At 37.2% G+C, this 56,922-nt stretch overlaps 1 protein-coding gene across 2 annotated transcripts; it reads left to right on the forward strand.

Moving 5' to 3' along the window:
* The first annotated feature begins 38,225 nt into the window (after window positions 1-38,225).
* TCEANC (transcription elongation factor A N-terminal and central domain containing) lies at window positions 38,226-45,348 on the forward strand. Of its 2 annotated transcripts, none has more exons than XM_007500925.2 (2): window positions 38,226-38,380; window positions 44,222-45,348. In XM_007500925.2, the coding sequence occupies exon 2, from the start codon at window positions 44,224-44,226 to the stop codon at window positions 45,295-45,297; it is 1,074 nt and encodes a 357-aa protein (XP_007500987.2). In that variant the 5' UTR covers window positions 38,226-38,380; window positions 44,222-44,223; the 3' UTR covers window positions 45,298-45,348. The 2 variants fall into 2 exon arrangements, with proteins under 2 accessions (XP_007500987.2, XP_007500986.3); XM_007500924.3 differs by lacking the exon at window positions 38,226-38,380 and adding an exon at window positions 38,474-38,779.
* Window positions 45,349-56,922: the final 11,574 nt, after the last annotated feature.

The following is a 56,922-nucleotide window of genomic DNA, read 5'->3' on the forward strand; positions in this document are numbered from 1 at the left end:
AATGATCCTGTGTCCTCTTTCCCGGGATAACTCTTCATCTATTTGAAGGCAGCCCCCTCTAAGAAGTCTATTATTCAAATAAAACAATCCTCGTTCCTTCAACTGAACCTCATATGACATGTCTGCAAGTCCCTTCAGCAATCAGTTGTTCTTTTTTCTGAATGTGACCCAGTGTGTCAATTCCCCTCCTAGGTGACACAATATGGTGACGCAATATGGTGATGCAATATGGTGTTAAGGGGAAGAAAACTAAATTGGAGCCAGGAAAGCCAGACTCACATATCACCTCTGCTGATAACTGGGTGACTGTGGGCGATCCCATCTCTCTAGGACTTGGTTTGCTCATCTCTCTAATGAGGTGGGGCGGGTGGATGGCATAAAGCCCCTTCTAGCTCTAAATCCTAGCACCCAGTCAGAGTATAGTAGATTTCCAACTTTGTCCTGAGCATCTACATAGCCATTATTACAGCCAAAGATGGAATTTGAATTTGACTTTTTAGCATTCATATGACACTTCTGATTTCCACTGAGTTTGTAGTCTAGAACTCCAAAGGCTGCTTCACATGTCTATTGATGACTTTCCAATTACATTAAGTATCTATCATGTTTAACTATGTGATACAGGGCAAATCACTTGCCCCTGTTTGCCTAGTCTTTGCCCTTCTGTCTTATTAGAATTGTTACAAAGACGGTAATGATTTTTAAAAAGAGAATTTTACATGTTTCTGTTATTTTTTAAAAAGAGAAGTATGTGTGTTGGGGAGATGAGAAATGTGGTGTGAACTTTCAGAGAGGTCATTGTAGTATTAGTTTTACTCAACATTTACTTTATTGTAGGAGACCTCTTAGAATAGAAATAATCTGTAAATGTTTGTAATATAAGAACAAAGCACATAATAAAACAGACTGTTTGCAAAGTTAAAAAAAACTATTATGTGGGAAATACGTTGATTCACCACCAAGGGAGTTGTGAAGATAGAGAATGTGTGCTCACTTCCTTGCCCTCAGGGAGCTTAGAATCTAACTTCTATTTGGTTCTCCTTACATAAAGTCTGCACATTATGGTCCACTGGGTGGCAGGAAATTGGCAAGGTACATATTTCCTGATCTCATTACCTCTTCTGAACCAACAATGACATAGTAGAAGCCTACATTTTCACTTTATAACTTTGTTTACAATAAATTCCATTTAGGAAAAGTAGCGTTCTTAAAGCCAAGGGACATGTTTTCAATTGTATGTTATGGCTTTTCCTTTAAAACAAGATCAGAATAAATAAAGGCAGTGGACCTCAGATTGTTGTTCTACTTGATTATACGATATAAAAATGAAAGAGTTTGAGTCTTTATATGCTACAACATCCCTCTACTATATTTTCAGAAGCACCATTTAAATTTCTACAGTAGTTGTTTTTTAAATGATTGGAATAACTGATATACTATAGTTAAAATTTGCAAAATGATTTGCAACATGTGTAGCAACCAGCCAAAGTCAGATAAGAGATTAAAAGCTCTTAAAAGTGACTTTACTTCAGAGAATATTTGTTTAGTTCTCTTCCTCAAACCATTAACTAACTCAGCTGAATAGCAAAATACATTCCTCTAGTTTTTTTGGTTTTGTTTGTTTGGTTTGATTTTGGTTTGGTTGGAGAATCTATGTAAACAGAGCAATGCATATCAAGAAAGTAAACTGAATAGGGTTGAGAGCCTTGCATCATAGCTTGTTATTTTGTATTCAGCTTTAAGTAAATCATGTTCTTACCTGCATATTTAATTTTGTTTGTTTCTTTCTTCTGAATAATAGAGCAGTAGGGATTAAAACTGCAATATCTATGGATCCTTGTTAGTCTTCTTTGAAATAATTCTGCAATCCCCTACTATTCTGATTGAACTAATTTTCTTGTCTTAATTCCTATTGTTTAAAACCTTAACTTTTGTCCCCTGAAAGCCCTAATTTACAAGGAAAACTATTTGGCCCTTTCATCCCATTGACTTCTCAGAGAGATCTAAAGCAAGTCTCACATCCAGGCTCCTTGCTCGTTCTCCAGTGTTCCAGAGGCCTTTCTCCAATCAGAGCCACTCTCAACTGTCAGCAGAAGCTCTTGTCTAGAATTTGGAAAACTACCTTCTTCTGCTCCTCCCTCCCGTGAGAGGGGTTGCCTGAGCCTCAAAGAACTAAATTTCCAAATACTTCAAGGAGGGAGAGCCTCAAACATTCTAAACACCAGCCTTTCTCCAACCACTGATATTCTTCCGGGACTCATGTCTAGAATTTCTAGCACCTCATCGTACTACTTTTCTCCATCCCAGTGATTTTGAACCTCTGGTAGACACTGTGCAAACTCCATTCCTTCTCCTTCAACCCTGCTTCCCCAAATGTTTCACTCCAGACCTACCTGACCCTTTCACTGTGTTCTCTACAACGCCAGCTCCATAGTCAATACATTTACTTTCATCTTAAACTTTTTCTTTTATTATTCCTACTGTGGGAGATTTTTTAAAAAAGAGCATGAGTGTCCCACTCATTTAAATTAAAAAAAAAAAAAACTGGAATCAGAAAATAAGAGTAGAAGAGACAATAGCTTGTTCTTTCCCTCATGAGGAAAGGTAGATACTCTAGTGGCAAAATGCAATGCTTGGGTGCAAATACAGACATTATATACGTTTCTAATGGGAGACTTCCCCTCTCCCTCCTCTGTTCCATCCCCCTTGTCTGGGGGCCAGGACTCACAATTTAGGCATGAATTCTAACCCCCCACATGGGATGGGGTAAGAGTATCACCCTAAATTTTCAAGTATAAGAGAGATGAAAAGCCAGCTGAGTGACTTTGTTCTCTTTGTTTCTTGAGCCCTGATGATGTCCTTGAAGTGAAATAAAAGGTCTGGTCCTAAAATAATTAGACATCCTTGAAGTTGAAACCAGACTTATTTACACATTTCATTTCTGGTGGTGGGGTGTATGCTGGGTGCTTTATTCTATCCCATTTACTCATCACACTAGCTTCTGTTCTGTCTCTCTAATGTATAAATAGAGATTTTGAACCTTAGACTTCATTCCCCAGAAGTCCTTGGTATTTCCCAGAATTCCCTATAATCTCTCCTGCGTCTCTAGTCTCCACATTGGTAAGATCACGTTATTGGTATTTGGCTGTGAGTAATGCCTCCCAGGTGCTCTCTTCTTGCATGATGTAGAATCAGCTGTGATGGTGGTGAGTGGGGATTTTGAAATGGCTAACCAGCCATGGGCACATGGTTTTTGTTTTGTATCCTCTATTTCTTGATTTCTAATGATCATTTAATAAATCCCTTAAAATATATATTTTTATTATTAAGATTTTAATTATTATACTATGAGGCATGGCACCCTCTTTGGCCACCCTTTCCTTTACTAGCTATAATTTCATTCATACCCTCAAATTCATTGGTCATGGTGGAGGAATCAAAATACTTGTTGCTGACCATTGCTATTGCTACTTACAAATTCTCCATTTACCATCATCACTCAGTAATCTCAACTCCCTACTCTTTGAGGTTCATTCAGCCCAATTTACCACCCAATCAAGATTCTGGTAAGCTATTATCTCCTGACCCCCATCCCCAAAGATACTTTCCTTCCTTCCTCAAAGAGTTCAGTGTTTGCCTCACAGTTTTGCTATCCACCCCAACTCCTGCCCTCATATTAGGAGATTTCAACACGCATATTAATATTTCTTTAAACAGCTTCACTTCCAGATTTCTCAGTCCATTCAATTCTCATTACCTCTTCTATTCTTCAGCTATATACAGAGATGGCTATAACCATGTTCTTGACATTAATAAGGTAATCTACTTCCATGTAAATGAACTTTGAAATTCCTTTACTTTAATAAAATCTTTTATCATCCTATATTTCTTTCTGCCTTTTGACCTCCTAACTTTGTTATTATGCAATTATAACAAATTAATTACATCAAAATAACATTATTAAATAATGTGATATATTTTATTTATAATAAAGCACAATAATTACATAATAATACAGAATCTCCCTAATGTTAAAATTAATTGTGGTTGAACTCTGAATAATATATTTAATTAGGTGGTCACCAGGGATTTCATTTCTAAATCCCAAAATAAATTATTAAAGTAAATGGAATTTACGGTAGTTTATTTACAATATTTACAATAGAAAGGAGATATTAAGGAATGAGAGAGAGAGAAAAAACTCTGGCTTCTTCTGATATCAGTTAAAATTTCTAAGCCCCAGTCAGGGGAAGAGAGTCTCAAGAAGTTGGGCCTTTCCTGGAGGCTTCACACCTCCAGAAAGGCGGGGTCACTAAGTCAGTTAGAATTTCTAAGTTCCAGACAGGGTAAGTGAATCTCAGGTCCACTAAGACAACCTTTCCCTCACCAATGGTTACAGTCTAAAAGAAGTTTGAGTGTTGGTCTTCCAGTTGCTCCTCTGTCCTTCACTCCAGCTCCGAGTGACTGATCTTTTACTCCAAGCCCAGGTGACTCCCTCTCTTCAGTCTTTTTTTCCTCTATTTAAAGACCTTTTTCTCTCCTGTCACCTCCTCTAAATTTTCACATCTACCAATCCCAGCAGATACTTTTCTCCAGGACTGCCCATTCTTTAGTTCTCACCTTCTTTGGTTAGATTATATCTTTTGGGGTTACTTAACACCTCTTTTGTTAAGTTCACCTTTTGTAGTTACTTAACACCTTTTTGTGATTAATTCACCTTTTGTAGTTACTTAACACCTTTTTGTAGTTAAAATCTAAAAATAGATTGTAACTTAAAATTCTAGCTTCACTATAAAGTAAGTGCTAAGTACCTTCATTGCTACAATCATAAGATTTCAATTTTATCTTTACAATAAAGAAAGAGCTAAATATCTTCATTGTTACAATCAGGAGATAGCTAAATATAATCTTCACACTAACTATAGCAAGGCATTCTTTTTACTCCACCCTAATCAATGCACTATTTCCCACTCATCATGATATCTATTCTAAAATTTTCATCCTTTCTCAAGCCTCTCATGGCAGCCTCCTTTCCCTACTCTCTCAACTGAGCACCTCTCCTTATACTTTACCAAGAAAAATTGAGGCCATTGGTTAAAAGCATCTTCTGACTTTATTTTCCAGCTCACATTACTCGGATATCTTCCCCTACTAACTTCTCCTTCATCCTTACTTGACATAATAAAATGGTCCTTCTCTTGGTTAAGGCCAACTCTTCTATATGCAACCTTGATTCCATTCCATCTCATCTTCTCCAATGGATTATCCCCTCTATCTTCCCCACTCTCTCACTAAATTTCATTTTCTATCTACTTTTTGCTTCCCTACTGTCTAAAACAACAGTCATGTTTTCTTCATCCTTGAAAAAAAAATTATCTAACCATCCCCACTAGCAATAGCTTATCTCTTTTCTTCCTTTCATGGCTAAACTTCTTGAGAAAACTGTTTACAATTGGGGGCTCTGTTGCTTTTCTTACTCTCTTCTAAACCCTTTGCAGACTGGCTTCCAACCTCACCATTCAATGAAACCACTTCCCAAAATTATTAATAATCTTTAAATTGCCACTTCTAGTGGTACTTTTCTCAGGCTTCATCTTTCTTGATCTGAGATCTTTAAGACTATTGGTCACCCTCTCCTAGAAACACTCTTCCCTCTAGATTTTTTAATACTGTTCTTTCTTGGTTCTTCTACTCATCTGATTACTCCTCATTCCCCTTTGTTGAAGCACCCCATGCTTCTTTATATAATATATTTTATTCCATTTTACCTCTTTTCCCGTTTCTTGTAATATTATCCTCTTTTTTTACCCCTTGTTTTTTGACATATCATCCTAAACAGCTTACCTGGGATTTGGGGGGATTTAATGCTGGAGGTGATCTGTGGATTCTTTCAGGCTCTATTTTACCCTCATGTTCAAGGATTTCAGGTCATTTTCTTGGATAATTTCTTAAAGTATGATGTCTAGGGTTTTTGTTTTGTTTTGTTTTGTTTTGTTTTGTTTTGTTTTGTTTTGTTTTTGGTCATGATTTTCAGATAGTCCAATGAGTCTTAAATTGTCTCTCCTGGATCCATTTTCCAAGTTTGTTGTTTTCTCAATAAGGTGTCTCATATCATCTTCAATTTTTTCATTCTTTTGATTATGTTTTATTATGTCTTGGTGTCTCATGAGGTCATTAGATTCTAATTGCCCAATTCCAATTTTTAAAGATGGAATATCTTCTATGGCCTTTTGATTCTCCTTTTCCTATTGGCCCATTCTTCCTTTCAAGTCATTCTTCTCTTCTGATTTTTTGTGTCATTTTCCAGCAGGTCAATTCTGGCTTTGCCTGTACCTCTATTTCCAGATGACCTATTTTGCTTTTCAGGCTACTATTTTCCTTTTGCCATTTTTCTTCAACCCATCTTATTTGATTTTTAAATTCCTCTTTGTGTTCCTACATAGCCTGTATCCAATTTTCTGGTTTTTTTGAGTCTTTGTTTGATGTTTCCTGGATCTCATCCTCATCCATTGGTTCTGTTCTTTCATCCTTACCCCCAAAGAAGCTTTCCATTGTGGCTTTTTCTTTTTTGTTCTTGTTCATTTATTGTATTTACTTTTTTTCTTCCATCCTATGGACTTGTATATACTTGCCTCTCTGTTGATTTACTTAACTAGCGTATTTGAACTTTTCTGCCCTAAGACCAAATTTTCTCTTTCAACTGGTTGAGCTAACCTGCTCAGCTGGCCTGCCCTTGGGCAAATTTTTCACTGTAGCCAGCAGACTGAGGGTATCTAAGCCAGGTGGTTCCAACCCCATCCACCCACCTGTTTTTCTCTGCCAGTCCTTTTTATAGCCCTGGACCATGTGTAGTGGGTCAGAGATGAATTCTCACAGCTACATTCTCATCCTGGGTCTTATACACCCAAGTCTCAGTGAGGTGGGTGGGGAAGAATATCCTGCCTGGTAGCCCCCACAAATTCCTCCTTGCCAGTCATTATCAGAGTCCTGGGCTACATATGGTGAGTCAGGTTCAAACCCTTGAGGCTGCCATCTCTGTGATGGGGCTTACACAGTCAGCCAAGTAAGTGAGGTCTCATTGTACTGGGTGGGGGAGATTGCCTCTCCCTTTTCCCATGAAAATAGATGGACTATGCTTATCTTTCAAGTTGTTTTCAGTAGGTGAGTCTTGTGATTTCTTCTTGTTGTTGGGTTTGGATTTTTGTTGCTTTTCGGCAAGTAGTTTAACTTCCATATTACTCAGACTCACTGAACAATAGGATCAGAACTCAACTTTAGATTATGTGTAGACCAATGATGTGTCAAAATCAACTAGAAATGAAGCCACTACACATACTATTTAGAAAATCACATGTTAACATTATCCATCTTCTATTGAATTTTCATTTTTCCAAATAGTAACAAATTATTTTAAATTGATTCTACCCTGCAAGGGTAGGTAGGTAGGCTTTAGGTCTGACACAACTGGTGTAGATAATTAGCAACAAGGTCAGGGAGGTATCAATCCAGATATAACAAAACCTGCCCATCCAGTAAAAAGAAAATCAATTTAGCAGCTCTTTGTGAGTTGTCTTAAAGAGTCCTAGAATAATGTACCAGGTCCCTTTGTATTATAATTTCCATACTGTATTATAATTTCCTACTCTAATGACTTCTACTAGCATCAGTTGATGGTTGTGAGTTGGTTATATCACATTTCGACTCCATTAATGTTTTGTCTTTTATTGTCTGAATCATTTGAAGGAGATGATATAATTTTAAATACATCTACAAAAACAAGATCATTCCTGTCTGTTGTTTAATTGTCTTACTGTAATTCTAATAACTGTCTTCCAGTAAACAAGCTTTTGTTTCTCCAGAATTACTTAACTTGGATTTTAGGCACTCAATTAAAGTTTTCTATTATCCCTATCACTTGGAATTATATGCTAAATGATAGCTCTATAGAATTCCCTGGGCGTAAATACCATTCTTAACCTTGTGAGCAGCTAGATGTGAACTTTGTTTACTTTCAATTATTACAGACCACCCATAATATTCTATTAATAAACTTAGACCTTCCATAATAAAGTTGGAATCAGCTTGCATAAAGAGTTGTACAAGGGCTGTGTATATATATAGCTAAATAGTAATTCTTATTAAGTTTATCATTAAGAGGTTCCATGTAGTCTATTTTTCAGACTGTTCCCAGAACCCAACATTTAATGAATCTAGGTAACAGTTTCAATATTAACCTAGCCTTTTGGCAAACGGGGCACCGTAGTATAGTAGACCACATTACTACTTCCTCTATCAGTCCTGTTCTATCTTCTATTCAAGGTTTGGTTAGCTGAATGCTCAGTTATCTAATTTCCTCATGTGCCCATTTTGCTCTAATTCTATCACTTAACTATCCTCCTTCGCCTCTTGTGTCCTCAATTTGCTAAAATGAGTCACCCTCAAATTCCACTTCACCTCATCTTATTTTCCCTTTAGTGTAAGCTAAAATACACACAACCTTAATCTTCATATATGTCCTTCTAAGTCCTTCATATTTGTTCAACTATCCTTCTCCATGTAGCTGACCACTTAGTAAATCCATTGGCTACTACCCAAGAGTCTGTAAAAATCACATTATCCACATTTTCCATTGCCCAGTTATCCTAGAGGAATTCAGGAGATGGAAAGAAAAGTATAAAAGTAGCAAGAGTTCATAGTATCCTAGATCATATAATTAGATTTGGAAGAGGTCTCAGAGGCTATCTAGTATTATCTCTTCATTTTACAGATGATGAAACTGAGGCCCAGAAAGGTTATATGACTTCCTCAAAGTCAAAAAAGTAGTAAGGTATCAATGCTTCTCTAGATTTTTATAAGACTTAATCAAAGGGGCTGGTGTGAGTGGGATATCACCCAAAATGGAGGTGAGGGAAAAGGTAAATGGGACAAAGTTCAACATGATCTAGAAAAGAATAAACACCAGAGACACTAAGTTCTAGTTAAGATGGCAGTGGGAAAGGATGTAGAGAAGCCTATAAAACCCAGTGGAATTGTGCATTGGCTTTGGGAGGGATGTGGGAGGAGGAGAGGGAAAGAACATAAATCATGTAACCATGGGGAAATTCTCTTAATTAATCAATTAAATAAAATTTTTTTAAAGATATGGAACTAGGGGGGAAAAGCAAGTTAATGTGAAATGTTTATTTTCATGTGACATGCTAGACAAGGGGATGAATGTGGGATGGGTGAGTTCTGCTGTTGGCTGTTTATTTTGCTTTAAAAAAATCAACTTGAACATTGACAGTGAGAAGACAGAGACAGGATTAATAGGATCAATAATTAAGAAGTAAAAGATGTATTCCAAAGAAATAATTTTTAAAAGGGGGAAAGGACCTACTTATACAAAAATGGCAGCTCTAATAGTGGCAAAGAATGCCCTTCAATTGGAGAATGGCTGAACAAATCGTAGCAGGTGTTGGTGATGGAATACCATTGTTCTAGAAGATGGTAAGCAAGTTGATTTTAGAAAAAGCTAGAAAGATCTGTAGGAACTAATGCAGAGCAAAATACGCAGAACTGAGAGAACACTGTACAACAATTTTGTCTGATTATCTGTGAACATTTGGCTACTCTCAACTCTCAACCAATGATCTGGAATAGTCCCGAAAGACTTATGACGAGAAATGTTATGTATCTCCTGAGAATTGTCTTTCACATCAGTATACCCATGGTTTTATTTTGGGGTTTTGGTTATGTATGAGTTTGCTCCTACAACTTGTGACCAATGTGGAAGTGTGTTTTTCATGACAATAAAAATAAAATGTAAAAATATAAATAAAGAAATACAAAGAAATAAAAGGTATATTATAGGTAGTCTACAAGAACATGGATATTTTAGAAGATGCTAAGCATATCTGGGGAAAGGGATTTACCTGATCCATTGCTTAAAGAGAGAAGAATTGAGTAGCTTAGTATGCAACAGTAGGTTTTATTCCTTTCAGACAACCAACACACTGACACAAAAAAGGTAGGAAGTGGTTTGGAATCTAAGGACTAGAATTCAAATCTCAACTGTATGTGTGACAGTGACAATTTCATTGTTTTGGGCTTAGTTTCTTCATTGTTTAGTGAAGTGGTTTATCTGAATCTAGAGTTCTTAACCTTTGTGTCTGTGTTATGGAATCCTTCATGGATCCCTATTCAGAGTGATGGTTTTATACAATGCTAAATTTCAGTTAGAAGTTCATTAAAGTAAAAATGGAATTTTTCCCCTATCCAAGTTCACAGAACCCCTAAAGTCTATCCACTGAATCCCTGAGGGACCTGTGGACCCCAGGACAAAGTGATCTCTCAATTTTTTTACCTCTAAATTTATCCTCATTTAGATTGAGATGAGATTTCAGTAGTCCTTTTACAAACAGGATCAGTGCCATTCATTCATAGCTAAAACCAGAAGTTAACCCTGAAAGAAGAGAGGAGTGGGTTACTCCTAGGGGTGATATGTCCTTGAAACTATTATGTATTAAGGAACCAAAAGACTTGCATTCTAGTCCTGGCTCAGTCATTAACTAGCTACTTTAGAAAAATGCATTTAACCTCTTTTAAAAAAAAATCTGATACTAAGAAATAGAGTAGTGGATCAGTAGAATACATTAGGCAATGAACACATGACAGTTATTGCTCATAGCAACTTAGTATCTGATAAACCCAAAGATCCAAGATTTGGGGGAAGGGATTCACTATTTGATAAAACCTGCTGGAAAAACTAAAAAGCAGTATGGCAGAGACTAAGCATGAACCAGCATCTCACACCATACACCAGGATAAATTCAAAATGGATACTTTAAAGGGTGACACCATAAACAAATTGAGGGAACATGGAAAAGTTTGATGACCGGACAAGATCTGGAGAACATGAAATGTATAATTTTGATTACATTAAATTGCTTGGGAAGCCTTGATTCCCATTTTTGGTTTCTTCTATGAGGAATGTTTGAGGCCTTAAGTAAATTTTCATGTCCCTGGGACAGGTTTCAGCTAGCTCAATAACCTTCAAACTTGAAAAAATGGCCCTGACTTTCCCCAAAATAACAAAAATTAATAAAAGGAAATCAAGTATCAAAATTTCTCATAATAAATGTAATTCCTGTCTCTACATCAATAAATGCCTTTGCTTTAAACCCAATGTTAAATAGAAATGGATCCCTGTGGACCGTATGTTGATTTAGAAAATCACAAATTAACATTAACATTGTATTGTAATCTTTAATTATTTTGTTAAATATTTATCAATTATATTTTAATCTAGTTCAGTGGCACTCTGGAGTTTTGCAGAAGGCTTGGGAGAGTTTGACACCTCTATTTGAAGCTAATTGTGTCCTCTCCTTGACTATTGAAAATTGTTGAGTGCTCCTGAGCTATGGTTTTAGGATTATGGATCTGCTGAGTACCTTGAATCCTCCAAAGAACCCAAACTACAGGTTAAGGGTAAGGAGATGATACCCCCTAAAGATATTTCATTCAAAGTAAGTCTCTCTAACTTGGATTATAGTTGGGTCACAGAGTCTTCTAATAGCCCCCCAAATTAAATAGATTTGATTTCCAGTGTTGTGGGTCCTGGATTTTGTTTCTTTATTTTATTAGCTATATGCCAAAGGCTGAAAAGTCATAGGCACTGAAACTGTTTTTTACTGGGTGACTGGAGATTCTTCCAAGTGCATCTAGTAAAACAAAGTTCAAGAAAAATAGTTGTTGTTTTTTTTTTTAAAGTGGTTCAAACACTAATTCTACTTAGAGACTTGTGTTTCAGAACTCAATGGCTTTCCCAGTTGCTATTAAAACTTTTCTGAAACATATGCCAATAAGGGCTTTGACTTTCTTGGAATAAATTTTAATTCAAATTGCTATAATGCTTATTGGTATAATTGTAATCTGTTGATTCTGATATTGTCACTGTTCTTGAAAAATCTTTTTCTGGTTAACATATTTTTAAAAGTGACATTTAACTATAAGACACTGTTCTCTGCTGATTCATTTTTCCCCTAGCTCTGCTTACTGTAAAGCTAAAAAAATTTTTCTTTTAGAACATAACCAAGGAAGGTCCTCTTTTCATAATATGACTTGGGCATGTTGCCATGGATAAGTTATTTTATTGATGGGAAAAACTTAAATGAAAACTGTTTTCTATATAGGCAATTTCTGAGTCATCTGCTGGCTCAATAGGAGAACTAAGTCTCCAAAAGTATACTGATCTGAATTATAATAATCTAGTGAAATACTTTCTCCATTTCAGCCTTATTTCCCAATTTTTTTAACTGTACCATCCCTTAGCATATCATGACTAACTATTGCCATATGGCTAATGTAAGAGTTTGAGTATTTTCTGTGTTTCATTTCCAGCATGTTCCAGAACACAAACCAAGAGAATTGTAGTTTCAGTCATGTCCCATTTTTTGTGACCCCATCTTGGAGGCTTTCTTGGCAAAGACACTGGATTGGTTTGCCCTTTCCTTCTCCAGCTCATTTGACAGATGAGGAAACTCAGGCAAATAGGGTTAAGTGACTCACTCAGGATCTCACAGCAAGGAAGTGCCAGAGCTGTATTTAAACTCAGGTCTTCCTGCCTTCCTTCCAGTGCTCCATTCCCTGTGCCATGTAGGCTCTTATTCTTATTCTGACCTGAAAAATGACTTTAACCCAATTTTTCTCTTTATAATCATTATGTATAATTAAATCTCATATTTAATTAAAATGGTCAGAGCCTATGTTAAGAGCAAAAAGAGCGGGTAGCCACCTACAAGGTGTAATTTGAGGGATACTGAGTAGACCCACATCTGTCTAATTGCAACTAAATGAAGAGGGACCATCTGGTCACCACCATAAAAAGATTCCCTCTCAGCTCTCTTGTTTTCATGAGAAAAATCTATCATTCACTACTGCTTATTAGTCCCTCCTGATAGTGTTTTCCTTGATGTTCCTAAAGATTTCCTGTCTTATTCAGATTCTTTACTATACTACTTACAAAATCATAGAAATTCAAGTCATGAGATAATAGAATCATAGATGGAGATATGGAAGTGACATGAGAGATCATTGAATCCAAACCTTCGTTTTGTTGTCATACATTCATTCAGTTAAGTCAAATTCTTTATGAGCCTACAGACCAGGCTCTTCTCTCCTCCATTATCTCTCAAAGCACAAAGTCTGTATAAGTTAATATTCATTGTTTCCATGATATAATCTTTAATCTTTCCTGGCATTACGGTTTTTTCCAATGAGTCCTGTCTGCTCATTATATGGCCAAAGTATTTAAGCTTCAGAGTCAGAATTTGTCCTTCCAATGAGTACTTTGAATTAATTTCTTTGAGTATTAAATCATTTGATATCCTTGTTGTCCAAGAAAATCTCAAAAGTCTTTTCCAGCATCACAATTTAAAAATGTCAATTCTGCAGTGCTCAGCTTTCCTTATAGTCCCATTCTCACAACCATACATTGCCACTGGAAAAATCACAGCTTTGACTATATGGACCTTTGTTGGCAAGGTGATGTCTCTACTTTTCAGCATGCTGCCCAAATTTGTCATAGCTTTCTTTTGAAGGAGCAAACATCTTTTAATTTCCATCTGCAGTGATCTTTGCCTCCAAGAACTTAAAATCTGACACTGCTTCCATGACTTCTCTATTTGCCAGGAAGTGATAGAACCAGTTGCTATGATGTTAATTTTTTTTAAGTTAAGCTTCAAGCCATCTTTTATACTCTCCTCTTTCATCCTTACTGAGTGGTTTCTTAATTCTTCTTTACTTTCTGCCATTTCAGTGGTAGTTTTTTTTGTAATTAATGAATTAAAGAACAAGAGAAAGCTTCTATGTATGTAAATGTATAATGTATATGTATATGTAAATGTATAACTATTCTAGTTCCATGTCTTATTTTTCAGTTTCTAATATTTTATTCTATAAGTGTGCCTATTATTGCTATTTCTCCTGGCAGCATTAAATACAACTTTTGATTCATTCAATTTTTACTTATTCATTTTTTTCAATTTACAATTTGCAATTCAATATTTACTTAACTTATATGCAGAGTACATCTTGCAAAATGTACTTAAAATTTTCCAAGCTTTTATTGTTGTTCATTTGTTCAGTTGTGTCCTACTCTTCATGACCTTATAGACCATAGCACACCAGGCCTTTCTATCCTTCACTGTTTCCAAATGTCTGTCCAAGCTCATATTCATCAGGAATATTGTATATGTTAAGTAAATAAGGTGGCAACATGTAGCCTTTCCTGAAAGTTGTCATTTGAGGATTTCTTTCTGGAGGTGATCTGTGAATTCTTTCAATTTCAATTTTATTTTCTTATTCAAGGATATTCAGGCAGTTTTCTTTGATAACTTCTTGTATGTATTATGATGTCCAAGCTTTTTTCTTGATTCTGGCTTTCAACTACTCCAATAGTTCTCAAATTGTCCCTCCTGGATCTATTTTCCAGGTCAGTTGCTTAATAAGATATTTCATGTTTTCCTCTGGTTTGTTTGGTTTTTTTTTTCATTCTTTTGATTCTGCTTTACTGTTTCCTGATTTCTCATGAAATCATTAGTTTCTAGTTGCTCAATTCTGATTTTAAGACCTGATTTTCCTCTGTCAATTTTTGGTTCTCCTTTTTTTTATTGACCCATTTCTTCTTTCATTGCTTTCATTTCTCTTCCCCACTTTTCCTCTGCCTCTCTTAATTGGTTTTTTGAACTCTTCTACAATCTGTGTCCAATCCATATTTTTCTTTTGGAATTTGAGTGTGTTTTCTTTATTTTCACTATCCTCTTCTGTGTCTGTACCTTGCTGTTTGTCTCCATAAAAATTCTTTAGAGTTAGGTACTTTTTTGTTGTTTGCTCATTTTCCTACCAATTTATAGGTAGACTCTGTTTTATGAGAGGTTAAGGTACCCTCTTAAACTTCAGTCCTTCCTTGATGTTATTCTTAGTTTATTTTCTGGGTTTCTACCAGTTTTAGTTCTTTGAAGATGGTGTGATGGCTTGAGGGCTGAGAGCTCTGAAAGCTTCTTCCTCCTGCTGATTCAATTAACCTTTGAGGTCCTGATAGCTCAAAGACTTGCCTTAAGCATGGTTGTAAGCTTTTGATTTTACTTTGATCTTGATCAGGTCAGGAATTACTTAAATTGTAGCCTCAGGCTTAGATATAAGTTTTTGGTCTTACTGTGTGCTTGTTCTAATTGGGCACACCATCGATTGCCCTGTCCTGGAGCTCCACCCTGAGCTTTAGGCAAAAATATCCAGGCTTCCCTTAGTATTATCAGCTACCCCAAACTGGGATCCCTATTCTCTCCATAGGCCCAGACTGGGATTCCTGGCTTCATTCTGAGTCCACGCAGATCAGCCCATCTCAGCAGATTGCTCTGAGCAAACCTCTTCACAAGTTTGAAATTTCAATGGATGTAGGTTGATTTGGACCATTTTTTGTCCAGGCAAGGTCTCAGGGTCTGAATGTTGGCTTAGGCTCAGTTTCTGAACCTGGTACAGAAGATTTGGGGTTGGGATGTGTGACTTACTCTTCACTCCTTGCTATAACCTCTTCCTGACTTTGCTCCCCTCTCACCCCAGTACCCCAGTTGTTCTCTGCCTATATTTTGGGTTTTTCTTTTCTTGAAAGTTGTTTCACTCTGTCTCCTTATTGGTTCTTTCACTCCTGTGTTCATTTTATGGTATTACTTTAATACTGATTGGAGATGATTCACATGATGACTCAGAGCTTCTCTGCTCTACTCCGCTCTCTTGGCTCCCTATAGTTGTCTTTTGACAATATATAGCCTTGTCATACTCCTTTCCATGTTCAGCTCTAACTATTACTTCTTGATCCACTTAGAGACTCCCAGGAGACAAGTAAGATGATTTGGTATTCCCATCTCTGAAGACTTGACACATTTTGTTGTGATCCACACAGTCAAAGGCTTTAGTATAGTAAATGAAGCAGAAGATGTGTTTTTGGAACTCCCTTGCTTTCTCCATATTTCAGGGAATATTGGCAATTTGTTCTCTAGTTCCTCTGCTTCTTCAAAAAGCATGCACTTCTGGTCCATCTTGGTCGATAATTTGCTGAAGCATAGGAAAGATAAGAGCCACAAAATCAATGGTTTCAAATTATGATTTTAGGGAAAATTTTTGAGAGTCCCTTGGACAAAAAGGAGATCAAATCAATCAATACTCAAAGAAATTAATTCAGATTACTCATTGGAAGGACAAATACAGAAGCTAATGCAACGTTTAAATTCTTTTTGAGAGGAATTTTAGGATAAGAAACATGCTACCTCTCTGAATCCAAAAAGTAAACTGTTTGGAGAAGGTGCCATGAAGATGCCTGCACAGACCACACACTGCACCAGAAGATCCAAAGTGAACTTTGGGATGGGGTGATTTGAACTGTAAGGGGTTGAATGCATTATGCCGAAGGGGACTGTCTCTTAATTGGTTTTGTTCTCTTTTCCTTTTATCCCCAAGTTGTTGTAATTTAAAAGTTGGTTATGTTTACAAGATCCATTGGAGAAACCAGTCTTCCACCCGATCTCAGGAGGGAATGTGTAATTAGAAATCTGTTACCCTAAAAACTACATTTCCCAGAAACCCACTGACTTCCTGTCATTACATACCACCCATAGACTGGAGGATATATTGGGTGGGATTCCTGGTCTTGCGCTCTTCGTTTCCTGGGTCATGATTGTGGTGGTAAGTGGGGGTTTTAAACAGGTTAATTAGCCATGGGCACATGGTTTTCATTTTGTTACTGTTTTATTTCTTTATTTCTAATGATCATTAATAAATCTCTTAAAATATAATATTTTAATTATTGTACATTAATTTTAACTTTTTACAATACTTTGGCCATATAATGAGCAGATAGGACTCATTAGAAAGGACCCTCATGTTGGAAAAGATTAAAGATAAAAGTGAGAAGGGGACAGCAAGGGATGAGATGGATAAATAGTATCATGGAAGCAATGAGCATGAGCTTGGAAAGAATTTGAGATATAGTGGAGGACAGAAAAGTCTGGTGTGCTATTGTCCATCAGGTCATGAAGAGCAGGACACAATTGAACATAATAACAAAAACTTGGAAAATCTTAAGCATAGCCCTGCTGGGGTGTGAAATGAGCACAACTGTTCAGTAATTTGAATATTCTTTAGTATTGCCCTTTTTTAGAATTGGAATTTAACCTGATTCTTTCCAAATTGAGGCTCGGAAAGGTTAAGCAATTTGCCTAAGGTACAGAGCTAGTGTTTAAGAAGAGATCTAAAGCCAACTCCTCCTGAACTCAAGTCAAATGGGAACTGGGGGACTGTGATATGATTTGATCTGTACCACTATCATCTAGGCAAAGGATGGATTGGAGTGGGGAGAGCTAAGTGATAATCTATTGGTGTTTTTTTTTTTTACTTTCTGCTACCTAAACTAGAAAATAATTTTTAAAAATGAATCAAACAATTGGAACTAAGTGTGAAGCAGAAAGTAATACTTCCTTGAATCAATCAAAACTATGGTATGAGGAATTAGGTTATACCCTAAACAATAAGTTTAAAAGGGAGATGCTATCTCAGAACTATATGAGTAGATTATTAGCATCTGAATTTAAAAGGCTGAAAAAAGCACCAGTGAAAAATAAAGGGAAGACTGAGCTATGGCACAGAAGGGAGATATTAAGGAAAGTTATTCTACAGGGCTCTATGAACAGAGGAAAGACCCAGGCTTAGGAAAACCCCAGAAAAAAAGGCCAACTTTTTCTCTAACTGCTTCTTCCAATGCTAACTCACAAACATTATAATATAATGGACTGTTTCATTACCCACATGTTTCCAGTAAATTGAATTTTGCCTGAACCACAAAGAGGCCAGATGTTAACTAGATACAAATAGATACAATATAAATATGAAGTTCTTTGTTTTGCATCTGCTGCTCTGCTTGGTTTCAATTCTATGGAACAAGATTCCACTCACATGGTTAAGCTCATCACCTCTAATTTAACCACTTTGCTGCTAATTCAAGTCTTGATTGACATAACCTCCCTCAGTCTCCTCTCACATCTGATTAAAGAACTGGAGAGCAGTATACTGAAATCCTCCCAATGTCTTCCTTTATAAAAGGCAGAAGTACCACTTTGCATCTCTCTCTCTCTCTCTCTCTCTCTCTCTCTCTCTCTCTCTCTCTCTCTCTCTCTCTCTCTCTCTCTCTCTCTCTCTCTCTCCCTCCCTCTCTCTCTCCCTCTCTCCCTCCCTCCCTCCCTCTCTCTCTCTCTCTCTCTCTCTCTCTCTATCTATCTATCTATCTCTCTCTCTCTCTCTCTCTCTCTCTCTCTCTCTCTCTCTCTCTCTCTCTCACACACACACACACACACACACACACACAAACAACTTCCTGCCTCCTTTTGTGTGTTTTCATCCCCACCCCCATTAGATTATTAGCACAGTACCTGGCACATAGTAGGTGCTTAATAAATGTTTATTGGATTTAAATTAGGCAGAGAACTTAACTTCTGCTCAAGTGTTAAAAATTTTCTTCATGTGCAGCTCAGATAAATTGCACCTGAACTCGTAGCTAGTCTCCTAAAATAAACTCTTAAAGCTGAAAAGGAGGAAGACTTAGAGGAAGAGTGGTGGTAATTAAATTGCTCCATCAATTAAAATGAGTTTATTTTAAAACAGGATATTAAAAAAGATGTTCTCTCGAGGAAATTGGTGCAACATCAGGGTCAATATTTCGTCATTGTAGGCTCTAGAATATCACAATTTTGGTAGAAATAGAGAAATCTAACTATTTAGAGAAATAGAAAACAAATTAGTGCAATCTAGAACTTCATTTGACAAGGTACTCCTGCATGTTTCCATAGTAGTACAGTCGTCTCTCACTATATCACAGCTCACTTATGGATTTTAAAAAAAATCTAATTCTGTATTGCAGAGTTTTCACTATATTGCAAGATTTTGTGGATGAATACCATACTGTATACAATGGAAATGCAGCATGTCACTACTGCTTGTGCAAGTTTACTAAGGTGAGATTGTGCATGGCACACTATTGACTGATGGAATGAAAGGTGACCAACCACAGCACTACATTCTGTATCCTGGCCACTGACTGGCTCAGTGATTGTAGCATCAGCCTGTTTGTTCTCCCTCAGTGATCGCTGTGTGTAGTGTTGCTCTGTGGTGTTGTGTTTATGTGATTTTTTTGTTCTGTGTTTTCTAAGGCTTCTGGCAGTGAACCCAAGTGCCAAAGGAAGATGCCTACCATCAAAGAATAATAAAATAAATATAACTCTGCTACTTCGAGGATTTTCACCTATCAAGGGGGTCTCTGGAATGTAACTCCAGCCATAGGTGAGGGATCACTGTATATAGCTAGTAGCAATATTGGTCTTCTAAATATTTCCCAAAGAAGTAAAAAAATGTTATGAGGCAAGTAGTTGTCTTTCTAGTTCAATATTAATTCATGCAAAAAAATTGGGTTGCAAGATCTTGAAGAAAATCAGAAAATGTTGGTGTTATTATTGGAGTTATTTAAGACTAGTATCTCATTTTTTTCTGTAAGAACAAAATAATTACATAAATTATTATAAATTCAACCAACCTCAAAAATCTCATTGTAGTTTAAGCTATTGGTCCATTAGTCTTTCATATTTTCTATTTTATACTTTTATATTTTACACTAAACATGTTAATCAATTTATGCACTGACAATTTACACTTATAGGAACTATTTCCCATCATCCTTTTGGAATGTTCCATAGTATATTGACTTTCTGTTCTCACTTCTTTCCTTTCACAATTTCAACTGTGCATACAAAAATTATATGATTTGAAGAAGCTACATTAGAAGATTTTGTTTCCTAATTATTTAACTATATAGTGATATTTGGGTGTCAACAGTTCCTCTATGTGCTGAGAAAGTTGATTCTCATAGTTCATTTGTGTCAGTTTCTTAGAAATACATAGTATTGCTTTTTTCTCAACCTGGAAAAAATATAGCTTGTAATTTGAGAGGGAGAGAGTGGATCCCGGAGGAGGAGCCAGATTGTTGTGCTCACGACTTGGGCTTCTACTATTACTTGTCCCAACAATTCTATGTGCATGAATACATTAGGTTGGGAAAAGAGAATGAGTGAGAGGAGAGAGTGTGAGCAGAATTTTATCTGAACATTTGGTTGCAGCCCAGGAAGTTTTGTTTCCAGTTTCATATAAGATGGGAGTGAGATTCAAATAGTCAATAAGTATTTATTAAATCATTAAGTCAATAAGTATTTATGAAGTGCTTACTCTGTACCATGGACAATCCTGGTCCTCAATGTGCTTACAATCCATGGTGGGTGGGGTATACAACAAACAAATGTGTACAAACAAGCTTTATGCAGGATAAATGGGAAATAATTAACAAAGGGAGGTGTATAATTGAAAATCTATTACCCTAAAAAAGAACTACGTTTCCTGGGAGCCCACTGACTTCCTGTCATTACATCCTGTAGACAGGGAATAATTGAGTGGGCAGTAGTGCTCAGGCCCTCTCTTTGGCTTGATGTTGTAAAGCATGGTGGTGGTAAGCTTGGGGATTTTTGAACAGGCTAATCAGAAATGGGCCCTTGGTATTTTTATTTTGTATCCCTTTTATTCCTTTATTTCTAATGATCATGAATATATCTCCTAAAAGATAATATTTTGAGATTTTATTAATTTTTACAGAGGGCATTAGAATTAAGATGGGTTGGGAACAGCTTTCTATAGAATGTGAGATTTTGCCTGAAACTTGAAGGCAGCTAAGGAAGCCAGGAAAGAGAAATGAGAAACTAGGCATAGTGGGACAGCCAGTGACAAAGCCCAGAGCTGAGAGACAGAGTGTCATTGTTGAAACAACAAGGAGGCTCCCATTACTGGATCAAAGACCATGATAGGGGTTGTGAGATGTAGGAAACCTGCACAAGTAATGGGGAACTAGGTCATGAAGGGCTTTGAATGCCAAAAAGAGCATTTCACATTTGCTCCCAAAGGCAATAAGGGGCTAATGGAGTTAACTGAATTGGGAGTATGGGGATACATGGTCAGACTGGAACTTTAGGAAAATAATTTTGGTGGCCAAATGGAACCCAGACTGGAGTGAGAAGAAACTTGTGGCAGGCTGACCCACCAGAAAGCTATTTTAATAGACCAAGTGTGAAGTAACGAGGATCTGCAATAGGGTGTTTGTACCAGAAGAGAGAAGGGAGCATATTAGAAAGATATTGAGAAGGTAAAACCAACAAGCCATGGCTCAGGTAGATAGAAGATAGCAAAGAGCTAAAGACCTCAAAAGTAATAAGGAAGTTTGGAAGTGGGAAAGGTTTATGAGTTCTTTTTGGACATACTAACTTTAAGATGTCTATTGGACATACAGTTTAAGATATCCAAAAGAAAAGTTGGAAATGTAAGACTGAAAGCAAACAAAGAAATTAGGGCTGGAGAAGTAGATTTAAGAATGATCAGCATAGAGATGATAGTTAAATGCATGGACACTGATGAGTTCTTCAACTAAGGTAGTATAGAGAGAAAAGAGAAGAGAGCCTAGAATATAGGCCAGTGGATGTGATCTGAATGAAGGAAGTCAGAAATGAAGGAGGAGAAACAGGAGAGAATGGCAAACTGAAATCCTAGAGAGATAAAAGTATAAAGGAGAGGAGGGTAATTGATAGTGTCAAAGGTTACAAAGAGGTATAAAAAGGAATTCTTTATTCCTTTTTGAATTTAATAGGGGACCTGGAGGTCCTCTTACCATAGAGATGTGTAGGGATTAACCAGTCCACAGTGGTAGGAAGTAAAAACCATGGAGACAGGAAGGAGGAACCATAGAGGCAGGAAGTGAGGTAGGAGGAGGCTATAAAAGGGGCTAAGCATGGATTGGTCAGGCTGTCAATTTTTGACAGGGCTAGCAGTTGGGGACTATCAATTACTGAGAGCTAGAGCTGGGAGTTTTGGGAAGTTGGCTTCTGGGCATGAGTTTATTGATGGGGCTTGGTTGCTGGTGGTGTGGGTTGGTGATTAGTTGGTGATTAGCATTTAGTTGCTGGAATATAAAGGCAGGCCTTAACTAACTGAGAGGGCTTTTTGCCTTTTGGATTTTTTTTCTTTCTTGAACTTTTTTTGGAAGGTGGCTGGTGTTCATTGGCAGACATAATCGGGGTTGGATTAAAAACTGATTGGTTTGATTTTTATTGGACTAGGTTGGGTTGGAATTTTGTAGGATGGTTGTTGCTAACAGTAGTTATAGGCAGTTATAGGTAAATATAGGCAGTTTTATATAGTAATTATAGACAGTTATAGGATAACTAGTATAGACATTAGGAAATTTCTTCCTCTATCTCTTTTCTATATTTCCCTCCTTTACTATATTCATTTTACTATCTCTATTTTAGTTAAACTAAATTGTTAGTTGTTAAAAGCTGCTGGGAGTTTTCTTTTCTCTGGCTTAAAGGGATAACATTAATTTACAACTCTACTATATTCTCATTAAAACTTAAATTATTAAAAGCTCTCTTGTTTTGTCAAAACTTCTATTTTAACCCTGTATAAATGGAGATTTTGAGCCTTTGGACTTCATCCCCCAGAAGTCCCTTAGTATTTCCCCAAATCCCCCTTTCCTGCATCCCCATGTTTTTTGTTTTTTGTTTTTTTAAAACCCTTACCTTCCTTTTTGGAGTCAATACTGTGTGTTGGCTCCAAGGCAAAAGAGTGGTAAGGGCTAGGCAATTGGGGTCAAGTGACTTGCCCAGGGTCACACAGCTGGGAAGTGTCTGAGGACAGATTTGAACCCAGGACCTCCCATCTCTAGGCCTGGCTCTCAATCCACTGAGCTACCCAGCTGCCTCCCTTCCCCCATGTTTTTGCATGATTGTATTTAAGTGGCTGTGACTCCTCCCTCTTCCTCTCTCTTGGACCTGCGAGCAGGCTGAAATCAGGCAGTTCTTTTGTTTTACTTATTATTAATAAAACTTTTAATGCATGATAGTTATTGAATATTAATTTTAAGACCCACATTTTTAGCTTACCACAAAGAGATTATGAATTCTCAAAAAATTTTGTGCTCAAAATAGCCTTACAGTAAAGATAGTAAGTTTGTCCAGTTGCTGTCTACCACGAGGGTCCAGTGGCCAGGTGTGCTTGAGCTCCTGCCCTGCATGGCCACCTGCCAATGCCTGCTGTTTCTCCTGTCTATCTACTTGGCCAGCATTCCTCACCACTCTCCACCCAACTTGGAGCCTCCTCTTGCCGAAGCCAGACCTGCCACAAGAGCCTGACAATCCCAGCCATTTTTTTCCAGAGGGTGATGTATAAAAATCTTTCTGCCCCAATCCCTTTCCACACTCCACATGTGTGTTTCTAGCCTGCCATAGCCATTTTTCAGCATGGAGAAAAGAACCCCACACCTTCTAATTTTCAAGCAGATTTTTTTTTAAGCTGATCCTGGACTCCTAGTTTAAAAGGCTGTTATTAAAGCTTTTTCACAGGGAGGGCAGGGAGTCCATATCAGTAAATTTAAAGCCAGTTTTGGGGAATTAGCTGGATTTTATTCCTTCTTTCTCTTGACCCAAAACACCAAGGAAAAGTATTTTTACTCTCATATGCAAATACGCTATTGTTTTCCCTCAAAGTTTTGCTTCTTTCTGCTCACTCTTTAAACAAACCCCATTTCATCTTTCAGGAAAAATGCTATTGCAAAGCATGCTTGCAACTCTGAAACAACAGTCTGAGTTGGTAGAGCTAAAAAGTGCAGTTTGCACTGGACCCAGGCTTCCAACTCCGAGAGAGTGGGACTGTCTCTGTGCATCGACTTTTCCACTTAAATCTCCTTCACGCACAAGTGTCTGTTCACACTCATCTATCATAGATGAAAACGCACAAAGACAATCGTCATCCTCGGTTACCTAGAGACTACTACTACTAATTCTTTTCCTGGAAGTTTTTATTTTCATTGGAGATTTCCCGCTTTATTTCCCTCTCCTCAAGACTATGCCACAAGCTAGGCTGCTTATGCTACAAACCAACCTGAAATATTTTGACAAAGTTCTAAAAGTCTCAACTGCTCTCAACATGCAGAGTAGAGATTCTGCCCTGTGCTTCTATGAGGAAATTCAGACCTCTGACAATTGAAATCTAAATGGATAATAAATACGGGGGGAGGGGAAGGAAACTTTACAAGAGATCTGGAAGATTCTTGATAATATATATATATATATATAACTCCTCCTATAATAGTGAACAAGTCTATTGGGATTGGTGGAAAGGATTTTGACTGCACTGCCTGTCTACACCTTCTCATTGGTTTATATTCTTGTATTTACTGATTGCTTTAAGGTTTAAAAAAATTTTAAGTGTATCTGTTTTAATCTAGTCAATACCTTTCAGTAATACTGAATCATTTTAAGCTATTATGTTTTGCCTTTATTGATCTTTAATTTGTACCTTTACCTATGCTGAGGAACAAAATATCACTGTATAAGCCCATGAATATCTTGCCTAAAACCCTTGTCATTAGATCCATTGAAGATTACATGTTGCCTTTGTGTATTGTCACATAGATAATGATGGATAGACTTCATCAAAAGTTATATACAACCTTTAGAGAATTTAGTAAGCTAAGAATTTAATTGTAATTTTAAGGGGTCTTCAGAAATAATTTTACATAACTAATAGTTTCTGAATGGATGATATTTTATATTTATATTATAAAGAATGTTGTATTAAAGGTAGAGAAATAAAGAAATGTTCCTACCAAAGTGTTTCTATGAATCAGGAAGCCAGAAAAAAGAGCTCCTGCAAAACTTTTCATTTTAATTTACTTCCAGCAGAACAACCTACATTTCTTGATGATGTTCTAGACCCAAATAAGTTTTACTTTGTTTAAAAATATGTTTGCCAAGGTTGAAAGATTTGCTACATCTGTAAAAATTGTGACAAATATCCATCAGTTCATAGGGTTTTGTTTTTTGTTTTTTGTTTTTTGTTTTTAGGTAATACAGCAACTTATCTAAACTATGATAGTGGGTTTGTTTGCTATTGTAATTAACTGGGCTATTGTGAATTTGAGGGACTTTGGTACTTCTTTAAAAGTTCATTATCTACTGTGTTACTGTTTTATTTATGAAAATCATTTCGTACTCACACATGGCTATCACAAGGTGTCACTGATTTTAAGTTATATATTTTTGATTTTTAAAACTTTTAAAAATCTTTGATTTTTTATTGCATGTGTAATATAGTATCTGAGTTTTATTTTTTCTCTCCTTTTTGTATTTGAAGCACGTCAAAAGTATTGAGAAAATTTTTCTTTATTTTTTTTTTTACTTTGCAGTAATATAAGTTGTAAATGCATTTGGTCTAATATTAATGCATGGCCAAAAAGCTTTAGAGTATAAAAATGATGCCATTGATTGTTTAAAAGAATTATTGGACTTTGCTTCATGATTCTGTCTGATTCCAGAAGAAGGGAATATACAAAAGAGCCACTGTACAGTGCTACAGAAGCACAGAGCACCTGCATAGTGCCTATGGAGCTCAAGGTCAAAGAGACCAGATCCCAGTGGGATTGATGTAATTTTGAGCCAAGACGAAAGGACTTGAACTTGTTTGGTGTTCGAGGTTGAGGCTAATTTTACATATGTCAGAGGCTGGACATTCTCTGCGCCACATTCTATCAAGCACCTACTTTTCACTGCCATCCTGGCTCTCATTTGCTGCTGAAATCTAGTCCCTTTTCTGTCTTTCATAGAGTGGCAAACTTTCTATAGTCCTGACTACTGATTGGGTAGTGCATAATTTCTTAAAACACTTTAATTGGGCCCTGATTCAAGGACTTGTTATAGGTTAGTTTTTCCTTTACTTAGATTTTTTTAGACATATGACTTTTACATTGTGTATTCTATCCACAAGTTATTTTTCTCTTTTATTTGGATTTTTTCATGTTTTTTGATTTTCTTTTGCAAATTGATTCATATGTCTCATAACTCAGCCATGCATCCCTGAGTGATCCCTGTGTTTGTTTTTATTCACCACGGGGGGTGGGGGGGGACTATGTTATTGTTGGGAACTTTGATTTAAATTTGAGCAATTTTAGGACAAGACTTGCTACCTCCCAGAATCTAGAAAGCACTGTGAAGATGCCTGCAGAGACCACATGCTGCACCAGAATATCCAGAGTGAACTTTGGGATGCAAATTTGCACTTTGTGGGGAGGTGGGGTTGAATACCTTTGTTTTAAATATATATACTCTTATGCCAAAGGGGACTGTCCTCAAATTGGCTTTTTGTCAACCTAGTAATCATTGGTTTTGTTCTCTTTTCCTTTTATCCACAAATTATTGCAATTTTAAAGCTGATTATGTTTCCATGATCCTTTTAGGGAAACTGGTTTCCCAATAGGATCACAGGGAGAATATGTATAAATGGAGATTTTGAACCTTTAGACTTCATCCCCCAGAAGTCCCTTAGTATTTCCCAAAATTCTCTTTTCCTACATCCCCATGTTTTTGCGTGATTGTATTTAAGTGGCTGTGACTCCTCCCTCTTCCTCTCTCTTGGACCTGCAACTAGGCTGAAGTCTGGCAGTTCTTTTGTTTTACTTAGTATTAATAAAACTTTTAAAATATGATACTTAGTTATTGAATATTAATTTTAAACCCACAACCCTTATAGAGGTCAAGAAGAAAAAGATTGAGAAAAGGTCATTGAATATGGCAATTAGCAAATTATTGGTAATTATGGACAAAGCAGTTTTGATTGAATGATGGGGTCAGAAGCAAGACTGTAGGTAGTTAAAACAGTGAAAGGAGAGGAAACAGAAACACCTGTTGTAGATGGCTTTCTCAAGTTTAGCCCCAAAAAGGTCAAAAAGATAGAGGAAAAGAGTAAGGATAGAGGATAGTCAAATGAGGATTTTTTGAGGATGGGGGAGACAATGGTGTGTTTGTAGGCAGTAGGAAAGGAGCCAGTGCACAAGGAGAGATTGAGAATAAGTTAAAAGGGGGAGTGGATTATGGATGGGGGCAAATGGATGGAGGAGACAAGATGGAATAGATCACTTGTTCAAGAAAAGAAGTTTGCCGTGGCAAGGAGTAGAGCCACCTTTTTCTTTTGAGACTGGGATGAGGGAAGGCATCCAAGTAGCACAAGATGAAGAGGAAGGAAGAAAAAGGAGCTCTCAGTAAATGGCCTAATTTTTTTCCAATAAATTATGAGGCAATATTCTCTGCTTCAAGGATAGGGGTAGGAGGAATCATAAGATTTGAGAAGAAATGAAAAACTTTGGAAGTCACTGTGGAGAGTTAATAAGAGAGCTATAGAAAAATTGCCTAGCAACATTGAGGTTCCAGTTGAGGTTGTTTAACAGTTTGGTAGTGGACCCATTCTGAATGTTTGCATCATTTTTCCCATCTTTATTCAGTAGCTTGTGTGTGGGAGTGAAGGAAGCAGATGGGAGTAATTCATGGCAGAGACTTGGTAGGACACAATCAGGGAAATGGTAAGAGGTTTGGAACTCAGGAAAAGGAAATAATGTAGAGCTGAACTGGTTTACCAAGGAATTGAGATGGAGAAGGGAAAGTGCTAGTGCATGCAAGGAAAGTGGCCTGACAGAGAACTGAGAGTCAAGATACTGTAGTTCATGTCATGGACAAAATGTAGGGTTTGACATGGGAAGGCAAAGAGGAAAGTAGAAAACAGTAAACTGAGTTGAGATAAGGGAATTTCAGAGTTCTTGAACACATAAGTGGCATATCTGTGGGTGATTGCAAGATCAAGAGTATGATCTTCTTTGTGTGTGATTGATGTAGGTAAGGTCATGGGAAGTAAGTAGGTTGAGGAACTATGATAAGAATCAGAATGGATATTAAATACTCTAGTATGAGGACAAGAACTGGAGAGAAGACAGGAGGCTAGGCACTGAACACACTGAAGGAAGGGGAATGTCCTGGAGATCTATAAATTATAGCTACTAGGATTTTAATTGGGTGGAAGATGTAGATTATATAGACCTCAAAGGAGACTAGGTAGCTGAGAAGGAAGTGGCAATGGGGAACAAGGAATATTCCAACTCCCCCACCTCAACCAGTGAGCAGAAGGGAATGAATTAAAGTGCAACTACTACTGGAAAGGTTGGCCAAGGAAACTGTTGTTATGGGAAGTGGGATGGAGAGGAGGAGCACCAGGTCTCAGTCAGAAGACAAAAGGAATCAGAGAGGGGGAAGATTTAAAATGAAAGCAAGTCAGACACTTCCTAGCTGTGTGACCCTGGGCAAGTCACTTAACCCCCATTGCCTAGCCCTTACCACTCTTCTGCCTTGGAACTAATACACAGTATTGATTCTAAGATGGAAGGTATGGGTTTAAAAAAAAAAGTAAGCTGATTTAAGTGGTGAAAGAAGCTTGTATGAGTCAAGAAGAGGAGATACTTCCCTCCTATGGTGGTGCTTAAGGCAAGTTTCTGCTCTTTTGTTGTTCTTTCTCAGCAGAGTCACAAACCCTGAGTGAGAAGCAGACAAAAGGCACTGACTAAGGCAGAGATGTTCTTAACCTGAAGGAACAGATTTTAGGGGGTCCATGAACTTAGATGGGCTAAAAAAATTACATCTTTATTTTCACTAATGTTTGTTTTCCTTTGTAAACCTGTATCTTTTATGTTATGCCTTTAAAAACATTATTCTAAAGAGTCCATAGTTTTCATCACATTGCCAAAGAGGTCCATGACACAAAAAAAGTTTAAGAAACCCCTAACTAAGGGTTTGCCCCAAAGGGTAAGCTGAAGGGGGACGTTGGGAAAGACCTTTTTTCTACATGAAGCCAGCCAAGAGGAAGTAACTTTCTGCCAATCTAAATCTAAACACACACATACATATATACATGCATACATATATAATACACATATACATAAAAACATGTAGCCATACTTATATGTGCATGTGTTTATGCAATTAATATCTTACATGCATTTCCTAAAATTATCTACCTCTTGAGATTGCAAAAGAAGGATACATTATTTTTAGTCTTTGCATTATGGAATGTGAATTATAAGAGCATCACTATTTTAAGCCCTATGTCTGGGTCTAGTGGTACATCAGGAAATGAGCATCAATCATTTCCTCTGGATGTCAGGAAAGATTCCATATTCTGGTCTTATTCCACCGAAAACAGCTGTGACCATTACCTAGAAAGTGATACAAAGCTTCTGGAAAGGTCTAAGTAAAAAAATTTTACATTTCTTACCTAGGGAATTTCCTGGAAAGCTGTCTTCATGACTCAGCCAAAGTGTACTGTTTTTGCACTGTCATTCAGAGACATAAGGAGGATTAAAAAAGGGATTCCACCAAAAGGATACTTTATTCAAGAGAATTCATTCGTGCTTCCTTCACTGGTACAGGTTACAATTCCTCTGTTTTAACAGATATTTTCCCTGCTCTCTTCAACTCCACTTCCCTCAATGAATCAATAGATGGCCAACTCTACAAGAAGGTATAATTTTAAATGACAACCTGAAAACATATTTGATGAAGTATTATAGAAGTCTCCTAGAATGATATATAGAGAAGTTTATGTGAAATTGGTCAAATGTAAGTGCTAATCATGACCAAGAAGATTTAACTTTTCAGCACTGCCTTACTATCTCTTTCAGGGCAATGATGAACATTTAATTCCAAAACTACTGCCAGACATTTCAACATTTTCAATTGCTATTCTATTCATAAATGACTGAGAACAACTATAATTAAAATTTGTCCCTAAAGAATGAAATATTGATGAAATAAAGTGTTTGTTTTTCTTTTCCCTACAGTATAAATTGACAATTACTCAAGATGGTTTGTTTATTTTATTCTTTCTTCATTTCACAGCTCATGCAGAATTTGCTCATTCGTATAGCACGCTCACATACAGGCCTCATAGAAATGCTATCCTAGATTCAGAATCATCTGTGGATCTGCATCCACTCAAAACCACTGTTCACAAGCTGTCAGCAATGTGTATACTTTTACTAGAGAGCCAGAGGATATAATTAATTCAAAGTAAAGGCATTTAATCAAATAGCATTATAAGAAAAGTAATGACAGAGCATTCCCCATATAACTTCAGGCACATTCTCCCATGAATATACAAACTATCAGTGGGAGGAAGATACACAGAGATCACACATGGGGGACAATTTATAGGGAATATGAATAAATAGGACACTCAGAGGATCAATTCACTTCCAGAGCTATAGAGCAAAACCAATGTCTTCTAGTGATATGATGATGTATTATATTATATTATAAATACAATAAAAGCTTGAAAACCTTTTTTAACTCAGAGGCCATAAAAAATTATTTTTTCACTTTTTAAAGGAGCACCAAACCTCTAGTTTGTTTATCCTATTGGGATTAAAATAAGTATTTTGGGGTAATTAGGATTTTAGTAGTTAAGCATAGGGTCAGATTACCTTTAAGGCATAGCTAGAATCTTGGAGAGGATTCCTGAAGGGAATCCCCAGGAGCTTGGAGTCAGTTGGGATCCAACTGCCAACTCATATCCTGAAGGTGTTTTTACCTTGGGAGGAAGCTAGTAGATCAGCTCTTTGGGAAACTGGAAAACCAAGTAGTAGTTGAAGGAGGAAGCAGGTTAGAGTGTCAGGAATAAGATTGTGGAGAAGACCAGCAGAAAGCAGAAAGGCAGACTGTGTTTTTATTCTGTGTGTCTGCAGGCAGAGGCAGGCCATTTTGAGGCCTGTCTTAAGCCTAGAAGCCTAACCTAGACTGAAGAGTTGACAATGGCAGAGTGAGAAAACTACAAACTGATTCAAAGCTGGAAGAGAAATACAGAGACAGTAACTTAATTATAACTAAGAGGATTGTTAATTATAGCATAGTTTATTTAGACTAGACCCTAGGAATTAGAATAGATTAAGGAGGCTCAGGGAAACAAGCAGGAAGAAGATTCTTGAGAATCAGAAGGGTGTGGGTTAAATTTAGTTCTTTTTTAGATTAGGGAATAAATCCTAAATCCCTTGTTTACCTTTCCTTCCCTACCTTAATCCCTCAAGAATTATTAGATAGGTTTTGTTAAGACTGTCGCTAAGTAGTTTACTCAGCCATTTTTAACTAGGCCCAAACAGCTCTATTGAGCCTTAGCTCACAACAGTTGACAACCAATTGTGCTTCACCACAATAACAACAAACAGAGATAACAAAGACACTGTATCCCAATTTCCAACTAACAATCCATACTCTATTTCAATAAAGGTTCCATTTTCCCTTCATAGGATTGTACTCAGTTTTGCCAGATAGTCAAAATGTTTCTATTATATTGGGCATCTGGGGCAGCATTTGGGGACCAGGGATCCTTGGAAACTAATTTATTTTTAATATTTTGCAACACTTTTTTTAAACTCTTACCTTCCATATGTATTGATTCCAAGGCAGAAGAATAGTAGGGGCTAGGCAATGGGGATAAAGTGACTTCCCCAGGGTCACACAGCTGAAGAAATGTCTGAGGTCATATTTGAACCCAGTAACTCACATCTCTAGACCAAGTTCTCAATCTACTGGGCCACCTAGCTATCCCCTACCCCCTTTTGCAACACATTTTAAGCAATTCTGAAACAATGTAAACAATTTGCCAGAAGTACATTTATTATAAAACCAGGGGAGCAAACAGTATGATATATTTTTAAATTATAAGGGAAAAATTCAGGGATCTCTAGGTGCCAGTAGAAGCTTTAGAGGAAAATGGATGATAGAAAAAAAAAATTCATTCCCTAAGAATGAAACTGGGAGACAAAAAAAAGACAAGCGGGGGATGGGGGGTGAGGGGGGTCAGGTTGGAGTCAGCCTAGCAATAACTAATAGGGAGGGAATAGAAGTGACTTTTGCCTAGTGAATGATGTTCCTTTAAATGCCAACCAGTTTTGTCTATAATGAAAAGCCAGGTTGAGAATGTTTTTGTTTTGCCAGCAATGAGCAGATATACATTTTTCTCAACATCTGTTGGGAATTCAGGGAAATATAATCAAGACTGAACAAATTGTTTTGAGTCTTGCGTTCTGAAACAGCAGCATGAACTTCCCAAACTGATCATTTTAGAGTTAAATATTTTATCAGATGTACTTACCTAATTCCCAATGACAACAACCATAATGAAAATTGTTTTAATGAGAGTTAGTTATGGATACACTTCATAATTAGCAGGAATTTCCTTGTTTTCCTTCTTTCAGTTCTTGTTGAAACATAAGTTCATAAAAAATACAGATTTGCTTAAATAAGTAAATCATGATTAGAATAATCTTCAAGTTATTAGCACAGTTTAAACCCTACTGGGATAAGGTCTTATTTTTAGAAATCCAGAGGAGTAATATAGGTTCTGAATCTATAAATATATTTTTAGCTTGTCTTTTTTTAAGTGCTAACATTCTAATTACTTTATCAATTATTTGACCAAGATATGTCTTCAACTCAATCCTATAATTTTTTAAGAATTTTAATTATTAAGCATTTATTTTTCTTTCCTTTCTGTTCCTTCCCATGGGAAAAAAAATGAAGAAAACAAAGCACTTGTAACAAAAATGTGAAGTGAGTAAAATAAAGTCCTACATTAGCCATGCCCAAAAATGTGTATCTCATTCTGTGACATTCTCTGCTATTCATATCTATAGCCTTAGTTTATGTAGTTGTGCTTGGGTCAAACACCATTACCTTACTCCTGGATGGTGTGGGAAGATCACACAGAAAGGAAGTGTCCAAGGCCAGACTTGAATCCAGGATCTCCCGTGTCTAGACCTGGCTCTCTATCCATTGAGTCACATTCTAATTCACGTTCTGATTCCAGTCTACCTTCTCAAGATTAAAGCACATTAGTTCCATTCATACACTCTTGTTTCAGCCAAAATGAACTAAATGTGACTTTTCCAAAACTGATATTCTATCTCCCCTCTCTGTATTTTCACATAGGCTACCTGGATTACACCCTCTCCTCACTTCCCCCTCCTGGAATCACTGGCTTCCTTCAAGGCTCATGTAATGTTCCATCTCGTAGGGGAAGTCTTCACTGAGCCCCCTCTATTGTTAGTGTTTTCTCCCTCTTCCTCTAATTTTGTATATTTTTATATGTTTATTATTATATCCTAATAGTAGTTGGGCAGTAGAAGTTCCATAAGAGCAGAGTAATTCCTATTTTTCAAGATAGCTAAAGAAGTTGTAGCATATGGTTGTGATAGAATGCTACTGAACTCTAAGAAATAATGAGCAAGTTAAAAAAACATGGTAACACCTATATGAAATTATGAAGAGTAAACAAGCAGAATCAAGGGATCATCATATACAGAATATATAGCAACAGAAATATTGTTTGAAGAATGACACGTATATAAACTTCCAGAGAAAAAAACTAATAAATAGAAACAAAGACATAGTTTTATATATACATTTTTGGAGGGTCGAATGATGCCTTTTCTAGTATGGTGAGAGTATGGAGACAGTGAGATATCTTGGAACTTTAATGTAATTAAAAATTTTTTAAAGAAAAAAGAATTTTTCCAGTGCCTAGCATAGTCACTTAGACAGGGAAGGCACTTAATAAATGTTTGTTTGATTGGATTGGTAGGATCAGGAACTAGAAAGTAACATTAAATTGTAACTATATTTACCAAAGACCTTAGCAATAACCCACATGCCACTGTAAACTGATTGTTACTGATGCCTAAATTAAAATATTAAAATTAGTTTAGAAGGCTTTAAACCTCATTTTCCTCCAGTTCATTCCAGTATTTCTAATGCAGTTTTGTCAGGTCCAGTCTCTTCACTTCAGCAAAATATCTTCTCTTATTCACTTTTATCCCCTCCCTTGCTAAGAAGAAATGAAGAGAGAAAGAAGAAAAGCATGTGCGCACACACACACACACACACACACACACACACACACACACAGAAAGACAACTTTTTGAAGTCCCTTTCCTTTCCCTTCCTTTCCTTTGTTCAAGTCCTTAGAATAGAGAAATTAATTTAGGTATAGCTGGGTAAGGAGTTGCTATTTATTATTTTGGGGTTAGAATGTAAAGTATATAATAAGAAATCAAGGTAAGTTTATTGGTGTGTAGATAATAAAACTAATTTTGTTAAATTGAATTTTATTCTGTGCAAAGGGGGGAATGAAAGAGGGAAAAGACAGGTAAGACATTTTGCAGAAGTCAGATGCATGGCTTTGCAAACCAAGGTTGGCTCTTACACAGAACTAAGCAGGAGAGAGTCTACAGAGTATCAGGAATGGATATAAGGAGACTCACAAAGTCAGTTAGGGAGTGTTCCTGTCTCTTTGAGACCTGGGAGAGATTATGGTTTACTGGACTTTCTGTGGGAAGCCATTTGCCCTGATCCTGTGATTCTTCTATCAACCATCCTGTGATTCTATCCACCTGGATTTCTCCTGTTCCCATTAACCTTGTTCCTATGTTCCAGTAGCCTAATAGATTCCATCTTTACTGAGAAGAAGCCAACCAGAGCCCAGAGATCTTTTGGTCTGGGAGTGAAGCCATAGCCCTATTGGCTGGACCCTCGAGGGTGACTTCACTATCACCTTCAACTTATCTATCCAACCAAACTATAAACTCTCCCACCAACATTAATTAGAGGGCCAGTAGGTCAGGAAGCTAGATAGGGTTTGGGGTTCAAAGCAGACAGTGTAGGAAAGGGAACATCAAGACCAGAAAAGGATTTTGTGAGAAATCTGTAGTTTGGAGGGAGGAGAATTAGAGAAACTAGAGTTAGGGAATCCTATTCCTTAGCCCTCCTTCCTTTCCCTGTGTTGAAATATTCAATAAACCCATATACCTTTTTATAAGAAGCAACAGCAGTCAGACTACATTTTATCAGGCAATCAGTTGGTGAGGTCTACCAAACCCATTCACAGGCTGTTACAGTCAGAGTACTTGATCAGACTACCATCAATCTATTTCAACACACACTCTTTTTTTCCTTTTTTGTTGTTCAATTGTTTCAGTAATGTCTGACTCTTCATGACCCCACTTGGAGTTTTCTTGGCAAAGTTACAGTAGTGGCTTGCCATTTCTTTCTCTAACTCATTTTACAAATGAAGAAACTGAGGCAAATAGGGTTAATTGACTTGCCTAGCAGGTCACACAATTAGTAAGTTGTCTGAGAACATATCTGAAGTCAGGAAGATGAGTCTACTCCACTCCAAGCCTGATACTTTATCTACTCTGCCACCTAGCTATCTCCCATTTTTCCTTACAGCCTTATTATCAATAGTCCAGTGAAGTGCTTGGCATTTCAGAATTTTGCTTTAATGAATCAGTTGCTGGCAGGAATAAGGGAGAGTCGAGTGGGAGAAATAATGGTAAATTTTGAAACAATTTCTAAATGTTACTTTTTATAACCTAGAAAACATCATTCTATTGTAGTATGGACCTCCCTACTGTGGAAAGGAAACTAGACTAACAGTTTGTGTGGGGAAAGGGGCAACTGGGAGTGGCAGTTGGGTCTTGTGACTGGCACTTCCTTCCTGCCTGGAGGGTCTGTGGTCCTGGTGTTGGAGGAGAGTGGAGCTTGTTCAGCCCAGTCTGGAGTGGCATGCTCTTCTTGGTTCAGCCCAAAGACACAGGCTTCTAAAGGTTAGAATTGTTCTTGTTTGCTTTCTGTGTACTGCTAAGATTCTGAATTAGAACAACAAGAGTAGACGGGAGTGGGACAAACTCTCTGCCAGCCTCTGGGGCCTGGCCCTATACTCTGAAGCTAAGGAAAAACTCCCAATTCCAACTGGATTATTAAACTTTATATTATTTGAATTCGCAGTCAGATAAGTGGACTATCTTTTCTGATCATAGAGAGAGCTGAAAATCAGTTCAGTCATCAAGGCAATAAAAGACCTTATCGGACCCCTGCTGTTTCCTCTCAGTAGGGGGCATCTCCCTCTCTCCCCTCTCTCCTTCATACCCTGCTACAAACCTCCCATTATCTCCTGTTTTCCAATCATCCCATTTCCATTCCCAATAAATATTACACTACCATCTCCCCCAGTGACACCTAAATTTAAGGGATATTTTAGACCATTATGCATTCATTTCCATTGCAAGCAAGCTCCTTGATACTTTCCCCTATTGAGAAGATACCTTGACTCAAAGCTAAGCTATTTAATTGCTTTGGAAAATAATAAGGAAAAATTCTTAGGCAAGAGTCACACTCAGATTTCCTCAGCACTGATGAGAGAATCTGGCCAAAATGTTCAATTGTTGCTTCCCCAAAGAGCTGTTGATGTCATCTGCTGCTGTCACCTTCTGGGCTGTTACTATTATTCTGCATTATTTTACTGCCATCTGTTGATTCTCCACTGAACTGCAACTGCCTCTTTCCAAAATAGAATGGTCAAAGCTCTTTTGTGGATTATTCTGTAGTTTCACTGCTATTCTTTTGTGATTAGACCCATAGTTCTTACTCAGCTAGCACAGGAAGAATCTCTCAAGTTAAATATACCTTTTGGATTACTGCTATTCCTCCTAACTCAAAACTCTCCAGGACTACTTATTTGGGTAAATTTTAGCTACCATCATATTCCTACCATCTCACGCTAGGATCAGGCCAGCCATCTCCGAATTTTCATTTAGCAAGGTAAGAGGGTCACAGTCTGAATTCTTTCCAATAGCATAAAATTGCTGTTCTTGCTACCCTAGAATCAACTTCATTTTCATCCAACTAGAAATTTTTTTTTCAAGAGAGAGAAAGCAAGTTCATGTGATTATTTACTCTATTCAATAAATATTTATTGAAGCCTATGTAAGAGGCACCATGATTTTCATAAGGCCAGTTTAAAGATGAATTAGCAATGTACAAAGTACATAATGTCTTTTCATTAGTTTAATTACAAAAACTCTCTTCCAAAGAACTGAAAATTTAATTACTATAATATTCAAAATACACATATAGGTTGAAAAGCATGTTATAGTGGAGAGAGCTTAAACCCAACAATATCTAGGTACAGGTCCTGCTTCTAAAACATACTGGTGTGCTCTGGGCTATTCTCTAAGACTATATAAGGGACAGAAACAGCGATGACCTGCATTGCTACTGCTGCTTCTCATCTGAGAGTTCCCTATAACAATATGTAATCATAGATCCCAGACCCTATCACTAATCTAATATTAAGAGGAGTTACAAACTTGCTGACCTGGTATAATTTCATGTTACCTAACTTTAAATATTCCCTCACTGCAGCATGGCAAACTTATTCCTCCCTAACTAATTCCCTAACCTGTCTCTCCACAGAAGCTATTATATTTTCTTTTCTCCTTAAACCTCCCACACTTACCTCTTTCCTTTGTCTCAGTTGAGTAACTCAATTATATAGAAAATGGATGCCATTTTGCCATGAGTTCCCACTTCATCTCAAAATCCCTTGATGTCATCTCCCATACTTTCCTCCTTTATCCTAGTCTATGATAATGAAGGTGTCTTCTTGATTTTCTCCCTACCAATGCCAACGTCATTTACATGGACTTTTGATCCCATCCTAGTCCATCTTTTCCAGGTTTGCCCTTCAATAGTCCCCCATTATGAGCTCCTTTGAGCCTAAAGCCTTTTTTGTTTGTTTTGCCTTTCTTTTTATCCCCAACGTTTAATAAATTCTTGCGGATTTTTCCAATTTTCAACTTTTTCTTTATAGGATTGCAAGGTAAATCAATTACATTAAAAGTTATGCACATTTTTTTAGAAAATTAGTTAAGGTTAAGAATTCCTGAGGGGATCCAATACTGAGATCTATGTTCAGGAACATTTTCTCCTTCCATAGAAGGAACTTGAGATAAAATGTTTCACAGCCAATTTCTAAAGAAAGAGGTATCATTTTCCTCCATCTGGCTACAATCCAGATTTCTAGAAAGTGTTCAACAAATATTTAGTTAAACTTCTCCCCTGTGCCAGGCTGCAAATCAAGAATAAAAAAGCAGGACCCGTGTAAGAATTTTCAAGTCACGGAGGTCCAGCTTCGTGAAAGTCAACTTAAAAGTGTATTTTGAATATTGGGCCAAACAAAAGGAAGTCTTCTTTTCCTGAGTGACATGACATTGTAAGGAACGCACACACTCGTCTCCACAGGATCAAGAAACAGAAGGACCCCCAAGAAGAGAAAAGAGGGCAAAACCCGTAAATCGCATTGCGCATACTCCACTTCCCGATCACGCATGCGTGTCTTGACTCCAAAGTGAGAGTATTCGCCGGCCTCTGATTGGTTAAGCGTCTCTTCTTTCTCGCCAGACCTATTCTGCCTTCCTCTCCCACCCGCTGTGAGAAGCCCGGTCTCGGCCGATTGTGACCCCTAAATGTCGTGCCCTCCTGCGGACCAATATTCCTTGGTGAGCAAGGCCCAGGGTCAATAACTGGAAGAAAGTAGAACCGCGGGGAGATCCCTTTTATAACGAAGGGGGTGGGGGAGGTGTGGACCGTGAAGATTACAGCCTTTCCCTGTCCCAACCGAGCGGAAGGGGGTGGGATCGCGCAGCCGCAGTCTGGCGTTCTCTCCTCCCTCTCTACCTCCTTGGTACCGGTGGAGTCCTCTTTGCCCTTGCTTCTGCGGAGCTACTGGGCTGGGGAGTTGCCAGCCCCACCTTTTCAGGATTCCACCTGCTACGGACCGAAAATTGTTTTTTGCTTTCAGAGGATCCTAGACGTAGAGTTGGAAGGGACGTTTGTGGCCCTCGAATCATATCCCTCTTTTTACCTGTTTGGATACAGAGGCCTCGATAAGTGCCCAGGTAGAAAGTCTAATGAATCCATTTCCATTGCTCTTGTTGCTAAGCCAGGGATGGACTTATGATACCATATGGTGATGGCATCATAGATTTAGAATTAGGCCATTGGGTCTGGTTGGACAAATTTTACAGATGAGGAAACTGAGACCCGCCAGAGAGATGCTTTGCCCAAGGTCCCACAGGGAATAAATAGGTCCTTTAACTCCAGTTCCATGACTCTTGCATGAACCAGGCATGGACTTAAAAAGTTGAAAAATGGTAGCATAAACTTAGAGTTTTCTTTATTTTTCTTTTTTAAAAAATCCTTATTTTCCATCTTAGAATAAATATTGTGTATTGGCTCAAAGGCAGACGACTGACTGATAAAGGCTAGGCTATGGGGTTTAAGTAACTTGCCCAGGATCATACAGCTAGGAAATGCCTTGAGGTCACATTTGAATCCAGGGCCTCCCATTTTTAGATTTGACTGTTAATTCATTGAGCCAACTATTTCTAAACTTAAGAATTTTCAAAAAAAGTATTCAAAAAGCAATTGGAAGAGCCATTAAGTTCAGTTGGACTTATTTTATAAATGAGGAAACTGAAACCTAAGAGGGGAAATGATCTGACTCTAGACCCATTGCTTTTGCTATGGAGCTAAAAATGGACTTGCTTAGAGTTGAAAAGTAATAGTAGACAAGGAAACTGAAATCTAGAGAAGCTAAGTGACTAGTCCAAGGCTGACAATGTAATAATAATGCCATCACCCTTGTTACTCCTGTCTGAAGGCAAGGAAGACAGTAGAAGCTAAGCACTATATATAGGTAGGCAGTTATAGATATTTGGTACCCTTAACAGTACATGGCCTTGTCCAGTTGGTATAGTGTTCCCTAGTACTAGATACCTGTACCTAGGTTCCTGAGTCCAGTCTTTTTATTAAAAAATTACACTTTTTGTTTTGACATAGCAAACACTTTCTAACCAAAGCAGAGTTTTTCCACCATCAGCAAGAATTTATTAAACAGTTATGTGCTAGATACTACTAAACATTGCAATAACAGAGACAAAAATTAAATAGCTCCTGTCCTCAAGGAGCATAATTATCTTCTTAACCAGGGAGACAACATACACATTCAAGACTATACAGAGTATATACAACATGAATTCAACGTTATTTTAATAGGGAGCAAACTATCAGGAAAACTTCATATGGAAGGTGGCACCTAAGCTGAAGCTGGAAGGTATTCAGGATTATGAAAGGCAGAAGTTAGAAGGGTGTTCCACACCTCTAAAAAAAGCCAGTATTAAAACTTGGAGATAAGACATGGAGTTTCATCTGTGTGAAATAGCAAATAGGCTAGTATACCTGGATCCTAGAGTGCATAGAAGGTAGAAATATAGGAAAAGACTGAAAAGGTATAAAAGACCAGCTTGTAAAGATTTAAATATCAAACAGAGAAATCTGAGGTCATCAGAAGCTATTGTAGTTTGTGGAGTAGGTTCAGACCTGGCTTTAGGAAAATCACTTTGTAATTTCCATCAAAACAACAAACAAAACTGTCTCACTAACTTGATTGTTATAGATAGTACTGTACAAACTCAATTGCTTTTCTGGGCAACAGGAAGGAAGTATGTATATTTTAATAGTATGGTACCAACCCTAGACTTTTGTTGCCTTTTAGGGTTTGTCTTTATTTACCTTGTTGTAGTCATTGTGTATATTGTTCTTTTAGACTCTGTTTCTTTACTGTTTCACTTCATAAAAATCTTTCTCTGTTCCTTTGAAATATTCCTAATCATTCTACAAGCTAGATTCCATTGCATTCACAAACTGCAATTGGGCATATACTTAGTTTCTAGACTTTGTGTTCACAAGTAATATTGTTATGAATATCTGTTTACAAATGAGTCTTATTTCACTGTCATTAACTTAGGATATAATCCTAGTAGAATATCTTTGTCAACAAAAATGAAAAAATTTGTAACTTTCTACATAGGCCCAAATTGTTTTCCAGAATAATTGTACTAATTCACTACTCAACTAGCTTCAGAACAACAGATTCAACTGTTTAACAGAACAACTAGTTTCAGTTCACAGAGTTGTTCCAGTGCTGAATTTTTCAAATCTTATTACTGCTAATTTGATGAGAGTGAGGTGATACTCAAACTTTGGGGGGGAAAATTATTTCTTTCATTATCCATCATTTAGAACAGTCTTTTCAAAAGCTTGGTGATAGGAGGAGGGTACAGTTCCCCTTTTGAAAACTGTTTCGGTCCTTTCATCATTCGTCTCTTGAAAGTAACTTATGAATTTGTGTCATTTCCAGACAGATTTTATAGGTGAGATATTAGACTTTCTTCAGAAATATTTAATGTAGAGATTTTCCCCAAAACTGTGTATATATTTTTCTAATTCTAATCAAATCTATTTAAATCCAGGGTTCTTCTGAACTGGCTCCTTTAGCCTTTACTCATTTTTTCCATCTGAATTTAGTTTATACTCCTTTTGGCTCCTTAAAAATATCACTGTTTACTACTCATTCTTTTTCTTAAATAAATTATTCAGTTATTTATAATCATACAGTAGTTATCAAACCCTTCAGCATATGCAATAGGGAACAATTCACTAGACAGATTTAAATAAATCCCATGAAACATAACTGATAACCATGTATTCTTTTTCTTTTAAACCCTTACTTCCATCTTAGAATCAATACTCTATATTAGTTCCAAGGCATAAGAGTGTTAAGGGCTAGGTAATGGGGGTTAAATGGCTCATCCAGGGTCACACAGCTAGGAAGCATCTGAAATCAAATTTGAACTCAGGACCTCCCATATCTAGGCCTGACTCACATTCTGCTGAGCCACCTGGCGGCCCCTGGATACCATGTATTCTCTTTTAAAAACATCCCTCTATAGACATAGCAAGTAAAGGTCAGAGCCAGAATCCATCCCAGAGCTCTTCTATTAAAGAATATTGCTACAAGAACCTTTCCCTTGTTTTGACCCTGAGACCAATCGCTTGAGGTAAATGAAGCATAGACCTTTTTTGTTGTTCTATCCATACAATAAACCTTAAATAAAAACAATGGATTATAGTATAGATTGATAATAGGGAAGAAAAGAAAATTTTGCTGTAAGCCTTACTGTTTTCACTATTGACCAGGGATAACTGGGTAGAGCTTTTGTACATAATAGCTCTAGTATATGTGACTTTATCAGAATCACCTTGAGGGGGCAGCTGGGTAGATCCTAGGTTCAAATGTGGCCTCAGATACTTCCTAATTGTGTGGCCCTGGGCAAATCAATTAACCTTTGCCTAGCCCATATCACTCTTCTGCCTGGGAACCAATACATGGTATTAATTCAAAGGTGGAAGGTAAGGATTTAAAAAAAGAAGAATCACTTTGAAATTCTCTTAAGATTTCAGTGATTCTTTGTTAAGTCGGCCTAAGATCAAATATTTTATGTAAGCTTTCATAGGATATTTTATATTTGCTTTGACAATTCTTTATTCAACAATAACCAAATCAAAACTTGATGAATTATTGTACAATTATGTACTACTATGAATTATATTACATATATAATGTTTGTTCTGTGCTGAAGAGCTTTTATTTTCCTTTTGCCAAAAGTAAGGATTTGTACATTCTGAGTGGATCAAAACCTCAACTTGTCTCATTTTTCTATCCTTCCAGTAATCTTGGTTTTTTTATTAACTGTACAGAAGCTATCTCTGTAACTACAATTTAGTGAAATTGGAACCATTTCTATTTTCCTTTTCATGTGCAGAACAACAGTGTCACCAAACTTTAAAAATTAATGTGGAGATCTGGAAAAATTTATGGGAAAGGAAAACTCCTAAATAAGCTGGCATTCTTTCACTGATGTCAATAAATTTGCTTTGAATATTTAAAATGTTAATTTTTTAATAAAGAAAAAAGATAGCTAAGACTTTTAAGCTGAGGTTTGTTTTTTAATAATAAAAACAACTGCAAATTATTTATTCCAAGTTGTGAAATAAATGAGGTAGTGATAAACTACTGCCATATGCTTTAAAAATTTGAAATGCTTTAGTAGTCAATATTATAGCTCCCTCTTGTGATAAAATTAATGCTTTCATTAAAAATGAGAAATGTAGCAACTAAGAATAATCTTCAGTGGCTTAGCACAGTAACTTTCAAATACAGACAGGAATCCTAGTGCAGACGATAAGATGAGGACATGTCCATTTGACATCTAAAGAAAAAGAAAATCATCATTTTAAAGGATTTTTAAGAGAAAGTGACATAATTTGAGGACAGATCACTTTTTAAAAAGTCAACAAGGTGACTATAGTAAGAAGATAAATTCATTAAAAGGAAATTTTTAGAAATAAACCTTAATTCATTCTGAGAAGCAAAAATGACAGAATTATATTGATTGAATATCAGTATTTATCTAATAACTTTTTTACTCTAATGTGGCTATTTAAAGTTACAGATATGACTGGTGCAAGAATCTACTTTTGTTATGACGTTCAGACAGTGTTTCCTTTTCATTGTTAGGCTTTATGATCATAAATTGTGGAAAATAGGAAGGGTATCTGGATCTGGTATGTGAGTCGAGATTTAGACTGGTGCTGATTCATAATTGGAGGGGTGGGGATAGAGGTAGGAGGAAAGGGAACACTTGGGGTTGTGACAACTAGTTAATATTCAAACTCCAGTTTGGTGGCTCTCGGCCCTTAGTACAAGCATTACATCAGCCAGGTTCTCAGGGCATTTGAGGCTCCTGGCAGTTTTAAAAAGGAAGAGAGGCAACTGAAGTCCTTATAGTCACTGTGATTTACTTGCATCACCCATCTTTTATACTTAGATAAGTATGGTATAAACTTTATAATGCTTGATAATTAATTTCAACTAAATTACAAAAATCATCTGGCTCTCTAAGAAAATAATTCAGTACTTCTCAGCATTATATAAAATATATATGTATTGTAGTATATATTATATGTATATATATGTAATATTATATAGAACTGATATCAATACTGGCAAGTTGCTTCTCCCATCTTGACAATCATATGAATTAATTGTCTATCTTTGATCTAGACCATTGAATTGTAGATTTAGAGATGGAAAGAGGTCCAAATTATCATCTAGTAAATCTTAATTATTAATGTTAAATATTTAAAAATTTCTTTCCAGTGTTCTTTAGGGCTATAAATCAGATCATTTTGTATGTGAGGTGTCACGTGTCTGAAGCTTTATTACAGCTAATCATGTTTCATAACTTCTGTTAGCAGAAATACCAGTTGTTCAGGAAACCATACAAAGTAAAAAATATTTACAAAAATAACCATTTCAAACCATGAACAGCTTTAATTTTTCCCCTGAGAATGATCATGAAAACATTGTCTCACTAATATAAGACTAATTTCTAACTAATAAAAGTTATTAATCTGCCCCTCCCCTTTATTTTCAGGAATGAAGATGTCTGACAAAATCAAGAAAAATGTAGCTACCAGAGCTTCAATTATTGAGCAGCTATTGACAGAAAAGAATTTCCAAGATCTTGGAGATCACTTGACTGAACTGGAAACTATTCACATGAATGTAGAGCATCTCCAAGAGACAGATGTGGTCAGAGCTGTATATAGAGTTTTGAAACATTGTCCTATAGTGATTTTCAAAAAGAAAGCCAAGTATTTACTTTGCAATTGGAAAAAACTTTATAAAAATCACCCAGTGAACAACCCTAATTTTTTTCTCAATGGCATTAAGAAAAACATTGAACATGTTAATCTAGTTCAAGAAGAAAATCCCCCATACCTAAGTCAAGAACAAACATTAGACATAGCAAGTTCTAATTCTGTGTCACCAGCCCAAGATGTTGCAAAAGATGTTGAAAAGATTATGCCAGAAAACAATGCTGATGCAGTGGAGGAACATTCAGAAGAACATTTCATGAGTAATGACCCTAAATCCATTGGCAACAAGTCAGCTTGGCATCAAGATCCCATGAGGTCTAAGTGTGTAGAACTTCTTTATGGAGCCTTAGTTACTTGTGCCACAGACCAGCAGAAAACTGATCAGTTGCAAAAATTGGCAAGAGAAATTGAGGAGTACATTTTTGTACTTTATTCAAAAAATCTCAAAAAATATAAAAATTGTATCCGAAGCAAAGTGTCCAATTTGAAGAATCAAAAAAATCCTCATTTACAACAAAACCTGTTTTCTGGGACCTTATCTCCAAAAGAATTTGCTGAAATGACAGTCATGGAAATGGCAAATGAAGAATTAAAGCAATTGAGGGCTTCATACACAGAGTCCTGTATACAAGAACACTGTCTTCCTCAAATGGTTGATGGTACACAAACAGATAAAATAAAATGTAGGTGCTGTGAAAAATTTAATTGCAAGGTCACTGTGATTGCCAGAGGAGCACTTTTTCTTCCAAGTTGGGTTCGCAATGCAAATCCAGATGAACAAATGATGACCTATGTTATTTGTAATGAGTGTGGGGAACAATGGTATCACAGCAAGTGGATTTGCATATGATTGTGAAAAAACGTTGACAAATTTTAATAAAGATAATTTTTGTTGATAAAATGCTTTAGCAACATTTTATACCTATTGCACAGATGTATTTTTGCAATGACCCTGCTGAGTAGGTAGTTGATAGATTAAAAGGCTCCTAAATTGATAATGGAGTGGCTTACCTTTTCAAATGAATACCATTTTTCACATACAGGTTTTGGTTATTTAAAATTTTTCTTCATCATTTAACATTATCCAAAGTTTAGACTTGAGCTAACCCAAACATGTAATGGATACTTGTCCATCGAATTGACAGACGTAGAGACTGAGGCCCAAATTTGCCCAAATTTACACAGCTACTAAATAGCAAAGCTGAGTCTAAAGTCCATGTTTACCATTTCCTGGCCTGGTTATTTTTTCACTAGGTGTTACTCCCAAGGATTTTAGATGTTTAGATTAGCTAAGGAGGAGCATACCATATCTAAAGAGAATAAATGACTTGCCTAAAGTAGCATAGCCAGTTAGTAATTGAGAGTCAGAAGAATTGGGCAATATTCTTTGCAAGAAGTATCTCAGATTATTCCCTTTGGGCATATGAATCCAGAGATGGAACCTGTGGTGGTAACTAGAATAATGGCTTGTTCACATCAAAGATAGGATTTGGATTATTTGCATGAGAACTGTATATTTCAGTAGAAATTGATATCCCCTGGTAATAATTGTATCCCTCCAATTCTCTGTATCTCTTATTTTTCTTTTACTTCTCTCCTCTTACTTGCCAGATTGCCCCATGTACCACTAGTTATTCTATTTAGAATTCATATGTGCACACATATTTTTACTGTATCCATACATCTACAGCTATATATTTTTGTATGCGTATATAAAACTCAAGTCCAAACTCTGACTAATGTTAAATCTTTTAAGAATCATAATTTTTTAAAAGTAGTTTTATACCAAAAATGTATACTAATATGCCAAAGCATGAGCCTTTTAAATAGGTAAACTTACTCCTAAAGCATTATTGCATATATGCAAATTATACATATGTATATCCATACCTACATATGTATATAAAGAGATTTGGTATTAAAAAGGACCTTAGAAGCTATATAAAGCTTCCTCAGAGGGGAGAGAAGCTTTAAGGTAGGAAGATAGAGACAGGATAGAAGTTTTAGATGCCACGAGGGGGATGACGGAGTCAAATTAGAGATATGAGGTGGCAGCAATGAGTCTTTATTAATTTTCCATGAGCCACAGCTAAGCTCTGATCAAAGGACCCTTCCGTAGGCTTTTACCAGTCCAGAGATCCACATTTAATACCACACAGGTCGGAGAGATGAAAGAGAGATAGAGAAGATTTAAAGCTCCTGCCAGGACAGCCATCAGCTCCTGAAAGAGAGAGAGAGAGCTAAAGGCGGAGCTTGCTGGGCTACATATATCCTTTGATATGCAAATATACACAGTACATAGGGATGATCCTCATTGGTTAATGACAAGGCATAGGTGTGGTTTCTCTTAACCAGGCGAGCACAAAGAAACCTGTGTTCCCGCCTAACCTGGGGGAAGCTGGGGTCAAGGGTCAGAGGCCTTCCCAGCCATGTGCAATACTGAGCATGCTCAAGACTGAGCATGCTCTCTTTTAAGGCAATCTGCACATACCAACTGTTCCCCTTGCCCATAGCTAGGGGTGGACTGCTACACTATCTAATCCAGCCCCTTCATTTTACATCTGAGGAAACTATAGTTTAAATACATGCCTGTGGTCATACCGATGATAAAATGACAAAGCTGAGATTTAAACTCACGCCCTCTTGACTCCCTCATTTCCAAGGGATCCGTTATCTGATGGTGCTCAAAAGTCAAACTAGTTCAATCTCCTCATGTTACAGATAAAGAAACTGAGCCCCCGAAACGTTAAAAATGACTGTCATTGTGCCACCCTGCCTCTCTGAGAGGAGGCTGCATAGCTTAGAGAGTAGAGGACCTGCCTTGGAGAGAAGAATTCAAACAAGCACTTGGGAGGGAACCACGCTGGGCTCTGGGGTTGCAGTTCGTCTCTGCTCCCCTTGTTTGCCCAATGGGGATACAGCTCATATTTAGATAAAGAAACAAATACAAAGTAATTGACTTTCTCACTGGGAAGCTGCATTTGGTCTGAGCCTTGAAGAGATCTTGGGCTTCCATCAGAGGGAGTGAAGGCATCCCCAGCATGTGGGAAGGCGTGTTCAAGGGCAGGCAGGGTGGGGATGGAATGTCCAATATAAGGAACAGCAAATAGCTTCCTAATTGATGGAGTAGGATGGGAAATAATGTAATGATAGCTTGGAGAGAGAGGCGGAGGCAAAATGTGAAGCTTTAAATACCATTTAGAGACGTTTATTTCATCTTAGAGGCAATAGTGAGCCACTGCAAGTTCTTTTACCAGGAAAACGCCGTGGGCAGCCTTGGACATGAGGAAAGCCTGGGTTCAGATCCTCCCGATACTAGTTAAGAGACCATGGGTAGAACCCCCCAGTACCCTGAATAACTTTATAAATGACGGACAGATTGCCAATCTGACATAACTAATGCATCCCCTTCGTCCCACCCTTGCCTTCAACTGCTAGGGCACGTGCTCTCATGTTTAGTTATCATGTATTTATTTTCTGTGTATCGTGCACAGGCTTCAACGGTCTACATCCATGTCTCCCTCGACAGATTGTAAACTCCTTGAGAGCAGCAATTGTCTCTTTTTGCTGGGTTTTTGTTGTGACCAGCCAGGCTGAAACAAATACTTCTTGATTGATGGATGGATAGTTTCTCTGACATCATCTTTGCACCAGCCAGTCTTGAGCCCCCATTGATACATTTCTTTTCATAAGCCTTTCGGGGAGGATTGCATGAAAATAGACATTAGTGCTAGCTTTTCTGTAGTCAAAGCAGTTAGGGCTCGAAAAGGATATTGGGCTTGAGTGTTTCACCCCCATTTTACAGGTGAGAAAATGAAGATAGACATAAGTGACATGCCCCAAGGTTCAGAGCAATAGAAGGATGAAGAATCTGGACTCAATACTGGGTATTAATCATCAACTGGTTTTTTAAACTTTTTGATACAGACCAAACAAAGCAATAACAGTGCTTTTGACTGTGTGGGAAACTCCCAATGAGGAAACTCCCTTTACAAAGCAGATCTGAGATATGCCATGGATACTTGCCCCAAGTCACAAAACCATCATATGTCAAAAATAGGTCTTTCCTAAAAGTCAGTCTTTCCCCCAGGCTACCCTGATTCTCCTTTTGTTCTTAGTATTGCCTCCCCTTTTCCTGCCCTCCCTAAAAGCAATTAGTACAGAATACAAAAAAATTTTTTTACCAGATTATTTTAAAGGAAGTAATTTAAGAACACTTTCAGCATCTCTTCCCACCTAGTTGGTTAAACCCTATCCAATGTGGTGCAATATGTGTTAGAGCTTCAAGTGGTGAAAAGAAACTTGCAAAGTCACTTAAAAAGACTGTTAAAATTTCACAAAGCACAGGCCTGTGTGAATTAAATTTATTCAGTGAGCCAGGAAGTGAAAATAGGTCATTTTATTAGGCTGAAGCCCACATGAAAACCAAGATTTTACACTGTAACGGCACAAGCATCTGATCAGTATTAATTTTTTTTGAAATTTTATAAAAATATATTTCCTTTGCATGAAGTTTGAAGTCCAAATTTGTAGAGACAAAAAAAAAAACCCTGCCAATAGGGACATTAAATTAGCTAATAATAGTTCCTCATAAATAAATGTTGTTATCATTATTAAAATTTTACTTGGATAGCTTGAAAGATTTTAATTTTATCCAGCATTATAATCTCTCCACATCATGTCTTTTCCTGAACTGCTTAGTAACCAACCTAAAAAAGAGCCCTTATGTGCTTAGCTAGGCTTTCCCTCAAACCAGAGACATGGCATTTTTCTTTGGGAGGCCTATATTTAAAGCTTTTTCAAACGAAGAGAACCTCCCAAGGTTTTTACCATTGACATAACCTTTAAGAACTCAGACACACCACCTAACCACAATAATCAGAATGAAACTTTACCTATAATTTAGCTATAACAAAAAGCTGATTGGATTTTTTTCTAAAGGAGGGGAAAAAAAACTACAGTTTATAAGATCTGGTACTTTCTAAAGTTCTGAGGAATAATAGTTTCATTTCCCTAAGCTCCCATTCCTAAAGAGCCAGAACTTTTGTTTAAAAAAATTATCAAGAGTAATGATTCTCAAAACCCACCTTCTACAAGAGGCTTTTCACATTCCTCTGGTTGCTTAGTGCCTTCTCACTTTCTATCTATTCCGTATATATTTTATTTGTACTTAGTTATTTTCAGATTGTCTCCTACATTAGCATGTGTCTTCAATGAGGACAAGGCGTATTTTTGTTTTCCCTGACATAAATTTTAAGTGCTCAATTGTTGACTGAATAATTTTGATCCTGAGAGACTTTTCTCCTTGCCCTACACATAACCAGAACTAAATTTAAGTTTTTATAGTCCCTAGAAACTTCTATTTCATAAGCACTGATATTAGCAAAGAAGTTTCAAGAGGATATCAAAAGCAATTATCGTGTTAGATTTATTCCAGAAATTTGAGATTGATTTAATATTAGACAAATCACAATCATAACAGACCATATTGATAATTAAAATAATTAAAATCACATTATATTAATAGATGCAAAAAAAAGACTTTTGACAAAATTCAAAATATTTTGCTTTCAAAAGCAGAAAGAAGAGGAATAAAAGTTTCTAAAACCAAGAGTTCATATCATTTGTAATAAACACTATAAACTTTTCCCACAAGTTCACAGATAAAATAAGGATGGCCAATGTCACTACTATTATTTAATATAGTTCCAAAAATACTAGCCATAGAAATAAAATGAGAAAATAAAAGTGAGGGAATAAGTTCAGGCAAAAATAAGGTATTTTCTTTTGTATATAATATGCTGCTAGTTTTGCAAATGATATGGTTATTAAACCTAAAGATTCAACTAATTCAATTCAGCCTAAAAATTAATAGGAAAAAAAGGATAGCTTCAGTCAAGCTGCAAGATTTTAAATGAACCCCACAAATCATCAGGCTTTCCACACAAAACCAACAAACCCAGCAGAAAGAGATAGGAAAAATGAAATAATTGTTTGGTAATTTGGTATGTTATTGTTCCTGTACATTTAGAAAACATTATTATTATTATCTTTTAAACTCTTACCTTCCATCTTGGAATCAATACTGTGTATTGGCTCCAAGGCATTAGAGTGGTAAGGGCTAGGCAATGGGGGTCAAGTGACTTGCCCAGGGTCACACAGCTGGGAAGTATCTGAGGCCAAATTTGAACCCAGGACCTCCCATCTCTAGGCCTGGCTCTCAATCCACTGAGCTACCCCGCTGTCCCTATTATTTTTATTAATAGGCACATACCTTGAGCAATTAATTTCTCTCCAATGATTTATCTCCCTTTATTTCTGTAAAAATTGTTCTTTATATTTGTCCCTTTTATGTGAGTCTTAGTAAGTGAATACTCAGATATTTATTACATTTCATAAGCATTTTTAATGTAATTCCTTTTTTCTGTCTCCTCAAAATAGCACGGAAGACAATAATAGTGTGATTAAGGGAGAGACACTGGGTGGAACTAAGAAAAGGGAGAAGCAAGACAATGCCATATCATATTCTACTCCAGAACAAGGCTTCAAGGCACAATCTCTGCTCAATAGGTAAAGAATAAGGGGAGAGGCACCTCAATATAATTTTTTCATCATTTCTTAAAGCTTATTTATCCTGATATTGTTTATATAAAAATCCATGATCAATCATGAATGCTTCATACTGCATATGTATATTTATTTTGTGCCAAGAAAGGAAGCTTCTGGTGCTAAAAAAACAAACAAACAAACCCTATATTGTGTACTTCAGGCACAATTCCATCAGAAATAATTTTTATTAACAGTTCCCTTATACCTGCTGATATGTCTCTACCTCAACACAATTTACAATTACGTTTATAAGAATCTTGAACAAGGAAAATATGGCAAAACAATAAAACAACTCAACTTTCTACTTCATCTAATAGACCAATAGTTGCTTAATCTTTTGGAGAATTCCTGGAAAACCATTCTCCTAAAACTACCCATCTTTCTTTGATCACTCCTCTTAAAGGCCTTCCCTCAACTGGTCATACATGATCTGAAGTAATCAAAGGGATCTCTTCCCTCCATCAATACTCTAATCCCTTCAGGAGAAGTGGGAAGATAATAATCTTTAAAAGATAAAAATATTTCTCCTAAATTTTGCTACTCCACGATTCATTTTCCAGGGCCTTAGCTTTTGTTCTTGGCCCTTTATATGTCTTCTTAAAAGAAAATTCTGGGCTGTATGACCCTGGGCAAGTCACTTGACCCCCATTGCCTAGCCCTTACCACTCTTCTGCCTTGGAGCCAATACACAGTATTGACTCCAAGACGGAAGGTAAGGGTTTAAAAAATAAAAGTTCTGGGAAAAAAATTTAGACTAGAGAAACGTTATCTCTTAATATTTTATTTGAACTAAAATGAGGCTTAATATGCTTCCATACCAGTAGCCAGCTGGGATGCACAAAACTTAAGTCAAAGTTAAAACTCTGTTCTTGGTGATCAGGATTTGATTCTGGCCTATGGATTTGAGAACTATATGTCTGAGTGATAGTTACAATTTTTATTAATATTTTTGTAAATTCCTCCAGAGGAAGAATTTAAACTTGAACTGTTCATTAAAATAATTGATGCAAATCAAGTCACTATTGAATTTGACAGTCCCAAATTCTACATTACTATTCTCTTTAGAATTAATTTATTTAGTCAATTTAGAACATTATTCCTTGGTTATAAGAATCATATTCTATTTCTCCCTCCCCACCCCCCCACCCCTCCCATAGCCGATGCACAATTCCACTGGGTATTACTTGTGTCCTTGATCAGAACCAATTTCCATGTTGTTGGTGTTTGCACTAGGATGTTCACTTAGAGTCTGCATCCCCAGCCATATCCCCCTCAACCCATGTAATCAAGCAGTTGTTTTTCTTTGTTTCTGCTCCCACAGTTCTTCCTCTGAATGTGGATAGTGTTCTTTCTCATAAGTCCTTCAGAATTGTTCTGAATCACTGCATTGCTATGTTAGATTGTACCACAGTTTTGCTCTGCATCACTTCCTGGAGGTTGTTCCAGTCCCCATGGAATTCCTCCACTTTATTCCTTTTAGCACAATAGTATTCCATCACCAACAGATACCACAATGTATTCAGCCATTCCCCAATCGAAGGGCATCCCCTCATTTTCCAATTTTTGGCCACCACAAAGAGAGCAGCTATGAACATAACTATTCTACATTAAATTCAAATGTACAAATATATCTGATCTCATTGATTCAGAGGTCAACCCCTATGATACAGATTGCTACCCATCCATCTTTGTCTATCCTATTTGACTCTCATTCATATTCTCACCAAAATTTATAAACCAATTTACCTGACAAACTAGATAGAGGGCTTCTGCAATTTCTCCAGATATCACAAGCATCCCATTTGAGTACTCTGGCTATTTACCCATCATTTCTCTTTATTGTGCAAGTCCTTAATGATATTCTTTACTCTTTTTCAGTCATTTATATGTTGCAGTCTATTCACACTACCACTTCCACTACTCTGTGTGATGCTCAGCTTTAATTCTTGGGAGACAGTGATTTTATGCATCTTGTTGCCATAGATCAACACTAGTAAATGTTTGCAGTAATATGATAGACTTTTGCTTTTATGAAAAGCTTAGGGCCAGTAAAAGTGTTCCATAATTTCATAAAATAATCCAGCTATTCAATGACACATGTAAAACCCAGTGGAATTGCCCATTGGCTAAGGGAGGAGTTTGAAAGGAGAGGAGGGAAAGAACATGAATCATGTAACCAACCAGGGGAAAAATATTCTAAATTAATTTAATAAATAAACCATTTTTAAAAGTCATCCAGCTAGGTGGAGTAGTAGAGAGATAAGTCAGAAGACTTACCTTCCTGAATTCAGGTCTAGCCTCAGACATACTACCTGTGTAACTCTGGGCAAGTCACTTAACCCCATTTGCCTCAGTTTCTTATCTATAGTTTTAAAAAATGAGCTGGAGAGGAATATAACATACTCCAATATCTTTGAAGGGATCACAGAGTTAGACATGTCTGAAACAACTGAACAACAAATTCAAATTACCAGTCTATCTTATTATCCAACTGTATTATCTGTCTCAGATTTACATACTATTGGAAAAGAGTATCCCTTTAGATGAGTGTTAATCTGGACAATATACATTAAGAGTCCCAATTTTTTGAGTGATTATAGTTATTTTCCAGGAAGTTCTGAAATATAATGGAGTTTACTAAAATCAACACAATGATCTCTTGATACTATAATGGAAGGAAGGAAGGAAGGAAGGAAGGAAGGAAGGAAGGAAGGAAGGAAGGAAGGAAGGAAGGAAGGAAGAGAGGGAGGGAGGGAGGGAGGAAGGAAGGAAGGATGCATGGAAGGAAGGATGCATGGAAGGAAGGAAGGATGCATGGAAGGAAGGATGCATGGAAGGAAGGAAGGATGCATGGAAGGAAGGAAGGAAGGAAGGAAGGAAGGAAGGAAGGGAGGGAGGGAGGGAGGGAGGGAGGGAGGGAGGGAGGGAGGAAGGAAGGAAGGAAGAAAGGAAAGAAGGAAGGAAGGAAGGAAGGAAGGAAGGAAGGAAGGAAGGAAGGAAGGAAGGAAGGAAGGAAGGAAGGAAGGAAGGAAGGAAGGAAGGAAGGAAGGAAGGAAGGAAAAATATGTACAAAGTACTATACTACCCACTGGGGATACAAATAGAAAAAAAACAGTTCCTACTCTCAAGGAACTCATATTTTAATAGGAAAGGCAATACATATAGAAGCTTTTAGCTGTAAATCAGATGGAAAAGTTCTTCTTTAAATATCATTTCCAAAATCATATGAGTTTCTGATGTTGAACTGTTTGCAAACTCTGTTGGCAAGAACTTTCTTTTCTGGGTCTTCGGGAGCTGCTTCTATCGCCCCCATGGCTGCCAGGCTGCATCTCCACAAGAGTTGGTTCTCAGGGTGGTGCCTGAGGGTGTTGGGCTGGAAGCACTGGGTTCAAGGTCCTGGACTGTCTCCATCAGTGTCTACAGGGAAGAGAGTGGACACGGTGGTGGTGGTGGTGGCAATCTGCTTTTCCTGGCACATGCTGTCTCCCATCTGTTCCTCAGGATGCCTTGCTGCTTCAGCAGGCTAGTTTGCCTGTTCTATGTATGGCAGTCAGTGGAGAAGGACAGCTCCTTTTCCACAGAAATTGCTTCCCTCAATGATGGCAGTTGGGACTGAGCTGGAAGCAAGACTGGTCTGAGAGGTGCTCCCACTCCCAGGACTCCTGGGCATGTCTGACTATGGGTGGCAGCTGCTTGGCAGTTCCACGACGATTTCTCCCCTCATTGATGCTTGTGAGGGGCTAGGTTAGAAGTAGGTCTTCTGTTCTGAGGGGGGACTCCGATAATTCCCCAAACTTTAGGGCTCAGGATCCTGGGCTCAATGTATGAAGAGAAATGATGATTTGACTTGCCAGGCATTGGCTGCTGCTTCTCTCCTCCTATGATTCCTTTGCTATTTCAGATAGCCTGGCTTCCCTGCTCTATGGGTGGCAGTTGGTTGTCAGTTGTGGAGACAGCTGACCTCTTCTCCACAAATTGCTTCCCTCCATGACATCTGTGAGGACTGCTGGAAGCAAGACATTATATAGAGAATAAATGCTACTACTTGGCAGCAATCGGTATCTTTATTTCTGCGTGTCCTGTATCCCATTAAGAGACTGTGACTACTTTTGGACAGAGACTATTTGCATGTGAACGATGCTCTGTACACAGTTAGCATTTACTATTTGTCAAAAGTGAAAATTCCTGAGAAGCATGAACTGATAATAATAACTAGAATTTTCATAGCCCTTTAAGGCTTGCAAAGCTCTTTACAAATATTTTATTTTCAATGGTACAGTCACAAATACCTGCTCAAATACTTTGTTGCTATGCCTTTTTCCTGTCAGTTTGAAAAGGCTCAATTGTTCACAAAGCAATTTTTAATAACTGCTTGGTGGAATCCTGCACAGGGCAGTCTTAGTTACTATGTTCCTTTTGGGAACAAAGAATTAGATACAATCGCAGCTCTGTTTCATAAGTACATGTGATGAAACCGCTTTTTGTTCTCAATTATACATATTATTTCTTAATGTCAGTCACAGGAAGACTATATCTGGAAGTGCTTCATTTCTTTTATAAAACTTCAGCCTCCTCTCTTTGGCGGTCACAATTGTTTTTGAGCTTTTGATATTTGCTAATTATTCATTCATTCTCCTTCCTAGTCATATTTATACCATTTAGAACATCACAAATGTAATTTGTGTGGCATTTAATTAGAGTTCAATGGAACAGTTCAGCTTTCAGAAGAAAAAGTACATTATCTTACAATCTAAAAACCGTGATAGTTAAATCCATTGTGCATTATTGTTTATTATTATATCCTGAAACATCATCACATTGTACTTTGTTAAGGAATTTCATGTAGTGATCACTATTCATTCCTTTTCAATTGTAAGTAAAATGTCTCTAACACTCCCTGCTTCCAGGAAATCTTGTGCATTCAGTGACTTTTTTTTTTTAAGCAACACATTTTGGAAAAGAAGTTGAATTGATGGAACTGACTTGGAAACAGTTTGATCATTTCAAAATCTTATTGTTGTGGGGTGCTAAAGGGGAACCCCTGGGGTTCAGGAAGGATACCTTTTGCAAGAATGCAAAACTCCAAAACTTAGCTTAAAAATAAAAGGAGAAATTTATTAATTTAGAAAGTAATGTTGAGAATGGCCAGGAGGATAGTATAAGTGGAACGGCAAGATGGAAGGAAGGCTGCTTCCAGGATCCATCGATTCTCGGAATTATATACTCTTTACAACAGTGAGGACTGTGTCATGGTGAGGATGTGATTCTAGAGTGGTAAACACTCAGGCATTCAGTGGGGGGTTTAGTCATCTGACCGGGTCTGTCTGGAGACCAAGGGGTGACCCTCCTAGTTTAGGGGGCAGATGGATATCCGAGATACAGTCCGATGGTATCCAGGTAGAGCCTGGAGGTGCATCTCTCTGTCCATCTCAAATCTAAAGGACAACCCAAGGATGATAATTTTCTCAGGGTCTTATAGAAGTTATCAGATGTTCTTGGGTTAGGCATCACAAGGGCAGAAGGGAACAATTTGCCTGAGTTTGAGGGTACGATGCCCATGCCGTTATCACCATTTTGTAAGAGAGTAAGTTTATTTTCAAAGCTGACTTTCAAATGGCTTTCAGTGCGTGTTTTCCCTCATGGAAGAGTATATTCTCTTTCTTGGCTTAGATTGGTGACCACGTCCCCCTTTTAGGGGACCAGACCAGACTCCCACCAATTCGGGGCATGTTTAAAATAGGGGCTTTGAGATAAGGTTTTATGAAGATTTATGAGGAAAAAGAAGCCAAAAAAAAATAGAAGCATTAGGTCTGCCAACTTGACAGCTAATCAGGAGAGACTCTTCATTATCACACAGCAGGGTTAT

The sequence above is a fragment of the Monodelphis domestica genome, chromosome 8, assembly GCF_027887165.1.
Source record: "Monodelphis domestica isolate mMonDom1 chromosome 8, mMonDom1.pri, whole genome shotgun sequence".
Taxonomy (NCBI): domain Eukaryota; kingdom Metazoa; phylum Chordata; class Mammalia; order Didelphimorphia; family Didelphidae; genus Monodelphis; species Monodelphis domestica.

Excerpts from the sequence above, each read along its gene's own strand:
- TCEANC (XM_007500925.2), top strand. The coding sequence starts at position 44,224 with ATGAAGATGTCTGACAAAATCAAGAAAAATGTAGCTACCAGAGCTTCA.